General features: G+C 44.0%; 1 pseudogene; it reads right to left on the bottom strand.

The window, feature by feature from the left end:
- Positions 1–44,307: 44,307 nt before the first annotated feature.
- On the bottom strand, positions 44,308–70,521 carry LOC115316686 (annotated as a pseudogene).
- Between the last annotated feature and the right edge of the window lie 1,568 nt (positions 70,522–72,089).

Here is a 72,089-nt window from a genome sequence, read left to right as displayed (position 1 = left end):
TTTTAGGCACACTCATCCACCGAACTCCCTCTCTAGACTACAGCACTTGGTTCTCCGAAGTAATTTGAATAAGCGTAGTTGCAACATGTTTCTTAGAGTGTGCGTCAAAGACATATTCTTCACATTGAATGTGCTAACTTTCTTCACGACCATATCCATATTTGTATCCACATTCTACCTAAAAGTTAAGTTTTTATTTTGACACTTGAGTTTTCGACAACACTTTTCTGCACATCTAAGCTCGTCGAGTCGTACTCATGCCCATACGTCTTGTCTTTCAGTATTAAATCAATATATAAAAGTGTTGATGCCGAGTGAGAGCTCAAGGAACCGAATCTGTCATGCGAGTTAAGCAAGACCAGTACACATCTCTACAAAGAAAAATTTGTTAAAGGGAGCTGTATCTGCATAAGAAGGGCACTTGCCATGCTAAAAAAAATGCAAACTCTTGTTAGCTATGCAAGTATCACAGTGCTGCGCCATTTCGGATGTGTCATAAAAGAACTCAGTGGCATAGAGTGTTCCTTATGAATCTTTAAGCTGCCAAACTCACAGCCTAGAAGTTTTATTCAAGAACGTTCCCCACCAGAAATGTATTTAGAGATTTGAGCGACCAACTCATACAAGACTATGTGGAAAATATTTTCTTCATTTTCATGTGCATTATGGTTTACAAGGTCTAGTTTGCATTGATTTATTGCATTCATGCTGAATGTCGGAAGGGTTCTCTGGCTACGAATGAAGAGATAAACATTTCTTCAAACCAAAAATTGAGAATGAACGAAAGGAATGATATTAGAGCGGTAGTTTTGATTTTCTTTTCTTTGTCTTATCTCTAATTTTCACTATATTTCATGTAAGGCATTTAGTTTTTTTAGAGCGCATCTTTTAGGGACCCGTTTCGCGGCGTCAGCGTTGGCGTAAGTGCCCCGCTAAGCTCAGCGGGAAATTAAACTAATGTTCAGGTCACGTGACCTTTATTTTTTCACTAATTCTGGCTTAGAAAGTGAACTCGTTCATGGGTGACGTGACAACATGTCATGTGACGTCATTTTCCCCGCTACATTTAGCAGGGAATCTGAATTGGTGTTGTCATGCGATGTCAATTTCCCGCTAAATTTAGCGGGGTAAATTAACCCGTTCAATTTAGAGGACAATTTTCCCCGGTATATCTACCGGGAAATTTAGCGAACATTTTTCCACTAAATTTAGCGTGAAAAGTAGCGAAAGATTTCTAGCTAATTTTAACGGGTAAATATTCCCACTAAATTTAGCGTGTCAATTTTTATGCCAAACTAGGGAAATTTCCCGCAAAGTAAGAGGGAGCAGAAGAGAATGGGGGGCATACCCTCCCCTCCGTACCCTGCCATCCTCCTCCTCAACATCTACACTCTAATTTCGCAACATAGAGATTTGTAAACGCCAACCATTTTTCATCTTATGTTCATTCAAATTTCATTTCGGAGGTGTGCTCGCAGGACAAATCTAGCTTGTGCTGATCCTCTACGAGCAAATTAAGAACTCCTGAGCTCAAGAACTCAAGGGACACCCTTGTTCAGTATTGAATTTGTATTTGTATTTATCATCTTCGAGAAACGTTGAGCTTTGTTGTGTGCAATTCTTCTAGAAAGGATTGCACGCAGCAAAGGAAAAGATCCTGGAAAGCTTCGGGGACCTCGGATGAGAGCTTATTAGTATGCAAACATCATACTTGTTTGAAAGGACTCGTTGATGTAGAAACCCGCTGACATTGTCCGCGAGTCTCTCCCAAACGATGCAAGCGGCGAAGGAACCATACAATCATATAGTATTAAGGGTCATTCTGTGGTGCTTTTTTTTTGTGCTTTACATATTTCTTGAAAAAAAAAGAACGTAAAAGTTACGCTTGCGCGTTGTGCGCAGGTGAGTTATATGACCAGGGGGTCGTAGTATAAAGGGCCAACTGTAGTGCTGAGTCGGCTTATTCAAAGAAAGCGTAACACTTCTTAAAAAAAAAGAACTCAATAGAGGTGACTCTAGCCAAGCTTTATCTCGTGAATCTGAATATCACGTTCGTTTTCCCCAAAGATATAACAACTAAATGTGAGAAAGCAGAAAAAAACATCGGACCAGTAGGGACGTCATAAAAGGACCTTTTGGCCGCCAAAGGTGTGTGTTGCTTGAGGGCGGCGGGTCCAATCGCAAGCTTGCGAGGTATATTCTCCCGCACTGGCACCAGTCATGACGTCTTTTTGTGCCCTTTTTAAATATAGCGCGTCCGCGCATAGCTTTAATAGGTGCTGAAGACGCGTGAAAGCGGAGATTTCGAAAGCTCATTTGGTGACGTCACCCTCCGAGAAAGAGGGCCTTCAGCGGTACGTTGAAAAGGATTCTATGGAGCCTCGATTCACCAAATTAACAAATAATATTGATATTCGAGATCCTGGAGGTCAAAGAAAGATTGAAATGTGTTTCCTCAAATAAAAAACCACTTCAGCTTCCTATAAGTGTAATATGTTCCTTAATGTTTTAATTAGTGAAAATAGACTCATTGTTCAAATTTGAAACTTGCCAAGCATTATCGAACAACACTAAATCGACACTTGTTATGAAGATAAAACAAAGGAGCAGCATTTCGCGGCATTTTACACTCTAAAAAAAAAGGCGGTGTAGCCCTTACACCCCTTGTCACGTATACGACACCCTAAAATTCAGTTGGGTGTACAGCGCACTGACGTTGAACGGACGCTACCAACTTTTACGATCGGCTTGATAGCCGATTTGAACAAGTTATTACAAAAGCTTACGTAAGTGTAAACAGCTGTAAAAACGTTTTCGGGGCTTTCTTGGGCTTACTGCAAAACCTAGGTGTCTTCTGTTTGCACTCTTTGAGGCGTACTTTAACTGTTTAATATCTTGTATCGCACCGTCATCAAACCTCTCGTAAAAGTTGGGGCCATCAGCTCGATGTCAGTGCGCGGTAGGGCGAACTGAAGTTTTGGGGTGTCGTATACGTGACAAGGGGTGCAGGTGCTACACCCTTTTTTTCCAACAGTGATAAAAAATGCTCAAAATGGAGGCGTTTCTAGAGTTGGATTTCATATATCAGAGCGCATCCTTGCGTCCTCGATCCTGCTGCCCAGCGGCCGCAGTGCGAAGCCACCCCTCGCCTCCTTGGTAGGATGGAGGGAAGCAGGGCGCACGTGTGGTCGCGCGTCTAGGCCCCTGGGGCGGGTTGCTCATCTCGCGGCCGCGCCCGCGACCACGGCCAAGAGGGATTTTCATGTCACGTGACCAGCTGCATTGGGACAAGGAAGTACCTAGCGTCCCTGCCTAATGGCAGAGAAGTTTGTGTCGCTTCGAACACAAAAGTCTAATTCCGATCGCAGAAGCCCACTGCAGAGGCTTTCAACTGGAGTTCGATTAACCGCCCCTTTGAACTTTAGGAGTGGCAGGTAAAGTGGCAGCCAAGGGAAGGTAAATATTAGCCAATAGAAAGAAAACAATACGGGAGATAAAAGCGGTGCCAGTATATTTACATACCTGCGGCAGCGCTGGAGATTCAATTTTCCTGTAGTCGAGAGGTAAGAGCGCCAAGACTTTTTGTCGCGACATGAAAGTTCCGAGTTCAAACAGCGCTAGAAACTTTTTTTGTTCTTTTATTTATTTTTCGTTCTCTGTCTTTTTCCTTCGACCAAGTTTCCCAGCATTTACCAGTCTCGGGTATTCTACATCATGATCAACTTCCTCCAGCTGGCCTGCGCACTCACGGTTTAGATTTTTTATTATTAATATTATCGTCACGATTGCAGTGTGTATTGGTTCTAAATTGGCGTCTCCGGTTATTGAAAAGAGTCGTAGCAAGAGCGTTGTATATTTAAAAACGCACAAAAGTGTGATTGCTGGGGAAAGGATGCTTGTTTCGGCCTCGTTCGTGTGAAGTCATATCGATGGTGTAATCTCGGTTTGCTTTTAATGAACATTATAAAACGATTGTATTAGCCCGTTAACTTGGCTTGGTCATGGTTTACTTTTAATGTACAGTATGAAACGATTGTATTAGCGCGTTAACTTGACTTGATCTTTTTTTTTTTTTCTGGAGTGTCGATTCAACAGGTGGACCAGCAGTAAAACCAGTGACCTCAATGGCAATTACTAGATCGCACAACCACGCTCCGCGAGGGCGGCCACCCGACGGCCATCTTGGATGGTAAATTTTTACGTTTTGCTAGCGTTTTACTGCGGTTTTCCAGCGTGCTATAGAGACGTTTTCTACTCGTCTGTCGCCATTCGCCGAAGACGTTCTTTACGATCCTGTGTGAGGCGTGATATTTGCCAATGAGAACACGTGGAAATTTTTACAAAGGCGTAGTGCCGCAGCAAAAAGGCACAACTCGTCGAAAGCAAGTGTCGCCGGTCTCGCGGCGTAATGAAAGCTTCCTTGGCACGCCGAGTGCTGCATCTTTGTGCCTTCGCACGCTTATAAACTGATCAAGAATCGACGCCGTACCAAAGTTCTGAACGTGTGTCGCGCGTAGATTCCTTGAGATAATTTATGTACATATCGGCCACGTAGTTCTGGATCCTCCAGCTGTTCCGGTGAGTTGCTATCAATAAAGGGGGGGGGGGATCTGTACGTGTTCTTATGTACTATTGACCATGGCTACGTTCCAAATCTACTATAATGGATCACATGGGAGCACGAATAGAGCAAAGCTGTGGAGCAAGGAGGGTTTTCGAAAGCAAAAGTACAAGACGTCGAGAAATAAAATCCTTGAAGTGCGGCCCATATGGTCATCTGCAATTTGTTAACCAATCAAAATTAAGCGAGCCTCGCTGAACGTCAAGAGCAATTAAGTAGGTTGATAATGAGCCAGCAGTGATCACTGATGAGAAGCTGTTTTGCGCAGAATTTTGTAAATCGTCTGAGGACGAAAAAAAATGTACCTTCACACCTCCTCCGTCGCTACTGGACGCTGGATTAAGCTCGTTTCTGGACCGCGAATGCCGCAAGTGTACAGTCGTCACAGTAAACTAAGACGCTGATCCAGAGGCACATGCGGCTTAACGCACATTGCACTCGCAAAACATTTTCACTCGGCCCCGACACTTGAACGGTATAAAGCGTGCGAAAGCGCAGAGGCACAGCACTTCGGATTGCTGAGAAAGCTTTGAACACGCCGCCGCACCGGCGAAACTTGCTTTCGACGAGTTGTGCCTTTTTCCTGTGGCACCGCACTTTCGTAAAAATTTCTACGTGTTCTCATCAGCAAGTATCACGCCTCACCCAGGATCTTAAAGAACGCCTTCGGCGAATGGCGACGGACGAGTAGAAAACGTGTCATAGCATGCTGGAAAACCGCAGCAACTAGCAAAACGAAAAAAATTACTATGCAAGATGGCCGTCCGGTGGCCGCACTCGCGCTACAGCGAACGTGCGGGGATGCGCGATCCAGCAATTGTCATTGAGATCAGTGGTAAAAACCGTGTAAGTCGCAGTAGTGCAAGTGGAAGATTTGGACGAGTTATAAAAAGGATCAAAGTTAAAAAACTTAGACACACGTGCAAAATATATATAAATAAAAAATTCAGTTCCTGGCGCGATCTGAACTTCGAAGTTTCACGCCGCGACAAGTCCCGGCGTTCTTACCTTATGCGGAGGGAAATATCGTCTGCTTCTTTCGCAGGGGTTGCGGTGACGTCTGAACGCCGAGCTCTGATTGGCTGGAGTGGAAAGATAGCGGGTCGCCGCGACCCACTATCTGAGCGTCGTCTGCTTATTTGCAACGTCGCTTGCTGTTCAACAGCTGTCTTACTTTACGAGCGAGCTCGACTTCACCTTTCAGAGAGGACAGACGAAATAAGTGTAGCGGTTTAATGTGTTTTTATCAAACAACTAGGAGACACGTATCAAGGAGCGAAGCCAAAGGACTCACGAGCGAGGGAGCCAACGCGCCGAGGTTTGTTTGCTCACAACCGAGAACGAGGATTGTTACCGTCCGCAAGTTCCCTCCTTTCGTGTGCGGTGTCGAGCGTATTGCGGAAGTTATGTCGTAGGCTTGATGACACCAAGAAGTAATTTTTGTTTTAAATGCGGAGCATCTCTTGCTCGGGTCTATGTCCCGCGGCGTCGTAGTCCGCACTCACACTACGCATGCAAAACTCTCCTCCTTCCCTCTCTCCAATAGCTGCGCGTTACTCTCTCCGCTCTCTCTCTCTACCAGCTGCGTGCACTTCGCGTGCGTTCGCTTCTACTCACACCGCGCGCGCATGCGCGACTCTCCTCGTCTAGTCTTCTCTCCTTCAAGTGTGAATATGAGCAGCGGTAGCGCGCTGAGTGTGTTCAGTTCACCACTCTTGACTCCATTTCACTCCGTTCTTCCGTGAAGTGTGATGAAAGCCACAGTCCCGTCAGTTAGTGGGTTGGCGCAAAGCAAGCGTCAGCACCATTACACAAACTAACAGCAACGCTACGTCCACTGGAGACAAAGCTGCGCAGCGAAGGGCACGCTACGCTGAGCGCAAACGCTTGAACCGAGCGGCAAACCCTGAACTACGGCAAAGAGAAGCGGCGTCCATTCGTCAACGTCGAGCGGCGGATGCTGATCTACGACAACGTGAAGCAGCGGCGGTTCGAGAACATCGAGCAGCAGAACCTGAGGTTCGGGACCGTGAAGTTCAACGTAAACGTACAAAGCGAGCGGCTGAACCCGACCTTCGAGAACGGGAAGCCGCGTTGGTTTGTGAACGTCGAGCAGCAGAACCTGAGGTTCGGGACCGTGAAGTTTAACAACGTTACTAACTCCGTTAATAACGCCGTTAATAACGATCCGCGATGCTCCGCATCACCCCATGGTTCCCCTCGGGAAGATGGTGTATATTTTATTTTGGGCGAAATTTGATGAAATCTTATTTTTCTATGCCCTGTTTAAACAGAGGAACACTTGCTCAGCGATAATCCGATGGACTTATATTAGCCGTCTGTACTTGCTCAAGTCACATTTTTCTCAGCTTACTGTCTTAACATACAGGGATAAAAACACGCTTCTTCCTTCAGCGTAGTGCGCGTGCAGCCCCAGACATGTAAGGGCATCACAAACCTGTTCTTGCTCTTTTTCGGGCGGCTAGGAGCTGCTTGTCTCTAGAAGGATGCAAAGTGCAGAGAGCCACGCACCTATTTAATAGGAAAAAGACTCGTTTGTTATGAGAATTAAGCAGACAAATCGCTCCACCAACTAAAAATTGACATGCACAACCATCCACCGAATCAAGAAAGCTCTCAATCTGTCAATCGTGCCAGAAATTGAAACTGCGACACACCGTTGTGAATGCGCCCACCACATCCTAAGACTCAGCACGTTTTCATTTCCCCTATGAAGACTGCCCTTGGACAGCGCCTGGTCGTAGCCGACCTCTACATCACACAATACAGAAGTGTAACGTTCTTTTCTCTTTTTTTTAACCAGCAACCATGCGAAGGACTCACGACTACAGCCACAGCTGCTCCTGCACGTCCGCCATTACTGACGCCGAAATGTTTACATCCGCGACCTCCACCCTCCCCGCCCCCCCCCCCCCCCCCCCCCTAGGAGGCGGAGCTCAATATAACCTCCTTCCCCACCTTCACGCCTCCTTTCGCATGCGCAGAAGACCGATATGCGCCCACCTGCAAGGCGCATACACCGGAAGGCTAAGGCGTTCGACGCTGGCGTAGGTATATAAATACACTGCCACCGCTTTTACCTTGCGTGGCTCTTTCTTTGTTTTGGCTCATATTTACCTTCCCTTGCCGTAACGTTACCTGGCGCTCCTAAAATATAAAGGGGCGGTTAATTGGACTCAAGTTGAAAGCCTCTGCTGTCACTTTCTACTGGCGAATTTAAAATTTTGTACTCGAAGTGACACGTATTTCTCAGCAATTAGGCAGGGACGCTAGGCACTTCTTTTCCCCATAGAGCTGGTCACGTGACAAAGAATTCCCTCTTGGCCGGAACCGTGTTCGCGGCCGCGAGATGAGCAAGCCACCCCTGGGGAACAGGACCGTGGGCGCAAAGATGCGCTCCGATAAAAAACCGAAACCTAGAAACGCGTCCAATTGAAGCGTTTTTTACAGAACGCGTAAAATACTACCCCTGCGTTATATCCTTCTAAAAAGAGTTGATTTAATGTCTTTGGATGACTCTCAGCAATCTTATAATTAAAGCGATATGTTCATTTTCACTAATTAAAAAGTAAAGTCATAAGTTGTATGTAATTATCGGACTATCTTTACGATTAGGTCCCTGTAATACGTCCCCATTGCCTTATAACTCACCTGCAGAAACCAGAGAGTATAGCTTTCACGACCTTTTAGAACAATTATGTAAAGCTTTAAAAAATCACCCTGTATACCAGTGAAAAAGGGTTGAGGTACACCTAAGCACTTCTTATGAGTCGTGAATGCGAAAGCACGCACGCCACTCTTCGCTCCCTTTTTTAATCTGGGGCGTAAACGCGCTGACTTTGGGCATGGAACGGTGAAGCCGCTGCCTCGCGGACACGCACCACCATAGGGTGAGCGATCGTTCAAACTCTTGTGTGCCTTGCGGCGCGAGGATGGACAAGACAGTAACGTAGTTCCAGGCAGAACGAACCCCTTGGTTTATTCCATGCGCCGTATATAATGCCACCTGCTGTACAACCGATAAAAGGCGAGCGAAAGCAGTTATTATTCATAACACAACAGGGTGATGGCACAGTCAGGATGACACCACATAAATTGAGGCGCAGCGGCCAATGGAAGCCTCGCCAACGCGCGCCAGCCAATGAAACCACGCTTTTGCGCGTGGTTTCATTAAGGTGCCGTTTTGCATAGTTTCACAGCTGATGACGTCGGTCACTCCATGAAACAGTTTATGCTTTCGGATTAAAAAACGCGATACCAGCATGGTGCAGTCATAAGGGTGAATTCTCCCACATAGCTGCATAATGCTGGGATCGCCTTTTCGCTGGCATACGGTGTCCCATATTACGTTTTGTTTTATCATTAAAGTTATGAGTGAAAGGCAAAGATGTAAGCCTGGACTTTTGTCCTAGTTGGCTACTCTGCACAGGGAAAAGGATTAAGGGATAAAAAGGTGAAGTGAGGTGCTTAATGAATATGAGAAGAGAAAACTGAGAGGATGATGGGTTGAATAGTTGAAAATGTTAGTCTCTGCTACAGGGATTGCACTGACCGGGTGTCCTCAAGAAATAGTTTTTTGATTACGTTATGCTTGTATGGTTCCGTCCCCCTCCATGGTCCCGTGCGCTTCCATGGTTCTGTCCTAATCCACTAGGGTGGTGTAGGATGTCCCAAAACACGACACGCTTGTATGGTTCCGTCCGCGTGTATCGTTCCGCCTAAATCAACTACGTTGGAGCCGGCTTTTTCGCTGGTATAGCACGTCCCATAATACCACCTGCTTGTATGAGGCTTTTTCTATCATCTTTCCATTATCAAGATTTTCCATCAGGGTGTCTTATTGATACAGGTGTCAGGTGTCTTGCAGGTAATTTTAACGAAGTTTTAGCCCGATGTTGTTCTTGCGGGTCGCAGAAATAAATTTAACAGAACCAGCAACAATCACGCCGGGACCGATGAGGGCGACGCCCGAGACTGCGAAAAAATCCTGCTTATGGGTGGACCATGACATCAATTGAGGCCATACCTTGGCATTCTCACCCATGAGTGTGATCAGTCACGAACACTCACGGTCACCGTCAGATTTGAGGTGATCGTGAGTGAGGCCGCGAGTCTCAAAAAATTGCGAGTGTGAGTGTGATTGCGGATTACGTGAACTCATGAGGGTGAGTTTTAGTGTGTCCTGATAACTCATGACCGTGAGTCTGATCTTGAGTGTGAGCCCTTCGAACTCATGAGCGTGAGTTTGATTGTGAGTGTGATAGTGAGTCCTGAAAACTTGAGGGTGAGTTTTAGTCCTTAGAACTCATGAGTTTGAGCGTGAGTTCTGAAAACTGATGAGCGTGAGTGCGAGCATGAGTTCTGAGGATTCATGAGTGTGAGTGCGAGCTTGACTTGTAAGTGAAGTACTCATGAGTGTGAGTTTTAAAATCTCTTGAGTGTGATTGTGTGTTTCGAGGCTCACGAGCGTGAGCCCGAATCAAGACGTGAGTCGTAGGGAGGATATGAGTCCGGTGATTGCATTAGCCTGCGTCATGACCGGAGTATGAGGACCATGGCCACGATATGTCGCCGTGAGCACTGGTATTATCTTAGCTGGGTTGGTCACCTGAGCTCCCGGGCCATCTTAATGGGCGAGGAGACTCTCGCTTCGCAACAACTGCGTGGGGTTCAGAGTTATTTTGGGTGTCGCTCGCCGGCTCCTCCGCCCTGTAAGCCCGCTGGGTCCTGTGGAGGGCGGAGAAGGAGGGGGGGGGGAGGGGGGAGGGGGGTGCTTGTTCTTGCAGGCTCCTCCTTGCCAGCGGCCTCCGCAATGTCTCAACAAGCTGTGGAGGGTAGGGGGTATGTGGGAAAGGGGGGGATGTTCGCTTTCGTCTCACCTCGGGGTTCGCTCTTCGCTTCATGGCAGAAAGGCGAGACGCCAACGGATTGATGGCGCCTCGAGCCGGCGCGGTAACGTCGGAGTTAAGGAAGCGCTCCAAACGATAAGCGCTGTTCCCTCTGTGGCGTAGAAAGGCTCGTTTGGATTTCGGCATCTGTTGCCAAGTTGGTGCCGGTGAGCATATAGCATTTTATGACTGCGTCAATTATAACGTTCGCACGGCTGTGATAAAATTAAGGGACTCACATGATTCTCATCAGCACCCAGTCGCACAAATAATTTTATTTTTCCGTGCACCTCACCGTACCTTTCGCAAATGAGTCATCACGCAGGAAGAGCAACAAAGGCGGTGTCATGATCGATCGAAGCTTCGAGTGAGATCTTTCACATTGTGCGACATCATGCTTTTACGTGTCGTTCGGGGCAAGATTGCGCAAGGGCATGATAGCCAGCCGGCAATGGCCAGGCGGCGCCACGGGACTGCTGCTGTTAATGGGGCGGCCAGTCTGCCCGTCGGGCCGCGGTGAGCGGCGGAGACCCCAATTTCAGCTGTCCCTGTGTGCACGTGCGCGCAAGGTTACTTGTTTTTTTATGCGTTTTTTTAACACTGTCGGTGGTTTGATAGGTCTAAGTGTTTAGAGCATATTCTAGACTTGTCATTTGGACACCAGTTTGAGTTGTCTTCACAACTTCTGGGTCGCTTTATAATAATCGCCGCCCGATCGGTCTGTGCTTCGCTCGTCTCAAAGGAAGTGACACAACACAATGAGAAGGCAGCGAACGGGTTTACTGTACTCCTCGGTTCCCCGTCTTCGAAAGCCGGCAGTTCGGACCCCAAGACCCTAGTTGTCGCCCGTTGTTCATAGCTCGCAGACAGAGTCCGTGTACACGCCTGCGGAACGTCCTTTCCACGCCAGCGCTGAGTAGGCCAGCTCTTCCGGGCTATCACAGCCACAGCCTCGCTGCAGAACTCTCCTGGATCGTCAGGCCTTGGCCGGTATATCCAGGGCTCGCCGTTTCCGCCCGTCCTGGTCGGAACCTCGCTGGTGGAATGCTCCGGGGATCACCATGGGCCAGACCAGCCAGAACGGCTCTAGCGGTCCTGCCCGGCCCCACCCTCGTTCAGCACGCTCTTCCTCCTACCTCGCCGGCTGGCCCCCACTCGCGCCTCGCTCGACCGTCCTCTTCTTCTCCCGACGCCCCCAACACTAGAATAAAATGTGGGTAATTGGAACCAAACTCCGCATGGTGTACGCACGCCTGGTGTAAAGAGGCGACAGCCAACAAAGTGTACGAGAGAGGATATTTACGCTTCGTATAAATTTTTTTCTAAAAGAATAAAAAACTTTCGCATCCTGTTTTTTGCATTCCGTTACATTTTTTTTTACCAGACTCAGAATTAAATTCGGTAGCCGAAATAAGCAAAAATTCGTTCCACGAAAATTCAATAATAAAAAACTCGCAGGTTTGGAAGGTTTTGGTTGCGACCGCGCGTGCCGAACGCCGCGGGCGGTCGCAACAAAAATGCACGGCTATACAACTGCAAGTGCCGGAACGGGCCCGCGGGCATCTCGCTTGAAGACCTGATCGCCTGATTCTCAACGTCACAGCGAAGCAACAATCGGCCCGATTTTTCATATCTTATTTCTTCAGGTGCCTGTCTAAGAGACTCGCAATAGAACTTGAATAAATATGTTATTTTGCCGAGTAGCTTCCAAAACGAGTTTGTCAGACCACTTTCCAAACGTGCACATCTATTTTCGTTCACTTCAACAAATCATTGAAAATTCACTTACTTGATGCGTCGCACTGCAGTAATCAGGGCCGGCCTTAGAGCAGCAAGCGCCATGGGCAAACTGGGACTTTGGCGCCCCCTCCCCCCCCCCCCCTATTTTCGCACCGAACATCAGGTTGTTAGAAAACATGTCGGAGTAACCCAGCGCGAATTGTCGCGATTTTGTCGTTGTCAGTCGAGAACCACATCCTAAAAACGAACGACGTTCGCGAGCATTAAGAGATTTGTCGGCACCGTGTTTAAATGGCTCAATATACATTTATTTCCCAGATTAACCAACTTTTGGCTCTGGTTCCGTCATAGCAAGCTAACGTCGGATGAACAGACAAAACAAAAGCACAAGTTAACCGAGTCAGATACCCTAGAAGGCAACCATCCGAGCCTTCTACGTCGCAAACTGGGCTGCGGATGGCAACATATCCAAGATAGACGCTATCCTGTTTTCAATGGTCAAAACTGCCAATGACGATTGCCTGTCATGTGCCATGGCTGATCTTGGGTTTATCTTAAGAAGCTTTAATTTTGAGAAAACACTCTCGGTGGTGGCCACTGCCATTGGCAAATTGAGCAGGATCCTCAATGGCATCCACGCATAAGAGAAGTTGTCACGTAGATGGTTGTCCAGAACGAACTCGAGGACGTCCTGGAGAACTGTATCGAGTTGGCAGCAGGCGGCATAGGTAGATTAGCACCCTGCAGAGTTTTGTACCGTCAATGTCTGCACTTTCTAGATGTCCCGGTGCATGGTCAAGGCCTTGGCACAGTTTAAGAGGTTCTGCTTTGTTCGGAAGTCTGTTCAGGTCTTCAAGGATCCCCCAGAGGCTCGTCTACTGCTCTATCTGCGTGAAGCGTTCTTCAATTGACACCTTTACGAGGTCAACCATCTCGTAGGAGAACTGTTGGTTGAAGTTTGTCTCGACGTCATCACCCTCGTCTCGGCATTCATAACTGAATTGGCGCTTTTTCCGACGCAGCCGAGGGGCCGGTTTCATCACACTGTCAACACCCATGCTCTCGGCAAGACCGATCGCAGTTGCCAGTGCAGTTTCGTATCCGACATCGCGATAATTGTCGAGTACCTGGAGGACGTCCTGGAGAGCACTGCATCCAGCTGGCAGCAGGCTGCATAGGTAGATCAGCACCCTGCAGATATTTGTACCGTCAATGTCTGCACTTTCTATATGTCCCAGTGCATGGTCAAGACCTTGGCACAGTTTAGGAAGTTCTGCTTTGATCGGAAGTCGGTTCAGGTCATAAAGGTTCCCCCCAGAGGCTCACCTGCTGCTCTATCTGCGTGAAGCGTTCTTCAATCGACATATTTACAGAATAAACCATCTTGTAGGAGAACTGTGGCTTGAATTTTGTCCCGACATCATCACCCTCGTCTCGGCATTCATAACTGAATTGGCGCTTTTCCCGACGCAGCTGAGGGGCCGGTTTCGTCACACTGTCAACACCCATGCTCTCGGCAAGACCGATCGCAGTTGCCAGTGCGGTTTCGTATCCGACAGTGCGATAATTGTCGAGTAACTGGAGGACGTCCTGGGGAGCACTGCACCCAGTTGACAGCAGGCTGCATAGGTAGATCAGCTCCCTGCAGAGATTTGTACGGTCACTGTGTGCACTTTCTATGTGTCCCAGTGCATGGTAGAGGCCTTGGCACAGTTTAAGAAGTTCTGCTTTGTTCGGAAGTCGGTTCAGGTCGCAAAGGATCCCCCAGAGGCTCACCTGCTGCTCTATCTGCGTGAATCGTTCTTCAATCGAGATATTTACAGAATAAACCATCTCGTAGGAGAACTGTCGCTTGAATTATGTCTTAACATCATCACCCTTGTCTCGGCGTTCATAACTGATTTGGTGCTTTTTCCGACGCAGCCGAGGGGTCGGTTTCATCACAATGTCAGCACCCATGCTCTCGGCATTACCGTTCGTAGTTTCCAGTGCAATTTCGTACCCGATATCGCAATAATAGTAGACGCAATAGCTGCACGCCTTCAGCAGCTGGGTGGTTGCTACGATGTCCTTCGTTACGCATTGCATGTTCTTGCTTACAACATTAAATTGAAAAGAATGTCGTACCACACTACAATGGAAACGAGAACCTTAAGGTCCGTACGAGCTGCCCTGCTTGAGTTCGAGCTTCATATCGGACGCCAGGGTCTACCTGCTGTGATTCGGCCAAACCAACAAGGTCATCATGAAGTTGAGCTGTCTGGTGGCGGACGGGTTTGACGCTGTTAACTCTGCATTCCCAGCGTGTGTCACATGGCGGCTTTAAAGTAAGCCCCTTGACGTAATCTGTCAGGATCTTCCAGCAATTAACAGAGGCAGAGAATAAAACATAACTTCTCCGGAGTACGCCGAAGAGCGTGACAGATTCTGTAGAAGATGCTGCTGCATCCCCTACTACGAGATAGCGAGTGGCATACACATGAACATGCTCGGGGATTTTTCTAAAAAATTTTTTTCTGCGCACCTTTTCTTTTACATTTCATGTTGGCGGCGCCGTCATAGAATTGGCCGCGATAGTCCTCAATCATAATGTCGCACTCCTCCCGTGTCGACATAAGAGCCTTGGTGAGGCCCTCTCCTGTGGATTCACAAACTGTCTCGAAACCAATGAAATGCTCTTGAATTATGAATTTGTCAACGATCGTGTCCAAGATGCGAGGATAAAATGGCATCTTCTCAATATGGCAGGTGTCAGGTGTACAATCCGATATGAGAGAGTAGTATTTCGCAGCATTCAACCTTTCGTGCAATGTTTCTCCCTCTGATGGTTCACCTGAACTTAAGGGGCCTTCGTTTACTTTCACATACTTTGTCATGGCATCTGCACTCTTCCTGGATTCGCGATCTTTTTCAAATATTCGTTTTTTGTAGTGCGCTCCTGATGGATTCTTTGAAAAAAAATGGCATATCGCTGAAATTTCAACCATCAGACTAAATATAAATTTTACACCAGCCGTCCTGACACGTTGCATAATGTAACAATAATTAAAAAAAAGACAAGCTAGCTTGTGGTGATTCATGGTAATAAAAACACGAGACTCAGGAACACAAAAATTATCGTCTACCAGAACCCGAAGACGGTCCTTATGTGACCCCCTTAGATTCTACAATAGTTTTGTGGAGATCATGGCACCTGCTATACAGTACCGTAGGCAAAGCACCAGATTACGTGATACAGAGCCCGAAGGTCAAAGTCAACGCAAAGAACAGTGACCCAACCGATGAAAATTCTTCCAGTTTACATTTAGCAACACGTGCACTCTGAGCATTAACAATCAGACTCTAGAAACTAGCAGTCGTTAGGTAATAATATGTTTGTGTCACGACGAAGAGTTTAAGTTACTCAGGTGTGCACGCACAGTGATAGGGGTTACGCAGTGATGAGCCCACTGGAAACGGAACAAAAGCACTTCAGGATCTTCGTGCCAATAAGCTGAATACAATTATGCACTGCCTTACCTTGACAAATAAGATAGTAAATCTTTCACCAACAAAAAACAGCAGTGAAAGGGATCGGCACCAGTGTTGCCAATTTATCAGTATTCCCGCAGTTTTCTTGCTGACATCTTTTTTTTTTAATGCCACCTGTCGCCACCAGTTTTAGTCAAACAAGTAAAGGCCCGTTCACACTCTTGCGACCGAGTTAGACAGAGAGAGACCAGACCGGTTTTTAAGCCTCTAGCGACTTCTTAGGACCAGTTCCGCTGCATCGCATTCGGTCGTAAAAAGTCGCAAAGGCTTTTTAGGACCGAATGTTTGTAGCGGTTTGTAGCGGTTTTCGGGATTCTTGCGGCAGGTTTCTAAATTTTGACTTGGCAACGCTGATCGGCATTGCGAGTCCGGAGTCGTAGCTGGTCGCCCACACACACACACACAAAAGAAATAGCTACGGATCCAAAGTATTTTACACATATGATTTTCAGTCGGCTGCCATTTCGGCGCCCCGCCCTCCCCCCCCCCCCCCCGCCGACCTCCCCCTCTATGAATGGCGCCCTGTGCGGCTCCATAGGTCGCCCACCCCAAAGGCCAACCCTGGCAGTAATCCACCTTTTCGTCGCGTCGCTTTGCAAGATCTCAAAGGGAAGCGGTAACGTTTGACGCTTGAGTCACCTTCGCGACTGCGGCGGTCTTTCACGCAGCAGTACAGATGTTCATATTTGGGGGAAACTCTAGGAGGTAGCGAGATGCCACAGGAACCCGGTGAGGTCATAGAGACGTGAAGTTGAAACCCGCTTTTACGAAAAACGGTTCCAACAAGGCTCACGCCGATCCGAAATGCCACGTTCACACGTGGTTTCTAAATGCGCCCGCCCGCAGTCCCCACCAATGTGGTCCCCGCCAGTTCCCGCGACCCGGGCCGGCCTTGCCTACCCAATTACCCTATTGAAAAATCCACCAGCCCGGGTCTGGTGTGTTCCTGACGTTTACATCAGAGCGGAAATTCAGACACGGGTCTTGGCGTGTTCTGGTGTCCTGGTGTGTTCTGTTGTCCTGACGTGTTCTAGTATCCTGACGTGTTCTGGTATCCTGACGTGTTCTAGTGTCTTGGCATGTTCTGATGTGATCCGAACGACCTAGTGTCTTCTGGTGTGACGTGGTCATGCATGCACAATATAATTTAGATGCAGAAAGGGCTGCTGATGACAACAGCTAGCAAATTGTGCAAAAAGATTGCTAATTTTTTGCAGGTTTAGGTGTTTATTGTGCCATAAAACAAAACTACAAACACTAAGAGAATGGAACTTACTATTTTATTTTTTTCCCAACATGCACCACTCGCAAACATTCTCATGCAGACTGGGCTGTCCATGGCTCTTTTCTTTCATGCCACTTTTGCCAGCACATCTGGATGTCTAAGATGATGGCTTCGGCAAGTCGGTATTGCGTGATAAAACCTGCAGTGCATAAAAAGAAATACACGAGCAGTTATTCATAAAAAAACCCTTAAAATAATAAAATCACAACTACAACAGTAAACAAGAGGTTATGTCGTGTCGAGCCTGATAATCAGTCAATTTATCACTCGGCCCGCCCTCCCACGTTCTATCTGATTTCGCCTACCTGTGGGCAACATAATACAGTCAAACCTGACTATATCGAACTCTCAAAAAACCGTCTACCACTTTGATATGGCGGGCAATTCTCTATAGAAGTTTTAATGAATTTCACAACGAACCAGCACGCCACATTTAGAAAAGTTGTTCACGCTCGAAGGGGCATCTGTGCATCATGAGGGACGCCGACTGCAGTTATTAGTGGCCGCTTCTTTGTTTACCGGCTCACCCTCTCCCCCCACAAGACTTCTTTTTAACTCCTCGGCGGCCGACGCGGCTGCTCAAAAGAAAAAAAGCCAGCTTTCTCTGCAAGCTGGCTCTCCCCCAAGGATGATTCTAATGCTGGGGGAAAGCCAGCTTGCAGAGCTAAACAGCGCTCTCGGCAGATCGGTCCACAAGGAGACGCTGCAATTTTCGTTCGATGTAATTGCATTTTTCGCTATGCAATTTCATTGCAGTTACCTGTCCATTTACAAATAGGTTAAGGGCACAAGGTAAGTCCTATACTCCCCATGCATTTGAGGCCATGTTGAGGAACAGTTTTCTCGGTGACAATTAGGAGTATTTCTGTTATGCATATATCATTTTGTTCGAAATATTGTGTTTTATTCACTGAACTAGAATTACTTGAACCAATTTAAAATAAGTTTTTTTATATTTTTTTTATTCTAGTATTGAAATTTAGTTTTTTTTTATCTATTAAAAACTTTGTAACTCAAAAACGGCTAGGTGCATATTTTTAATTTTAGTTCAGTATTTTTGAACACCCATGTATGCGGTAGGAATAAAAAATCAACCCTCTGTAATGTCAGGCTAAGGAAAAAATGGTACCTTTGTATTAAAAAACACTGTTTTGAGATAATTAAGTTTAATGTAAAAAAACTGGTGAATAACAAATTTCTATTGGCACCAACAGCCTTACAGTCATTTTTTCAATAGCCGCCAGCTTGAAAGGCATTGCTAAAGTCATATCTTCGCCTTTAGGCTTATCACCTTGCTTGCCGGGACTCTTTTGTGACCTGCCATGTCGCTTGGTCCGTGAAGTATATTAGAGTGATGTCAACTTCTCTCAGCCACTTGATGGCTTTCCAAACAGGGTTCCATCCACAAAACTTCAAAACATTGGCTTGTGCAATGCTGCCACCATTGAATAAAGGAACAGCATTCAATGGCGCCATTTTGTCGTTATGAAAACACAAACACTTGAATGTACACACGTTACACACCTGGGTAAAACGTGCGCAGCGTCTCGTGATTGTCTTGGTTGAAAAAAAAGCTATGCAATAGTTGCGGAATAATTTTTTTAGATTATCTGTTACTGGACAAGCTTTTAGGTCTTGTGTTGATTTGGTTTTGTTGGAGAATTCATCAATAAACAGGGAGTGTATCCCAAAAGGAGGCGTAGTCACCTGCTACTTGCTTTCGGAAGAAGTGATTTTCAGCCCGAAATATAGCTTTCCAAAAACACTGGGACAATGGAAAATGTGCAGAAAGAACTAAACTTTTCAATATGCGAAAAAAACTAAAATCGATTTTTTTTTTAATTTTACTTTACCATGTGCCCTTAAATTAACCGGGTTCGATAATATCAGGTTTGACTGCAGATCGAACATCATGGCCTCGCTCTTAGTGAGCAAAGAACGCGCTGCACCCAAGTGGCATTTCTCCTGCTCTGTCCACATCCACCTTGTCTCTTAGTGCCTCTCACTGTACATGCGTGCTGCACAAGGCAAAATAAATAGGTTCATAAAAATCTCAAATCATAGTAAATCATAACTCACACTAAACAAACATTATGTCTGCCATTAAAGTTGCGACGAGTCACACGCTGCTCATCTACAGCGTGTGACTCATCTACAGCGTGTGCTCATCTACAGCGTGCTGTGCCCTTTCAGGTTGATCAGAAATACCCCCCTGGTGTGGTAGGGGCTGTTTTCCCACCACACCCTCCTAGAGGAGACGCCTGCAGGCTTGCCCTGACACACCCTTGTCGAAGAGCTCCGCAGGCTCCCACAGTGATCGGCTGACCATTCTGAGAGAGCGGCCAGGAGTGGCAGCCTTTTCCACGGCGTGTGTAAATGCTGCCTCTCGCATTTTGATGCCAGGTCCAAGATGAATCTGCAGTGAGTAACACTGTCAAGAAAATGCACAAAACGTGGAGAAATGCAGGCAACACAAATGGACTCTCCACTTTCATCTGCAACCATGTTCCTGCTTTGTTTCACTGAAATGCTGAACTGTAGATATATATAAAAAAATGAAATAAATTAAAGGGGCACTCTCTAGTCTTCCAGGATGGCCTATTTATGTTCCTAACTCAACCTATGTGCTCTAACATCCCACAAGTCCAAACTTACAATCATGTGTGGCCTACTTCACTATTAAAAAATATGATCAAAGATAGCGAATGCGGTTGAACCAAATCAAGGCGAATAGGGTGGAACGGCGAAAGACGTTTGTCAGTCAATTGCAAGCGAGGGCCTCTTGTGCAGACGAGCAGGGCTGGTTGGCTGCTTGTCCGGACGTGAAGCTATAGCTTGTGATTGTCTGATGAGCCCCGTTCGTTCCTCACCTACATTCGGCCGGGTTCAGTGCCGCCATTTGTATGTCTGAGATTCAGTATCTTTTATCACATTTTTATTAGTGAACTAAGCTGCACATGATTTAAACTTAAATATTTGGGATGCTTAGAGCACATAGAATGTGTTACGGCCATAAATAGGCCGTGATAGAAAGCTTCCGAGCGCCCCTTTAAGAGAAGTAATTTCAGCTTTGGAATATGCATTAAGAAAGGAGTTCCATTATTGCTGTACACATCAAATACTAATAATGATATAAAAAAATTGTTTCATGAAAGCTTGACTTTAATGGACCATTTGACAATTTTTAAATTCGACATCGCCAAGTATGGAGGAAGTATACTGCTGTGCACTCCCATGTTTTGTACAAATATTTGCAACCTCAAGCAGCCGAGCAATGTGAAAAAAAAACAACTTTGGCTCCACTTTATGACAAGACATGAAAAAGAAAACACGAATGAGTGTGCTATTACCAAAGCTCACTACCTTCCCTTTCGGTGTTCCGAAATAGGCATCAATATGTCTCACCAGTCAGCTGCTTATCAGCTGACAAAGAGGACGTGTTTTCCAGAGCTCCTGCGAAGCTAAGCAATATTAGGTGTATTTAGTTTAGTTGCGAGTGTGTTTATGGGTACAAGAAAGCACTTTTTAAAGTAGCAATAGGATAGGCTTGCTTGTTGGATCTGCTTCATTGGTGGTGTTGTGCGGGCACACCCCATTGGGGTTGATCCTCCAGGTTTACCACCCTGCTGTAAAGCATTTTTGCTCTAACTCTGGTGGTTTTATGAGGTAGCAGAAAGCACTTTTTAAAGTATCGATAGGATAGTTGGGTTACAGCAGGCTTTTTAGGTAGGGTCACAAGACCAAACCACCTGCACGTTTGAAACTTTTGGCGGGCTAGTTGGTTTTGTGGACAGAGACGTTACCCAGGCTTTTTTTGGTTTTGGTGCGATATTTTTCGTGGGGTCGCGCTCTGTGTCCGTAGGCAATGGTGAATATGCGAAGGAAACAAAATGCGCAGGCTAATGTAAAAGGGGGACCCGATGTAGAATCTGAGGAGTGTGGCCGTTGGTGCTGCATAATGGAGTTGGAGCTCAAAACTGTAACAGAAGCCGAAGAGAGCAACTTTACCTGTCGGAGTTGCGAGAAGGTAGAGCTTGGTTTTGGGAGAATAGGAAGGGAATGGGCGGATACGGTTCAGGAGTCGAAGTGGGAGATACGGGCAGAGCGGAAGAAGCGGGTTCAGCTCGAGGCCCAGGTCGGAGATATGAATGAGAGGGCCGAAGCGGATGTGGTGGAGATGACCAGGGAATGGGAAAGTAAGGTAGGGAGCGTGGCGGGAGAGCTGAGACGATAACAGGAACAGAGAGCCGAGGTTGAGCGACAGGTAGGGAAGCTTAGGGGAAGAGTGGAAGGCGGAGTTGGAAGAGCATAAGAAGTATGAGGAGATGGTGCAGCAACTGACAGGAGTAGTTAATAAGAAAACGGGTGAGGTGGCAGAGAAGACGGCGAGGAGGGGGGGGGGCAGACAAGGGGGCCAGTTAAATAGTGACGAGGTGATTGACTGTGTAGGAAAAGAGCCTGCACAGCTCTATAGTACTGCAGTACAGCAGGGCTTGAGAAAGGCAGCAGAACTTGAGGCAGAGAGAGCACAGAGAGCTGGAGGGGGTGAAGACAGGCAGTGGGGGCTTAAGAGGGTGCTGGTGGTAGGACTCATACATAACAAGGGTTAAGGAGGGGCTGCTGGACAGGGTGAAAGTGGATGGGAGGGTAATTGTATGGCTCAGTCAAGAAAGTGCACGGTAGATGCTATGGCCAAAGCGAAGGTGGATGTGTGGAAAAACAGGGAAGGAGAGAGCCTAGTGTTTGTACACGCAGCACTAAATGATGTGTTAAAGGGACGGAGCCAGAACCTCGCCAGGCAGATAGAGTTGGGGTTACGTAAGCTGAGGGACGTCTCTGAGACTGTGCATGTGGAAATATGCACCGTCCCAGAGGTCTGGGGACAGTCTTTGCAGATAGAGAAGCGGGTGGTGGAAGCTAACCGGGTGATAAGGGGGCTGAGCCGACGATTTGAGTATGGAGTAATGAAAGTAAACAGGGCGGTGCACGAAGCTCGCTCCGACCCTTTTACAATGGGCATCCACTACAGTGGAACCACTGGGAGCACGGTAGGCGATAGGATTGGATGTCACATCATACATTTTTTGCGGAGCCCCGGAGCCCTGAGGGCGCCGGTGTAAATGAGGGCTAAAATGTAGATACAGGGGGGAGGGTTTGGGAGGGTGAGAGAAAGCCTTGCAGGACTAGGAAAAAGAAACAGCGTTCACAAACATGCAGGAGGGCAGGAACAGAATAAAGTGGGAAAAGATTGAGGAGCGATTAGAAAGCGACAACTTTGCAGTGTATGGATTAGCAGAAACACATCTGAGGGATATAGAAAAACCACCATAGATATTAGGATATCATTGGATGGGATGCAACCGGGCCAATGGGGAACGCTAGGGAGGTGAATTAGGGGTGTTAGTGAAGGGTCAGGAATGGGAAAGGGAACGAGATGAATGCACGCAATACATCTTAGTTAAAGGCAATATTAGGGGTTTAGACACAATATTCGGTTTTGTGTATCTAAAAACAAGGAGTGATGCAGGAGAGGAAAATGCAGAACACTTGACATGTATATCAGGAGAGGTTATGGAAATTGGCACTAACAAGGAAATAATTATCTTGGGAGACATGCATGCACATTTGGAAGACTTTGATGGACATACCGATACAACAGTGAGGATGTTAGAGGCGTTCTGCGAAGCTCTTGATCTGGTATTGGTTAACGTTCAGGTAAAATGTGATGGAAAAATAACATGAGAAAGAAAGAACTCGCACTCGACTATTGACTACTGTTTAATATCGCGTAAGATATACAACAGATTAGGCGGTATGGAAATAGATAAGGAAGGCACAAAAAGTCTGGGGAGCGACCATAAGAGAATCAAGATCAGATTTGGCACAATATAACCAGAAATGCAAAATCAAAAACAAGAGGGTAGGAATAACTTAAATGATAAACAGTTACAGGAGGTATCTAAGCGAATCAATAACATAGTATCCAAGCCAACGGAAAGAGAATGGAGATATGAAGCCTTAGTGTTTTCAAAAGAGAGTTAGAGACATAATGAGTCAAACAAGGAGGAAGAAAACTAAAACGCAAGATAAAAAGCTGGTGGGATAAAGAGGTTAAGGCAGCAATATCGAGACGCCAAGCGGCATCTAAAGAACAAAAAGGTGGCCACACTAACGGAAGTAGCGTCAAAATGGGAGGAATTTCAGGAAAGAAAGCGGGTAGCATCAGCATTAATAGAGGCCAACATTGGAAGAGCAGGGGTCCAGTGGATGATAAAGATAAACCAGAAAGATAGGAATGCTGCAAAAAGGTTCTGGGAACACATCAGTGCACAGGGAAAAAAAACCGAGGGGTACCAGCAGACACTAACCACACAGGAAGGGACAAAAATAGAGGGGGAAGAGGCAAGAGAATACATTAGACATACAATCGAAGCAGCATTTTCGGAGTTAGAATCAGATCAGGCCGTAGGGAATAGTAGCGTCTACACAACACACGCGGAGGATCATAGTGAGGAAGAGGAAAGGACCACAGAGGAATGGGAAAAAAAGTAGAAAGAAAGGTTCTGGCTGGCACTGGAAACAGGTCTAGATGGCATACCAATGAGATTGATCAAAGTTCTAGGCAAAACAAGCAAATTGGAACTAAGGCAGGTGATTGACCAGATACTTATGGGAGGGAGGTACCCAGTGGACTGGAAATTGAGCAGGATGAGATTATTACATAAGGGCAACAGAGAAAAAGACAGTGTCAAACCATACCGACCAACCACAGTAACTTCAGAAATATACAGACTAGCTATGGAAATTGTAAAAAGAAGAATGGAAGAATGGGCAAAGAGAGAACAGATTCTGGGGGAGCTTCAAAATGGTTTCTGGAAAGGTAGACGACTGGATGAAAATTTATCCATAATCACTCAGTGCATAGAGATAGCAATGACAAGTCAAAGGCCATTATGGGTAGCATTTTTAAACATCAAAGGGGCATATGACAATGTGAATCAGGAAAAACTCTGGAACCAATTGAAGGGATATGGGCTAGAGGGAACCATGGTTAAGTTTCTGGAATGGGTTTATACAGAAAATAGGGGTGATTAAACATGGGAAGCCGAAACTACAAGACCAGCAGCAATAAAAATATATCTCAGACAGGTTTGGCCATTGTTTCCCCTGCTCTTTATGATATACCTCAGTGAGATGGGAAAAAGTTAGAACAGTGCAACCTAGGTTTTGATTTGACTAACATTAAGGAAGGACATAAAGTAAATCAAATATTGCCACGGTTAATGTATCAGACGACATTGAACTAGTATCAGAAAGTCGTGACAGAATACGGGAACTCATCAGGATTTGCAGCAGAGAAGGGGACAATTTAAGACTAAAATTTAGTTGGGACAAGTCGGGTATAATCTCAGTCGGTTATAAAGACGAGAAGGGGGAACCCCTTGAGATAGAGGACACATTGATAGAACAGATAGAAACGTACAAATATCTGGGAATATGGTTAAGTGAAGGAAGACAGTGTCTAAAAGACCATGAAGATATTGTAATAAAGAAGGGGAAACGAGATTCAGCTGTCATAAAACACAGGGCACTATGGAACTATAATAGATGTGAAGTTGTGGGGGGTGTAAGGAAGGGGTCATGGTGCCAGGACTGTGATTTGGGAATACGGTATTGTGTATGAGGTCAGAAATCCAGGCAGGTTTAGAGATACAGCAAAGGAGTGTGGGTGGGTTGGCATTGGGGGCACATTGGAATACTACAAATGAGAGAGTAGAGGGGGACATGGGTTGGGCATCTTTCGAGAAGAGAGGCGATAAGTAAAGTTAAATTTGAAATAAGACTAGGTGAAATTGAGGAGACACGGTGGGCAGCGAAAGTGTACAAGTAGCTATATATAAAAAGTCTAAACACTAAGTGGACAAACCGAACCCGCAAGCTGATATTTAAGTACATTCAACGAGATGGAGCCGATCAGAGCATATCAGAAGAAAAGGGAGTAAAGGAAACAGAAAGGAAATTGTGGGAAGAAGGAATGCAGGGGAAATCAGCTTTAACAATATACAGGGCATAAAAACAAAAAAATAAAGAAATAACAGCTGTATGATAATTCAGTGAGCAGCTCTTTGTTGTTTGAAGTTAGAACGGGGGTGCTACGAACGAGAACGTAAAGGGCTAAATTCCAGGAAGTGGACGCTCTGTGCGACGTATGTAACCGCGAAAGGAAAACTATAGAACATGTAATTTTAAGGCGCACGGGGCTTCGTACCACCCTCTTGAGCGGATAACTACGGATTTGGAGGGAGCACTGGGTTTTCCGGACATGGATGGACAAATGGATAGAGAAAGAATTGCGGTAACTAAGAGGAGATTGGAAGATTGGTGGAAAAGATCTAGGGAAGGATAAACAAAATGATATAGATAAGCAATATAATCACTTTAAAAAGGGGGGTGGGGTTGTGTTAGAGCAAAATTTATACAATTTATAAAAAAAGAAGGGATGACGAAATGTAAGGCTAGATGGCACAAGCTGCCGCCCGTTACAAAGGGTATAGCCCTTACCATCCATCCATACTCTGTCTTCTTTGCTAGTCTATACTAGTGAAGCGGGCTACCTTACTAACCCCTGGATAGGTATTATTGGCACTGCTAAACTGTAATTTGTGGGACACGGCTATCAGATAGCACTGATGTCACTCTCATCCGCATGTACACTTTTTCAAAGATAGTTCACCTGTTCGTCCTATGGCAAGCCTTAAGTATTTTCTTTTATTTCTATATTTATAAGGAAAATAGGAATGAAACGAGCATAATTTTTTTGGATATTTAGGATGCTTAGAGCGTGTCGAATGAGGTATAACCAAGAACAGACAATCTGAGAAAAATCTTTAGTGCACCTTTATGTCAGTACCTGAGTTTGCCTTTTTGTGTGCCTGCCTGTTTGTGTCCTTGTTTTTTCTGCCATTAGTCTGTTCTCCTAAACAAGTCAATGAAATGAAAACAATAGACAAAATGTTTTGTAGGCCCAGATACGTGCCTCACCATCTTGGACAGCAAAGAGCGGTGGCCAAGAGGAGGCCACGGCCTCACCAGGTGGAGCAGCCACTGCAGCACCCAGGATAGCAAATTAAAGGTTAGAGCAACGAGTAACATCAAGGTCTTGATCTGTTTATACGCTAGGACATACTGTAGCTGTAATAAAGAAAAAGATAGCCGCACAACATATACAAAATGACGTGCAATGCAGTATAAATAAAGCACAAAATTCCTTCACAACGTCAATCTAGCCCTATGCTCAGGAGCTATCTTAGTCAAAACATTGAACCCCATTTCTTTGTTGTAGTAATAGCAGGAAGCATGCATATGCCCAAACAAAATATATGCTACAGTTGCTAATAGGGTGAGATTTCAGCAATGCATGCCCTCAAAATGTTTCGTAATTTCACTCCACCAGTAAATCACTTTCACTTGTCTTAAGATTTTCAGACCAATAGCATATCGCTTTAACTTGATTTATGACGATGCAAACCTGTAGAGGTAATGTCAGCTCTTTCTTGCGATACTTTTAGTAAGGTGACACAAGGGCTACGGTCACTACCATTAAGGTGGTATTGTTGCTTATGTTGTTGCCACAGCCAGGCTGCTTTATACACTAAATAAATTAACACTACCTTTTGAAATCACGCCTTTAAGATAGTATTTATTCATGTGGGATACTGGCAACCTTACCAACTCTCGTTATTACAACTACTCGCATGTCAGGTAAGCAATGACTGTATCGTGCTACGCTGCATAAAGAAGTCATGAAATGATGTCTTCCTGTTCTGTCATCAACCATTTGTTGAGGTAAAAGTCTGGCTATAGTAGTATGATAGTGTTGTCCTGCCTCTAAAAAAGCGACTTTTGAACCCTCGGCTCCTGTATGCAAAGAGGGTGAAACACTATTTTCTTAACGGTAGAAGGGCCTGTAGCATGTGAATAACAGTACTGGGCAGAGCCTCTCCTGAACAATCAATTGACTTGCTCCCCTAAATTGAGATTGTCACTACCTGCAACTACATTATCAGCAGTTCAGATTGCAAATACATAATTAGATTTGGGCCCGCCAGCACTGTCATCCTGTCAGTAAATTAATATCTGCTTTTATACAGATGAAAAACAAATTAAGATTTGCTACGTACAGTCGGAGGCGTCTTGGGCAACGACTCAGCAGAATCTCGATAAAACAAATCTCTCCCCCCCATTCCACTCCACCCACTCCCCTCACTTTAAGTGACCCAAATATTAACCGGCAATGCAATTTATCACTGCGTATTGCGCCATCTAGCGGCTGCAAAATAAAAGACTGGGTATGCCAGGACAGCCCGGATCGCAAGGACTGCGCAGGCGGGTGCATTTAGAAACCAAGTGTGAATGTGGCATTTTGGATCGGCGTCAGCCTTTTTGGGAACCGTTCTTCTTAAAAGTAAGTCCCGGCTTCACGTCTCCATGAACCCAGCGGGTTTCTGTAGCATCTTGCCTACTCCTATAGGAGTAGGTGAGATGCCACAGGAACCCGCTGGGGTTCGATAGGGTTTCCCCAAAAAATAAATGTCGCTACTGCTGCGTGAAAAACTGTCACAGTCACGAAGGCGACTCAAGCGTCAAATTATACCGCTTCCCCTCAAGATCTTCGGAAGTGACACGGCAACAGAAGTGGATCACTGCAGTGCGATCCATCGGGTAAGTAAATTCTACAGTAATTGTTGCTGTTGAAGTGAACGAAAATAGATGTGCAGGCTTGGAAAGTGGTCTGACCAACTTGTTTTGCAGACTACTCAGCAAAATAAAATTTTTATACAAGTTGTTCTACGAGGCACTATAGCCCGTTGCAACCTAAGAACGAAGGGCGAGGGTAAGACGGGTTGGGGACGAGGAAGCAGACGGAACGCTGGAGAAGAGAGTGGAAAACCTTTTTCTCTCTTTAGCGTTCCGCCTGCTTCCTCCTCCCCGGCCCGTCTTACCCACGCCTTTCGTTCTTAGGTTGCAACAGACTATAGACACCACATAGGGAAATACAATGGGAACAATTGGGCCGATTGTTGCTTCGCTGTGACGTCCAGAATCAGGCGATCAGGCCTTCAAGAAGCGAAAGGCCCGTCCCGGCAGTCGTAGTTGTATGTGCACATAGCCGTTCGGCACACGCGTGGTCGTAACCAAAACCTTCCAAACCTGCGAGTTCTCTAATAGTAAATTTTCGCAGCACATAAAGCTTTGTTTGTTTCGGCAACAAAATTTAACGCTGAATCTGGTAACAAATGTGACGGCATGCAGAAAACAGGATGCGTAAGTTTTTCTTTAGAAAAAGCTCAAGTGAAGCGTAAATATCCTTCTCACATGTGCACTTTGTTGCCTGTCACCTTTTCACACCAGGCTTGCATATCACGGTACAGCCATTGTAACGTGCATACTGTTCTCTAGCATGCAGAGTATGTTTCTAAGTACTCACATTTTCTAGCCGGGGGCGAGCGCGAGGAAACAGGAAGAGCGTGCCGCACCAGGCTGGGGCCGCGCAGGAACGATGGACCCGTTCTGGCTGGTCTGGCTTATGGCAACTCCTGGAGCGTTCCGCCAGCGAGGTTCAGATCAGGACCGGCGGAAACGGCGAGCCCTGGCCACACCGACCTAGGCCATGACGATCCCGGAGTGGTTCCGCAGCGAGACTCGGGCTGTGATAGCCCGGAACAGCTTGCCTGTGCAGCGCTGGCGTGGGGAGGACGATCCGCAGGCCTGGACACGGACAGCGACTGCGAGCTCTGAATGACGGGTGACAACCCGGCTCGGCGGGCCGCAGTGCCGGCTCTCGAAGACGGACAACTGGGAAGTATAGTAAACCGATTCGCAATCTTCTCGTTGTATTGTGTCACTCCCTGGGAGGCGAGCGAAGCACATGCCGATCGCGCGGCGATTATTACAGAGAGACCCCACAAGTGGTGAAGACAACTCAAACTGGTGTCCAAATGACAACTCTAGAATATGCTTGCCGGCTAGCAATGCTGCGTAACAAAGACTTTCGAACTGATAGCCGCCCGGAAATTTTTCTTCTGTTAAGCTATACATTCAGGCTCGAATCGTTCACTGAAAATAAAGCTACAAGTGTCTCAGCAGACCTAATAATGCGAAATCCCCACATGGTAATGCAGCAAGCACAAAAAGAAACAAAGAAATATCCTTAATCCTTACCTTTTCTCCCACGACCGTTTTTTCCTTCGCGCTCAACAGCTCGCTTGCGGGGCAAATTGCCCAGTGTGCACAGACGCCGCCGACGATTCCTAGAACTTCTAGCAACACTAAAGTTTTCCCTATTGAAAATTCCATCAAGGTACTAATTTGGGACACTGACTGCCAGTCAGCAGCCTTGGTGGAACGTGATGGACCATCAGACGTCATCTGATGGTCCATCAGATGACGTCTGACTGCCACTGCCAAGGGAATTTCATCAACAAGGGCAGCATTTATATAAGAGTAAAGCTATACGCACTCATAAATATCCCCAAATGCCTCGATAAAACAAAATGTTGGAGAAAAAAAAAAGAAAAAAAAAGGCAGAACAACCGCGGATTCGAACCCGCGACCACTTGCATACAAATCGCACACCGTAACCGCTATGCTATGGAACCGTTTTTGAAACTCGATTTCACTAATAGTTTTATACGAGATGCTTCGGCTGCAAATGCAGTTAAGCCGTCAGCATGTTATGCAAAGCACTCGTACATCACTCGCCGTACTTCAGTTCTACTCACCTGCCATGTAGAGTACTTTCGCGTCGTATAACGATCCTTTTGTTCGCGCGTCACCGGCCCAGTAGACCTGGTACACCTTGTCGTCTTCAACTACACCGCTAAAGTCCCTTACATCGTCGGAACTCACAACAGGCTGGGTCTTGTCGGGTAGAAATTCTACTAAAACATAAGACATTGTAGAATCCTGGCAGGATCGACAGGTTGGAGCAAGCGGGCAAACAAAACGAGTCGAGAGCGATCTTTCATGAAAGCTCGGCGAAGCGGCGAAGCCTCTATGGGCGAAGCGAAGTGGCGAAGTGTCATTTTCGGCGCTTCGGCGGGCTTCTGATCAAGGTTGTCGGTCGGTTGCGTGTCAAATATCTAACGTCAGCGGTTTTATGGGCTCCCGTCCAGAAATCGTTTTCTCGCGCATAGATTACTTTTCGTATTCATAGATTTGACGAAATAGTGGTGTCCGAACGAACTTTACGTCCTTTGACCGTACGTCTGTCTGCACGTCAAAGCTTTCTGACGTACAGTCAGAGACAATCGATGTACAGTCAGAATTGCCACCAAGACATCCTGATGGAATTTCGCGGCGGCCGACTGCCATCAGGAAACCATCAGAAAGCCGACAAGCAGAGTCTGACTGGAGTTTGACTGTCGGTCAGAGTAGCTTGTTGGCCAATCAGACATGCTTGACGTACAGTCAGGCACAGTCAGCGGTCCACTAGAAAACATTGACTGCCAAACAGGGTTACATTGATGGATTTTTCCTTCGGGTTCCTTTCGTTTTTATTTTTATTTACCCTTTTAAGTACTTTAAAAACTGTTTGTGTATTTTTAGGACACATTCAATATTAAAATAGTGTTTTTGGGACCCAAAGCAATACTCATACAAAATGTTTAACGTATCTTAGAAAATGCATTTTCTGGTTTCGGTTTCGCGGTCTCGACTTTTCGCCGCGAGGGGTTTCCAGATACTCCGTCGCTCTAGAGTTCCTGTATAGGCTCCCTACGGGAGCCAGAGTTGCGCATTTGTTTTCCCCGCGCCGCTACGCCGCTATTCGCCGAGACCCGCCACGTGAGGAGCAAAGCATCCGGTGGCGTGCAAGAAAGCCACCTTTACGGTCGCTCCGCCGACGTTTTTCGCGCCCCGGCGTATGTTTCCCTGCTTTCGCCCACCTTCTCCTCCTCTCCTGTTTTCCATGCGCGGCGGCGCGCGCGGCGCCACTATTCGCCAAATTTAGTCACGTGAGGAGCAAAGCAACCAGGGCATGCGGGAAAGCCGGCGCAATGGCCACTCGCCGAGGCTGAATGCGCAACTCTGCTACCGTAGGTAGCAATACAGAAACTCTACGTCGCTCGGTCGGCTGTGATGTGCACGGCGGCGCCCAAGATGCGTATCGTCCAAGCCGTGCAACGCACTTCGACCTGATGTTACAAAGGTAAGCAGTACTTTGCTATGAAATATGCTAATTTTAAATGTTTACAAGTTCTGGATTCCATAGCGCTGACGTATTTTACCCTGAAACGTATGAAGGTCGGGGAAAAAAAGTACATAGTAGATATGCGAAGGCTCTTTCGCATGCTCTGATTCTCGCCCGAAACCAGTGTGATTTCTAGTATATGTGCGATTAAAATCGCAGTCGCACTGTCGCAGCGGCTCTGCAACTGGTTTCCACCAAGTTGGTATTTTGCCGCGAAGCCGGTGCGATCGCTTTCTCGTCAATCAGCCGTTCATTAGCCAGCTTTCATCCGCGAAAATAAATGTAGGCACATAAAAGCTTCTGGTTTAATGCTTCATTATTATAAATTTCTGGTTACTTATTGCATTCCTATAACATGTACGCTTATTAAGACGTTTTTGTTGTATTTTAGACAAAGTCAAACGCGTCGCCTCCGTGTCCGAAGCGCCAGCCGCTCCGACAGAAATCGCGCGGTTGTTGGAGCATGCGAAACCAAATATTGCGATCGCACTCGCTGCGTCCGCTGTCGCACCGATTTTTTTTTCGCACAGTTGCTGCATGTGAAACTGTCTTAAAAGAGGAGTCGCATAGTAGCTCTGTGATTTCTGTGGTGTTCCGTTCCGTGCTTAGATTTGGCAGTGTTTCAGTAGTTTACTTTAGGGGCGGGCGTTCACTCTGAGTTTTACATACTTGTGCACGAGGAATCGGCTGTAATTGTCGGGAGAAAGCTTCCTGTTTGGCGTGGTTTAGTACATCCCTGTTTTCTGGTAGAATTTGACGTGGTGCTCTTTTCTTTTAGGCTTCGTATTCTACTGCTGCCCGAAGGAAATTCCATCGAAATCTTTCTACCAGACACGGTGTCGCGATCGTCCATGTGTGGTTTTGATTCCAGAAAGTGGAACAGTGTCTGATGCGGGACCTAGTGATAGTGAAGTGAGTGACAGTGACGAGGAGAACTTGCCAACGAAGGGCCTAACAACAGAACTTCCAAGTGATAACGAAACTGAAGGCAGAACGCCCGCCTGTCCACTTCTGTCAACGTCAAGAAAGAAGCAAAAGTCACCGCCGCAAGTTTTTGACTGGGAAAAAGAGGACCGCTGTTTTCTGGAGCCTGCGGAACCCATGTTTACGGCCTCTGATGATGTCTAATGCCCACTGAAATATTTTCAAGTTTTCATTGATGACAAGCTGCTGACGATTGTTGACGAGACAAACCTGTATTCTTTCCATCAGGCTATTGCATATAGGTAAACGTTTGTTACAATATGCCAACATGCTTACGCAAAATACATATTATTTGAAGTGAATCGTTGCATCGTCCCTTCAATTAAGCACCTTATAAAATCCAATATGGTGTTTTAGCTCTGTACATCTTATTTAATTTTACAAGAACACATGTTTTCATTCAACACCATACATATATCCGTAATGTGTGCTCACCAGAGGCACCCTGGTGTGCATGTCAGGCCAGTTTAGTGTGCCTTGGTGTGGACATTAGACCAGTCTGGTGTGGCGTAGTGTGCACATCAAGCCATTCTGGTGTGCTGTGTTGTGCACATCAGACCAGCCTGGTGTGTTTTGATGTGCACAACAGACCACACTAGGATGATGTGATGGGCACACCAAACCAGCCTGACGTGTTCTGGTGGGGACAACAGAACGCGTTAGGCTGGTCTGATGTGCGCACCAGAACACACCAGGCCGGTCTGACGTTTACATCAGAAAACACTAGGACACACCAAACCGGTGTGGTGGATTTTTCAATGGGGTAGTTTTATTTTGCAGCCGCTAGATGGCTCAGCGTGTAGTGCCAAACTTCATTGCTGATTGGCTGTATGCGCACCAATAAGCCCGTTTCAGTGTGACTTAGCAAATTGTAGAAGCTACGACTCAGTGGGCCAATTGAGCATCGCATATATACAAGTGGCATCTTGAATGGACTCCTGTGAGACGCTATCACGTGTCTCACTCCACTGATTTTACTGGTTCATCGGGATTCGTAGAATCCGCCGTGTGGCGTGTGACTGCTTACACTGAGAAGTGGAGGACGCCCTAGTGAAAAATACACAAACTCGAGGGCTGGTGTGACTTGATGTTACACCAGACTTTTTCACAGATGTGATTCGGGACATTTTCTGGTGTGACACCAGAAATTTGGTGTTCTGGTGTGACGCCAGAAATCTGATGTGTGGGCACGACAACAAAAATCTGGTGTTTTGATGTTACACCAGAAATCTGGTGTTCTGGCGGGACATCAGGTTTTGTTGTAATGTGATACCAGACCACCTGTTGACTGGGTGTTGCTTTACTCTCAAAAAAGGGTACAATGAAAAGTTTGACGACAATGCTGCTGCCATAATTACTTTATTCAAAAAAGCAAAAAAGCAAAACAGTAAGGCTTCGGAAGCTTTACTGTTGTAGGGAGTTGGCCGTGATCAACTGGAGTTTGTTCGGAGCCACTACCCTGCGTAGAAGAACCGGACGCCCTGTCGTTCCACAATTCTCGGCCTTTCAGCTTGCGGTTGATTCGTGTCTTAGTTACGCCGATCCGTTCCGCGTACCCCTCCGCACTAGAACTTTCCTCTTCTAAGGCATCATATTCGACAAATGGCTCCATTTCCTTGTCCAGCTCTTTCAGGGAAGCCTCCTTAAGTAGGAGAATATCAAATATTTCTTCGAGCTCACCAATGTCGGCTGGATCCGTGGCCAGCAGACGCCAAGCTCGTTGATGAACTTTGTTGTGGCGGCTCGCAGGGTGATCCTCTTTCGCTTCAGGCGGTCGACGCCCTCCTCGCCCCTAGTAGGCATTTCGGCCCCAAAAACTGAAATAATTACTAGCTTCCTTTGTTACTTTGCTACCAAACCAAGCTCGTTTGGGCTAAGGAAAGCGCACCAGCACATCATTTCGGCTTCGACTCACAAAGAATACTTCTCTACTTTCTCAAACTTAAACAGGAATACCACCGGAAAGGGAAAGAGAAACCCTCGAAGAGGCGAGCCGCCGAGCGCCCCAAGCTGCTCAAGGCCGCCGGGAAAGTGCTCGGGACGAGGGGGACACTTCTTGAGCACAAAGGAGCCCGCCGCGAGACCTCCGGCGACCACCAAGACGGTAGGAAACAAGGCACCCCGTCGGGGGACGGAGCGGCACACAAGCTAATAGAAAACACGCTCGCGGACGGGGAGAAATGTCAACAAAAACACAACCCTGGTGTCACATCAAACAGCGTGGTGTGCACACCAGGCTGCCTGGTCGGCGCATGAGCCCTTGTGGCGTGACACCAGACTCTCTTGGTGTACCCATCAGGCTGATCTGCGGGTACACCAGCATTTCTGGTGGGCACACTAGGCTGTTGTGCTCGGCACATCAGCATCGCTGGTGGGCACACCAGATATTCTGGTGTCACACCAAGATTCTCTAATGTCACACCAGGATTGCCTGGTGTATTTTTCATTAGGGCGGCGGAGCGCGGCGCCACTACGTCGCGGCGTTTGCCCAACGGCCACAGCCGCGGCCGGAATGCTGGCGCGCCGGCTGGCCGCGACACCGAGGCGCCCATTGTCCGGGCTTCTCGGGCTTTGTGCATGACGCTCTGTACTCCCCTTGCCCGATGTTTACTCATGTTTGGTGTTTACGTTATTATAGTTGAAGGCACAGGTACTCAGAGTGAGGTAATGATTGCTTGTAATACAAGAAAGAATAAATATATTTAATAACCAACCTTTTACAATTCAGTTCTGAAACACTTCTTATCGCTTAAAGGCCTATGATACATATCGCGATGATTCAAGCCCGTAATAAAATTTTACAATGGTGTAGCAGAGGGTAAGATTGATCAGGGGGCCTGTGAAGTGCGCTACGGCGTTGAATGAATAGTTGTTAACCGAGCGACAGAGAATCTGTCTAGAACTGATGGTTACAGAAACGCCGAGGGTTTGATGATTATGTAAAATAAATTATAATATTTCTTGTGAATGTGCGACTAAATAAGTAGACAAACCGTTTGTCATATTTAAAATACCCCGCAACTTCAGCTTCCCGAAAGTGCTGCTAATTTCCGGGAACTAAATGCGCTAAATAATGCTGAATATTGTATTTACAAACACCGCCCAGTTCGATTTTGATATGAGCGGACTTCGTGCCCGCGTAAGGTGTTGCGGTCGCAAAGCTGTGACACTTCATGTCGTGCAAGCACGCACACTTAAAGAGGCCTTGGAAGCGCCTTCGAGATTTTATTTTACGATTAATATAGGCTTCAGACAGTGTTGACAAAGTCATAACCTGTACTGACGCTTGTGTGCCGAACAAATCATCTGAATAGACTCCGCTAGTATTCCTACCCTTGGCAACACATCAAAAAGGTGGGAAGACCGATTTTCTATGACGTTCAAGCGTAACATGAGCGTATATGCTCGCTCGTAAAGGCCTCCTCACACATCTGCGTTCCGAGCTACAGGAAAGACAGAAACGACAGGAACGACAAGACACCGCGACAACCGAGACACATGATTGCTTGATAAAGCTGCTCATTACATTATCTGGCACGCTTTGTAATGCGAACAAAATCGCCCCGATGCCATGCCATTTGTGTTGCTTCTGTCGATTCTGTTGCTCAGAACGCAGAAGTGAGAACCGGGCTTCAGGTAATGGACCGCCAGTTTCGCTACTCTCCTGTGGCGCAATGCATTGCGGGAACTGTAGTCTTTCCGCACGAGGGTCAACGCCGCTGTAGGCTTGCGCGTTTCGATCACGAGCCGTCTCGTGCACTACCGCAGCCTCCTGTGAAGTACACGCTCCAGACAGTTGGTTATATAGGTCTGTCGGTCAAAGCAAACAACGAGCTCTCGTTTTCTTTCTTTGTAGGGAGGAGTTTACAGATATTCTTTTTTCCTGGTTGATAGCAATAAACTATCGATATGTCGGGCCTGAAATGTTCACTACAGTAAACACGAATAAGCACTGTTGAATACTATACAAATAGGATTACGCTTCCAGCGAGAGCTCAAGCCCGTAGAATCGGTCTGCTGCCCAAATGGCAAAGAATACGACGTAGACGATAGATCTCGGCCAGCTCCAACTCTAGAAGCTACAACAATGTCAATACCTCGTTCATCGGCTCTTAAAGACTACATAAACCGACGGGTTAATCTCTACGCCACTACCCTTTTCGGAACTTTTGCTAGACGAGAATGCAAAACATCAGTTTTGGTTTGTCGCGTGCATTACTAAGAACAAAATAAGCCTCTCGTGGTTTTATGGAAAAAGGAGCGGTATTCGAGGCCACCACTGCGTCGAGAAACACTCTATTTAGAAAAAGATTGGAACGATTGATCATCTCGCGAGCTTCGAGTATGCACGCAGCCAAGAGCACCACAGAAAGCAACAATTACGTCCGGCCGCCTCGCTGCCGAGCGCCCAGCCTCAGCTTCATAGGGGACTCTCCCGTTACGTAAACAAATATCCGCAAGACAGGCCGAGCACGTGCCCAAACTGCCAAACGTATACAAAAGGCCGCCACGCCGTACGTAACACTCCAGCAACGTAGGCGAAAGGGAGAGAAAAAGAAATGTCGTCTAGACGTCCGAGTAAAAAAATAGTGTCGACGAAATGTAGCACGCTCTGTCGAGCATCAAATGTCGAAGAAACGATCTGCATGCCGATGAAACATCGTAATGTCGATGAAACGATATGTTTATAAAAACTTGCTCGATGAACTGATTGCCCATTATAAAACTGCGCACCAACAATGACGCGGCTTGCCACATGAAAAGTTGCGCGCCCTACGTGATCAAGAGCGTGACAGAGAGAAACACGGGGACGACCCCAAACCCCCAAACCACTCCAAACCAAACCAAAGAAAGCCATGCTAAACCTATCCAAACAAAACCATTTCAAGGATGGCTGCAGGTATCAAGAAAATAAACGCTGACTGTATTTTATAAAGGCCGAGAGGACTAAAAAACAATGCCGGCCGATGATTCCTTAAATCGCCGCCTACTCCGACAAGCACGGTCGATCAACAAAAGCAGACGCAACTCGAGTGAACAAGAAAACTTGACCTCCGCGGCCTCTGCTCATAGAATAGCATACGATTGACGGACACCACTGCCAACAAGGATCATGTTGAGATTTCAAGCCGAAGGTACGTCCAGTGAAACCAGATTACCTAATATAAACGCCCCCCAAAAACAGATAAAAAAAATGGTCGATGCATATGTTTATATATATGCTCCATAAACTTCCGTACAAATACGTGTGGGTGGCACAAAAAAAGAAAAAAATGGAGGAGATAAATGTAATAATCGTTCATTTGTGTACAATTAAGCGAGGTATGCACAGCGAGGCGATGCTCTAATCACTGCGACGTTGTCTACGTAACCTGTCGGGAGGCGCATTTGTGTTTTACCGCCGTTTTCGTCAGCTTGCATTTAGTTTCTTTCGTAATTCATCCAGGTTAACAACATTTGGTAGAGATGTGCGAAGCATAAACATAAACATAGTACATTTCGTTCAAATTGAATAGGCGGTTCAGAAGTTTACTTTTTTGGGGTAGTTTCTCCACCATACTACTCACGGAGAAAACAAAACAACGGCCTGCGAGAAAAAAACACAGGAAGAAAGTAACTTGTAAGCGTGATGACCTGTGAGTATGATGAGCGTGAGGATCTGTGTGAGTGTGAGGACCAGGGTGTGAGATAGACAGGTGGGGAAACGAGAGTCAAATGAGTGACGGCATTGCGTCCCTCTCGGTTTAATCTTTTTTGTGGCGCCATCTATGTGGTGCACCGCGAACTCTCATTCCTGGGCCCGTTTTCTCGAACGCGAACCGTGGTTTAAAGTTAACTATTGTCCATAGAAGGGGGAACTCAAGGTCACGTGACTGGGAGAGCAGGGGCGCCGAGGGAGGAGCAGTACCTAGAAGCAAAATGCCCGCGGCGTAGCTTAATGAGTGCTAATAGTTCTGCTCGGTTCTGCTGAACATTAACTTCGAACTGGCTGTTATATTAATGATGCACCATCAACCTATTAGCACGTCAAGCAAAGCGATAGTTCAGAGGGACTACTAAACTAACCGACGGCAGCATTCCGCGAACGCATCATTCTTCAGCAGTCCGAGATCCAAGACAAATGACGGTACATAAGCCTTGCAAGTGTTTTTATGGTGAGTAAAAAAAATGTTTTGTGAACGAGTGTAGGTACATATTTATACTAAGACGTTTAATATGTTACACTATGCACGCCAACTCGTGAGCAGCGATTACTTTGCGGGGAAAGGTGGTTATCCTCAATAAAGTCTTCGTTCCGGGTGAACAGCTGAGACATTGTACTGTTTTTTTTGTTCACAGTGCGCCGACAGTATGCCGACAGCATTGAGGTTTCTACGTATCCCCGGTGGCCGGCAATGCAACGGTGACGAGAAGCTCAGCTTCTCGTCACCGGTAAATCGGTTGGGCAAACGGAAGAGAGGGCAAACAGTTGAGATCAGCAGGAATCGCAGAAACGTGCGTCGCAAGGAACGAAAACGAGATTACAGCACCGGCGTTGCCAGACTGGAAGAAACACGGGAAAGTTATGCGTCGTTTATGGCGAAACATATTGAAGGAAATGTTTCTTACATTTTCGAATATTCGTCGACAAACTCTAGCATAGTAGCTAAAATTTCTTCGTACCATCGGAAGCAAATAACTTGGTCTTCAAGTACAACATTACTATATTTTGACTTAAAATACCATACTAGATCGATGACAACCAGCGGAAAAAGAGGATAAACAAAATGACTACTTGTTTCACCGATAGATGGCGCATCTTATTGCCCAATCAAAAATAATTATTGTTCTATATCCAGCCGTTTATTACAGTACCTAGGTACTTTTCCCTTCCTAGGCACCGTGGTTTACCAAAATGGGTTTACCATCGCTTCGAGAAAACCGGCCCAGGTGGGCAACCGGTGGCGACCGGCTAAACTGACGGAGATGGGTTCTCGTGGATTTTCGATGAAGGACTGTCGTGCTCTCGGTTGATTTTGCGCACTCTCCAATAAAGTTCCACGCAAATTCGAGTCCGATTTTTTCCTTCTCGCCGCAGCGCCATCTGTCGCAAGTCGGGGGTACCGCAAGCAGACGAGTACACAATACGGTCACGGCGCTGCGGTAGGCTTCTATGGACCGTTTCCTCACCTGTCTATCTTACACCCTGGTGAGGACCGTGAGGAGCTGTGAGTGTGAGGACCTGTGAGTGTCAGGACTGTGATGTGTGAGGACCGTAAGGACATGTGAGCATGATGAGCATGATGACATGTGAGTGTGAGGGCCGAAGGACCGTGATGACCTGCGAGTGTGAGGACCGTGAGGACCTGTGAGTGTGATGACCGTGAGAATCTGTGAGCGTGACATCCGTGATGATGACGGCGAGCGAGTTTTGGTTTTGTGTTGAACCGTGAAGGTGAGTCCCGGTGGTGACCCTATTTTGAATAAATCGGGATTGTGAGTGGGCGTGAGTTCTGATTGCGGAAAAAATGGTGATCGTGAGTTTGAGGGAGGACAGCTTAAAAAGACGACCTATGATTGAGGCTCGTCCTGTGATTGGCCGAAATGAGCGTAGTCCGCTCCTCCTCTCTTTCGACTCTAAGTTTTTTTTTTTTTTTAAACAGATTCATGTCTCTTTTTTTTTTAATAGCAACGAAAATTTTGTTTTTGGACAGAACGAATTACTACTATAGAAATAAAATATTATTTCAGTCCACGGGCGCGCAGAGGGAAAAGACTGAAGAGCCGAGAGGCGTGTAACTTGAAAAGCGTTTCGTGTTGTATCAACGTAACACCGTGTTGTTGTTGTTTTTGTTTTCTGTTGAGAAAAACAGAACTGGGAAATCATTGTGTTTTGTCCGGGCTGTGCCGCAATTCTTGGTTCTAGGCGTAAAGGGAGCTGCAGAAACTGTTCTCGGCTGACGCCAGCAGTTTCCTGTACTCTTGCGCGTTCATGTCAAAAGGCTTCTGTCAGACCTCGTCTAGCACGCCGCGATCTTTCCTGCACATTCATCCAGCTTTTCATCCAAGACCCTTTTGCGCCTGTGATGTACTGAAACATCGGTATACGTCCCTGCGCGAGCCCAAGACTGCGTTTCTTTCACGCTGAGCCTCCTCGAGCAGGACCACACTTGTGTCAGATCTAGGGTTAGCAAAGCTGATTGAACTCTGCGTTCAGTCTCTCACATTGTTTTGTCTCACTTGGTGCGGTACAGCGACACGCAACGATTATTGATCTTCGTAATGGGATAGCGCCACTCACAACGCGATTGGCAATGAACAGTGTCGACAAGAAATAAGGTTCCTAGAGACAGTTGCGTTTGAATGCGTTTGAATTCGGTTTATTCACGAAGTTCTCAATTTCTGAGATACGTAGATTTATTGTGCAAAAAGTAAAACCGGTTTTATTATCTAGAACTAACTATGTGCTTTAAGTTTACCCATGACTCCGTTTTATTGCAGCGGCGACGAAATATACTGACACGTGCGAAAAGATACGCGATAACCAGAAAGGTATCCTGCGGAACCGAAACAAAGGCTTTTTTGTGCATGCTGTCGTTTAGTGTGTGGCAATTGATAAATAAAATTGATTTGCCTCGATTGATCAGATACAAGTTTCTGGAGTGCTCTCGGCCTTCATTGATTTGTAGCACGGCATATATCAGGACCTGGACTAATGACTGCCCAGAAGTATATCTTAAACTGTAGTAAACTTAAAGCAAAATGACCCGTTAGGTCAAGTTCGTGTATTTCGTTTTTCATGTTATTTTTGCAGCTAAAGCTAAATGAAGTTCATAAAACGTTCTAATAGGCATTTTATTGTAAAAAGATATTGTAAATACAAATATTTATTGTGATTAATTTCTTATATAACACTCAATGCGAAAAGCAAAAAGAAACGCTTTTATTTATACTTCAGAGGCATGGATATTCGAAACCGTAATTTTCCACCTTTTAACTGCTTAAGAGACCTCACGGTCAATATTTGTGCAGTTTCCGAACCAGCACCGCTGAAAAAGAGAGAAAACTTTTCATTTCAGATTTCTCAAATTTGTCGTTTCGAGACACCGAGGAATGTTAGCCAGCCGTCAATTTATGCTTGGTACGCGATTCTAAGCACCACGCAGAAGATTTAACATGGGACCTCTTTATTACGCGTACTGGTCTGGTTTCAGTTTTTGGAGCATGATATAAGCTAAAAAAAAGCATTCAACAAAAATCGGACAAAGTTAGCAAGAAGATATGTCTGAATACATATATGTGTAGTACAGGTGTATATCCATGTGCAAACAACTTAAGACAAAAAAACATACACCCGGTACACGTATGTGCAGTATATACTAATATAGAAAAAACGCTTACTGCGTCAATATCGCTTTTACGTATGACTGAGCTGTTTGCAATTTGTGACAAACTCTCCTTATGTGACAAACTCTCCTTACCAACATATGGCATGCCGAAAGGGGTTTCGTTGCTTTGAACGAGTCATCCGGTAGCACAGTTCCAATTTATTTGAGCTTCACTTAAAAGAGTTCTTGGTAATTAACAACAGACTAAGAATGCTTGAAATGGGTAAGCGGCGCTTGGTAAATCTGCTGCCTTTTTTATCTTCTACGCAGTTCGAAAGACTTCTCTTCCTGGCGATCCTCTCCGTTAAATGTCAAATCGGAGATAAACAGAACTGGGCAGTGTCGCGGTACACATGTATCCCGATAGTACCTTAGGCAAACTTTTGAGTATCTGTATCTTTCTTTCAAGCTACATGTGAAATATATATTTTTATCTCAGTTCTAAAAAAAAAAAATCGATGTGCCGCTTGTATTGCAAATCTGCTTGAGCTTTAGTTACCTCTTTACATTCGATGCCGTATTTTAACTGTCCGATTTTCTTCATAAATTGAAAAAAAAACATCTTTTTGGTGAACCCAACCCATAACCCTTTACAAAAAAAGGCCAATTATATTTTTAAAATGGTTCGGAGAAAGGTAGATCCTAAACATTGCACAATAAGCTCCTCTGACGAACTCCTTCCCTCTTTCCACAATGCCAGAGGGAACTCCAGAGAGGAGGAGAGTGGGGAAAAGGAAACCTCTAATTATCGAGAGTAAAGGAGCTTATCTTCCTCTGATGGTGCAACAAAGAGAAGTTCAGCTTTTTTTGTCCAATCTATTCACCCTGGGTGACTCAGGTGCACCTGGCAGGACAATTTGAGAAGCACCGTCACAGCATTTATTTAAGAAAAATGTATTTTTTAAAGCATGGTAGTTGACTTCGAGTCCCAATGGGGGTCGCTAGGGGCGACATATTTTCGCACCATTAAAGTTGGCAGACTGTATTAGTGTAGCAATCACGGCCTTTTTGAACACAAATTTAGAAAGCCTAAAAGAACAGGCTGCGTATCACTGAAGATTCGCTGGAGCCGGATATTACACATAGAGTCGCTGTCAGTTGAAAGATTGCAGGGTGTGGACCATTAGGGTCTTGATTCTGAGATCGTGATCGGCTCTTCGACTTTCTTATCCACTGATACCGAAATTTTATTGACTACCGAGCAATGGTAAGACGTTCAGTACCGGGCACTTAATGCGTTTCTTAAATTGCTGGTCCTCTAGCTCCCCTAAATGACAGGTTCTTTTCTCTGCACTCATCAGAAACACCTATACCCCTAAGCTGCATGAAAACTTAAAGAAAGTGTATTTTGTGATATCCTACCTCTCCATTTTTTCCGCATGGGTAGCCAAATGGAGCGAAGTAGGTGTCCACAGTTGCATACATACCGGATACCGAATCACGGCACGTTATGACGCAGTTCTTCATACTCTGAAAATATTTGTAGTAAGAAAGGTAGTTAACTTTAAATATTGGCTGTGGGAAAAATGTTTGATTACGTTTTTAATATTATTTAGATATCAAATTGTGTAGAACATATTTGCACATAACCAAAGACACTGCCAATGTCTAAGGGTCTCGGAAAGCGATGGCATTTACAATTGAGATAGATGGTCACCGAATAAAAGGTGTTGACACATTTTATTCCTATGGGCCTGTAAGATCCCTAACTGGATGAAAACATTGAACTTTGGTCGTACTTGTGTTATTTTTTTATGGAAGATAATGTGTTGTGCAGTAGGTTCTTTTTCCGGTAACCGTTTAGCGATTTCACGACGGTTTATGTTTAGGTTTCATATCCAACGGTCTCGTCCTTATATATGCAATGCCGAAGAGGCGTTTGAGGTAATATGAATCAACAAATTTAAACAAGTCTATTTTCTTTTTTACAAAGCCAAAAAGTCTAGATTGTACTTCTCCAACCATAAAGAACGTAGCTCTATGCGAGCCTGAGCCGTGACATATGTTCATGACATAGCACAGACAAAATCGGCATTACTTGAAAGGTGGCTTTTCTTAGTAAAAACGTGTTGATTAGCGCACGACTCAGGGGTTGCCTAAACATAAAAAAAAAAATGCCGTGCACGGCAAAAAAAAAAGTGTGCACGCTTCTTAAAAGCGGGAAGTTTGCTGCGAGCACCTACGTTTTCAGTGAGGGCATCAACCATAGAAACAGCACGCCTTTCCTCCTCGCGTCCCCTCTCTCGTCCCCTCCTCTCTCTTTTTTTCAGAAGATTGGCCATTGCCAAAAATGGTGGGGTCTTGGCGACAGCCAGCAAAGCGTGTGACTCTGGATCCAGGTGATGAGCACCCTTAAAACCTCTCTCCAAGAACCCAAGTCGTGAATAGCATTCCCCCAACGCAAAAAAAAACAGAAAAGAAAAGTTTGCAAGCGGACCCGAACCGAAAGAAACCATTCATTTGTAGCGATAGCAAAAGCTGTGGCTGCACAAAACGTGTCCTGTTTTGACAGACCTTCAGCATGCGGCGCGCATATTCGAGAGGTAGGGGAGCGGATTTCAAGGACAGGAAAGGTATTCAAAGGGGAAAAGGGGTGTGATGCTTACGGCCCAAGTGTATAGCTCCGGGTTAATGTTTTGACAAAACCTCTCCTCGGTGAAGAAACGGCCCGCAACCTCCTTGGTGACGTTAAAAAAGTCATAGTCGGATTGTGTTTTCAGCATTGCTCTCCACGTAGCCTGCAAATAAAAAATAATCGATCATTATATGTCTGAAAATAAAAGTATATCGAAATCTGGGTGTGTGCGATGGGAGAAATATGGAGGCTTTTATGATAATGCCATTAATCCAAATGTGCAAGCGAGCTGCACTATAATGAATAAAATATTCCCTGGAGAAGAGGAACAACGGGGACAAAAGAGTAACACCAATCTCCAAACACAGCTAGGTGACTGGTGTACGACAGAAACGGTTCGCCTGGTCCAGGTATCGAATCAGGAACCTCTCTATTTCCAGTAGAGCTCTCTACCAACTGAACTAATCAGGAGTTAGGCGTCAGTAGAGCCAACGAATTTTATCAGCTGCCGCCGGTCGAACATCAACAGCCCCAGTGAAAATCCACTTCTATGAGAACTTACTTGTGTCCAATAAACACATACCAATCATGCAAGGTTTATAACAACATATGAGAACCATATAAGAACCATATAAGAACCGTTAAAATAAGTATATAAGGTATATAAGAGCATCTGAGAAAGTTTTCACAAGTTTTCTTTTTATATTTCTTATATAGTTTTTTATGTTCTTATATATCTTATATATGTGTTTATTGGACGGGGAAATTTCTCATACAAATAAGATTTTTTAATACACAAGGGTAAACGGCCTGCATAATAAGGTTATTATGATAATGGAAAATAATGCAAAGGTGCAAGCGAGCTGGAAAAGCATGTTGAAAATAATCGCTGCAGAAGAAGAACAAGGGGACGAAAGATAAACACAAATCTTCACACAGCTAAGAGAAATAATTGTGTGTGGCGATATGTGTTTTCCTTTGTCCGCCTTGTTGTTTTTTTCCAGGGAATATTTTAATAACGGATGTTTTCCTGATTCGTGAGATTAGATTAATAATACAACATTTAAATGTTAATGAACACACACTAAGAAAAAGAGAAAAGTATTCTTCCACTAGCATAAGGCAGCGGATATACTAATTTCTCTCTAATTGGAGTGATTATCCAAAATGCGTGCCTACGAAAATTTTAAGGGCCCTGTCACGCTGAAGCAACACGACAGCAACAGCAACACAACATATTGTCCAACAACCGTGCAACTTGTTGCTCCCTTCCCAAGTTGTCCGACAACTCTGTCACATCGCGGCAACAGTAGCACAGCATGGATGACAACGAAAAAGTTACTTCGGTATGACAGCTTTCGGCAACAAAAACAGAAGCAACTTGTTCTGGACAACGTGTGCTGCTCTGATGACTGGCTGGGCGAATTTCAGGCCGACAACAAGACAACACGGAGGGCTTTAGGGCAGAGCTAGTTTTTTGTCAACGTCATTTTCTTATAAGCTTACTGATATAAACGCTTGGAAAACGTTATCCAACAATAATTAAGAAAGCAGTGCCTCTAAAATAATCATATGAATGTATTCACTGCATAATTATGGCAAGTGCTTGTCGAAAAGGTCACAGTGGCGGTCGCGAACAAACAGACTGTTGTTGAAATTAGAACTACCGAGAGACCCAGCTCACATTACTGCTAGTGAAATAAATTGGCGTGTCCATACTCGCCTGCTGATAAACTATTATTAAAATAACGCAAGAAAGCAACGGTTAGCAAACAAAAGCATTAAAACGATGGCTATGATCATGGTTCTTGATTTCATTTTATTTCAGTTATTATACCCTTAAGGCGCCCATCGGGCTTTACATGAAGGGGGCAAGAACAGCGTTATTCAAAACACAAACAGAAAATAAATAAAACAAGAAAACAGGTGTTACGGTTGCCATGGGTTTAAGTAAATGGTAAGAGAAGCTCTGGAACCCGAGGATTCTTGCATGATTACAATATTATCAGGAAGGGAGTTGCATTCGTATGTAGCCAACCTTAATGGGGATAATTTAAAACGGTTTGTTCGTGGGGAGACGAAACGAAGTTTTTGCGAATTGTCACTACGCGTCGAAATATGTGGTGCAGCCCGGCAATACAGTTCTCTCTTCGATGGGCAGTGGTAGTACAATGTATCTAATGGTGCAAGTCTTTAGATTTTCCTTCTGTGTGCAAGAGTTGCTACTCTGAGTTTTTCCTTAGTGATTTGATGTTTGTGCGCGTGTAGTTTTTGTGAATGAAGTGTGTGGCTCTATTTTGCACAGATTCTAGTCTTTGTGTCAAATAAAACTGATGTGGTTTTCATATTAAAGAAGCGCAATCAAGTTCAGATCGAATGAGGGCGGTATATGCTACCAGCTTTTATTCCCAGGTGGCCATGTGAAGATTTTGACTTAGAAAACCGAGGTTTTGATTTGCCTTTACACTTATGTGATTGATGTGGGCTTTCCAAGGCAAGTTTGATGCGAAATGAACCCCAAGATATATGTATGCATGCACATGTTCAAGAACCCCATCAAAGAGAGTGTGTGTTAAACTCTGCTGGACTTAGCCTAGTACTAAAATTTTGACATTTTGTTTTTGGAAATATTTATCTTCATTTGTTACATTAGAGACCATGTTTAATTTTATTAGGTCGTTCTAAAGTTGAATATAATTATGAATGCCTAAATGGTTTTCTATAAATCATACAATCATCGGCCTAAAAACGGATGGTGGACTGGATAGTAGCGGACAAGTCGTTTACGTACAAAAGGAAACTAGTGGGCCCAGGACGGTCCCCTGTGGTACTGCTGGTTTTACTTCCCGATGACATGAGGTTTCGCGTTCATAGCAGACACTTTCCGAGCGGTCGACGAGGAAGTTCAATTACACTGTATGACAGATGGTTCTATTTGCAAAGCGCGTAATTTAAGAAGAAGCCGTTGATGTGGTACCTGGTCAAATGCTTTTTTCAAGTCCATAAAATTGCATGAGTAAACTTTAGAGTGAAGGTTCTGATGAAGGTCTAGAACAAATTCAAAAAGCTGGGTTTCACAAGAATGATACCGCCGGAAACTGTGCTGGTTTACAAAGAGCAAGTTGTTGTCCGACAAATTATCCATAATATTCCAGAAAATTGCATGCTCCCTCAGCTTACTAGGTACGTTTGTCAGAGAGATTGGTCTATAATTCGTAAACTCATTGTTTTGACCGGTCTTAAAAAGTGGGGTGACTTTTGTTTCTTTCAAAATCGCAGGCATTTTACAAGTACATAAGGATTGTTGGAAAAGTAAACACAGAAAAGGAGGAAGCTTCTTATTTGCAGAGCCTAACCACTTTTGTTGAAATAATATAAGGTACTGAAGCTGAACTTGGTCGAAACTTTTCTATTAGTTTCTGAGTATCAGTCGCACACATTGCAATTGGAGCCGTAAGAGTTAGTATACTATCTTCAAGTAAAATAACTAGCCAGGTAAAGGTCTCATCAGAAAACATTTCACTAATCAGAAAATAATTCGCTAAACAAATTGCCAAATCGTTCACATACATCAACAGCATCCAGCTCGTTTCTCTAAGAATCAGTAAAGTGAAAGGAAGTGGAAGTGTGCTTGCGGTTAACTGCATTCCAAATTATTTCAAGTTCGTTTTTATAAGGTCGCGTACGTCTTCTATAAAGAACTAATTTTTCGTTTTCTTTGTTTCATTTACACACATTTGGGGGATTTTGTCCTACTTTGCAAATGCAATCAAAGAACGCAATATTTTAGCCTGCTTGCTTGGCACTAGGAAACAGCCGTTACCAGACACCTGAATTGATTGTAAAATCCGCAGGACGTCTTGGAGAATGAAGCTATCACATAGTAGGCGGAAGCAAATATACAGAGTGGAAAAATAATCATTTTACCTATTGTTATGAAGGCCGATAGTGTCGGTGTCGCAGTTTTTAAGCACTGTCAGTTCAGCTCAACACCTCGCTACAAAATACGCTTTGGGGAACTGCAGGTGCTAACTGAATTTTACAGTAGAAATTGGAATTGCATGAGAGAAAAAAACTGAACAGCAATTCCTCATACGATGTCGTAAATTCCTAACATATATCGGCAATTTCATTTTCCTCGTATAGTGCTATATTGTCGTCAGCGAATGAAGAATATCTTCATAAAATAAAGGTTGAAAGTACTCCCCGTGTCGAGCTTTCAAACCACAGTCACTAGTTGATGTCGTGCCGTAGCAATTTCCGGCCCTTCGAACGCTCTACCTCATTCACCCACACACTCACTTAGAGTGAACCACATTTACTTTAAAGAAAATTCTCTGCGTCTACTTTCACGCAGAATACTCGGAGAGACAATTAACGAAACTTACGGAGGCACCTCAGAAAATGACGATGCCGAAACATATATTTAGACCAAAAACCGCAGTCTGAGTTGCAGACTTGTACCGTACGCATTACTAGTAATCAAATTAGTTGTAATCGATTTCTTTTTGGACAAATTTTGTAATCAGTTGATTACCTTTATTACGCAGTAATCACAAGAGGAATCTGATTACTTTTTGAAGTAATAAAATTACTTGTAACCGTTACAATTTGTCCACGGGACCCCCCCCCCCCTCCCCCCCCCCCCCCCCCCCGGGCACACGCCTTGTTTTTATGACTTGACAAAAATAAAATTTGCTTTTTTTTTCCAACAGAAAAAAGAAAGATTTTTGCAGAGCTGTAGAAAACGAGGTCAATCTCTTTCTATGTACAGTTTCTGTGGATTGTCCGTTTTTTTTTGTTATTTTTTTTTTTCGAGCTGGGGACTGGGAGTGGGAAGCCCTGGGGAAGCCGCAGTGCGTGACAAAGGCCATTCTGGGCGAAGTTTTATTAAGCAGAATGTAGCTTTCTGAGTCCTTCGTTCAAACTAGCCCCCGTCACGCACACACACACAGAAATAAAAAAAAAATCCTGCTTAGGGTACCCACTCGCAGCTTGCAGGAGAACCAGAACCGAAGAATGCCTAAAGTGGATGCAAAATATAACAAAGGCAGTTGAAATATTTCCCCATTTCCCCTATGTTGACTCTGTGACAAGCAATGTTTCGAGTTGAGAAGATGTCGGGGCGATCTCTTCCGCTAATGGATACTACACATGATCCGTTTCAAATCCTGAAGCTCTTGCTCTTTTGCATAACATGCGAGCTCATCCACATGCGAATAATAAAATGAGCGACGGAAACTGTGAGGGACAACCCTTGCTCAAGCTTAACAAGATCTAGAACCCCCTCCGCGCCCCCCCCCCCCCCCACACACACACGCACACACACTGGTGAACGCCGAAATCATTACACGTCTTCAAACGAATTCTATGCTTGTGTCCGCATTGTGAAGGTGCAACGACCACGAAGACGGAGCCAATTTTTCTTTTTCAATATGTGTGCAAATGTGGAATATAGGATGGAAGTAGTTCATTGTAATGAGCACTAAAGCTGTGTCTTCACACAATAAAGTAATCGGAAAAGTAACGATTACTTCTTTAAGTAATGTCCCATTACTTTTTCCGTCGAGTAATCAAGTAATATAATCGAATACTTTTTAGCCAAGGGTGATAGTAAATGTAATCGATTACTTTTTTTTAGTAACGTGTATAAGACTGCTGAGTAGTGACATTAAGCAATGCAAAACGGCATGCTTGCTTTGCTTAATGTCACACCTCAGACTGCGTTTTTTGGTTCTGAACAAATATTTCGCCATAGATATTTCTGAGCTGCCTCCGCAAGTTGCACTGATTGGTTCTCCGAATGTTGTGCGTGAAAGTGGAGGCACAGATTTTTTTAGAGTGTTGAAGAGTCGCCATTTCCAGCGACGCTTCGCCACACACGAACGAAGGTAAACAATCAAGATGGCGGAGTGTTCCAAGGGTTGGGCACGGCGTCAGCGCGGTGTGATAGCGTGGTCGGACAAAAAATCGGCCAACACGGAATTCTTGCGACAGCAACATGTTGCCCTGCTGTTCTTGTTGCCGCGATGTGAGAGGGTCACCGAAAACGCGTCTTTCTCGTTTTGCCAAATAGAGTTGTCCGACTGGTTGCATCAGGGGTTCGAAACAATCAACCTTGCGTTTCTTTCGGTTCAGTTCGTTTACACCAAACAACCGACAAATGTACCAGGACAGGGAAAGAAAAATTATTTGTCATGTTTAATGGATTCAGCTAGCTTTTGATAAACGGTTTGATGTTTCTTAAAGTCGATATAATGACCATAATTTGTTTATATCGAGAATAACAGGACAACCACAATACTATGCATTTTCGTTGTGAACTTGCAGCCTCGTTGCCTCTCTGATGACAGGTGAGCTGCAAGTTCCTTTCAACTATCACTGATAGCTTAAGGAACATGGTGCCCGTATTATGGTAGCGCTTTTAGCGTCGTCATTCCTTTGGTGGATTCAGCCACCTTTTCAGTGAACTACAATTCAAGTAACTACGATTGGAAGTAACATCCCCGTCAACTGGCAAACGATACATTCAAAATTAGGATGAAATAATAGCATAGGAAATGCCACGGGGCAAAACAAAAATAAAGGTTCGTTGATGCCAGCGCCTAAGGAAGTTCAAGCAAATACTTAATTCAAAACAAATTGCATCTGCAGCTCACTACAGTGCGAAAACGCGAAAGGCGGTCCAAGAGGCCCTTGAGGTTACATAATGTATTTCTCTTTGTACTTGCAGTCAACAGCACCAGGATGATTTCGCAGATTTTTCAAGGGACCATTTCCATCGTGCGTGCTCCCCAGCCTGCGAAAATATTGCTGATGCTAAGAAAACCATCTAATGCTCAACGCTACAATTAGGGACAGATTAAGAAACGCAAAACAAAGCTCAGTATGGCCATGCTTCTTATCGGCCCTTATCGCATTGTCCGTAGCGATAGTAAAAAGGCATAGGATTTACGAACGGTTACGAAAAAACCTTTTCACGTGTGATACGCTGTGCACATGTGTTTATAAAGGCAGCGACAAGATACTTACATATGCCCGATTTCGTGGGCTATTTTGGTGAATCCATAGTACAGAGGAGGTTCATCCTCGCAAATTCCCAAATTCCAGCCTTTCACGCAGACCATTCCAGAATAGGCGATACCTGTAAATAATCCATTTGTTGCTCTCCAAATACATTCAATAATGTTTCTTTGAAGCTGTAAGAATACCCTTTGATGTGAAAATTCCTCTCTTCGGAAAAGCTGCTATTTAGAGTTACGAAGCGTTCAGCCACTTAAAATTAAAAAAAAAAAAAAATTGGCCGTGGCGTGACCGCTTGTGCGAAATTCTCAAATGCCAAGGGAACAAGCCGTATCTAGAAGTTTGGTGGTGTGCTTGAACAAACATAACGAACACGCAAACAAACATCTACATTTGCATGCTTCAGCGCAAAGCTAAATTACGAATAACTAAACGCTGAGTCTTTGGCCAAATGTAGCGCTCGGTGCTCGAACCTGATGCTAAAGTTTTAGAACTTGCTGACTCAAATGTTGTGAACAGTTTTACGAACTTTCGCTATAAGACGAGGGCAGTCGACGAAGTCCAGCAACGGATGAAAAGGAGCGACGTCGGCTACCGAAAACGGGACTCATTTTGCCAGTGTAAAATTAAAATAAATTGCTTCTAACTTTCGAATCTGCAAACAGTGAGTTTTAAAACTTTGGCATCAGGTTGTATCGTTAGAGCTCCGTTTGGAGTGTACTAAGCGTTGGGCAACGCGTAGGATATCTTGTCATGAAAAACACCATTTTTCGACGACACACGTGCATTTGCGGCCTTAGAGTTTTACGTAGAGTAAAAATATACAGTCATAATTTGTTTTTGATTTTCAGGTTTGGTGTTGCAGAGATCTCACCACGAATATAAGTGAAATTTCCCAGAGATATTCGTTGAATGTGATTTTTATGATCATCATCTGACGACAACCGTTCTCGTCATATTTTATTTGTGAACTAATTGGCCATAACGTCCTTTTAAAAACATTTTGAATTTGACTTTCTCCAACTGCTTCAAAGCAAACAATGTTAATTCTATTCAGTAAAGACCATCTTCTGTGAAAACGGCTACCAACTTACAAATCGCACTCAGTAATTCGCGTTACCAACTGGCCGAAACGGCGAATATCAATCGCGATTCGTTATACATCCCTCGGAAATACCTGGTTAAACTCAGATTTTCTCAAGATTCAGCATAAATCTGTGGTCCGTAGCATCTTCTGACCCGCTCGCTTACCTTGAAGATCAGGAATTAATTTGTTAGTCTCCCTGCTACGTCTCCCTAAGCGGCGCCTGAAATGCAAATATAAAAATACTAATTATGCGCATTCCTGCGCTAGGAACATTAATAAAGTTGAACACCGTATGTACATATAATTTGTGCTTTTTAGGCTTTACGTGTCCTTTTTATAGAAACGCCGTGAAAGCCACACTTTTGCAGTCACGGCAGATGAGTTACACGGCGATGGGGACGTAACAGAGGAGCTGTCACGATAAGTAAGATTATTAACTAAAACTTGTAAATGAACGTTCCAGTTTGTAAGAAAAAACATCATTCTAATTATAACCTAGTTCAGCATCATCAAAAAACACTAAATTAGTCGATTTTAGAAACTTTTGGAAGATTCAGGAAGGGCTATGGGCATGCTGACATTACCACCCGTGAAATCGGTGCAAGGTTGGCGATGCAAAAACTCAGATGAGAATATAATCGTCTGCGTTTACCCGTCACCAGCCCTGCGAACCTAAAAAAAACTCGATTTTCAATGTAATATTAACCCGCGGCCTTCACCACGCCTTCCTCTGGGCCATCGCTTTGAACCAAACGTAGAGATAGAGAAAAATATTGTGCGTCAAGAAAAGCATAAGCTTTTTGTTTATTTAGAACATTAAGATACCGCAAGAAATATGAAATATCCGCTAAACTCCTCTACATGAACAATCGAAAAATCGAAGACTTCACTTAATATTTGCAAGAGAAATATTGTTTCCAGGAAATTGTTTCTTACTGTCTGCTGACAGGAAATTTTAAAACCGAAACTGCGATGCCTGGGACAGCTTAGTACTGACCATTTGAGATCACTAGTATTCGCATAATTAAAGGGTTTTGATATCCTCGGAAATAATACATGAATAGCTTGTAGCATGCAGCGCGTATTAGCCAAAATCATGCACCTCTACCCCTCGTTTTGAGGGGCAACAAAACTCTTTATACACGTCTCTTGTCGCCTTGCCGGAAAGTCAGTTTGACGGGCACATAAAAAGGAGGGCATGTTACAATTTTGGATTGAAATGCTTTTTACTTAAACTTGCTGGCACGAGTCGGACCGAAGCACGAGGGTAGCAAAAGTGGCGATGCAGGCGAGTACGCTTATCACTAGGTAAGGTAAGTACAGCGCAGAGAAAGACGAAGGCAAAAAAAAAAAAAGAGATATTAGCGCATATATGTTCTCTCTTGAGCACATATTCGGTTAGACACATATAAGCACATATGTGTGTAACTAGATACCGCCTCCGAATAACTGAGCTATGCCGAAATAAGAATAAAGATGTCTTTCGTAAAAAAAAAGGAAAATGTACTATTGCTTTGAACCCGTAATCTAGATGGTGTTTGCATAACGTGGGTGGAACAATTATCTGCCAGTAGTACGAATGATACGGATGACATAAGAAAAACAAATCAAAGCTTTGTAGGGCACGGTTTGGAGGTTAAATAAACTCCTCCTCAGGTGTTTTTCACCTAGCAAAATACTGCCGGCTTAAAAAATTCACTACGCTAAAGTTTAGAATATGGGAATGTTGTATATGATCGGGTCGGCTTTTTTTTTTTTTTGTCGTTTTTTTGCACAAACGAGCACGTACCACGTGACACTAAGCGTCGTACCGCGTTCCACGCGGCGGCGTGTGTTTCCAGAACACCTCCGATTGGACACATTTCGTTTCTTTTGCATTAATAAGACAGGTAGGAAATGCCAGAAAGCCAAGGTGGAGTGGTGTAGTGGTTAGCACACCCGACCGGACATTGGGAGGCCCAGAGTTCAAATCCTGGCTCCGCCGTTTTTTGGGTTTCGGCGGGTTCCTGAAAACTTTGATGCTTTGATTCGTTGGATTAAGTACGGTTCATTCATCTGTACATATTCGTTTATATCCTCCTCGGAGACCACGTACGATGACGTGAAGTCCCGTGTTGTATATTCAATAACGTGGCTCTTGATTCTCGCAGATGATGATGATACCGTGTCTCTAAAAGCTCATAAAACGAAGAATACTACATGTACACGGGGCGAGACAAACAGTGGGAGGATTTCTGGAGCACAAACGAGCACGTACCACGTGACACTAAGCGTCGTACCGCGTTCCACGCGGCGGCGTGTGTTTCCAGAACACCTCCGATTGGACACATTTCGTTTCTTGTGCATTAATAAGACAGGTAGGAATGCCAGAAAGCCAAGGTGGAGTGGTGTAGTGGTTAGCACACCCGACCGGACATTGGGAGGCCCAGAGTTCAAATCCTGGCTCCGCCGTTTTTTGGGTTTCGGCGGGTTCCTGAAAACTTTGATGCTTTGATTCGTTGGATTAAGTACGGTTCATTCATCTGTACATATTCGTTTATATCCTCCTCGGAGACCACGTACGATGACGTGAAGTGCCCGTGTTGTATATTCAATAACGTGGCTCTTGATTCTCGCAGATGATGATGATACCGTGTCTCTAAAAGCTCATAAAACGAAGAATACTACATGTACACGGGGCGAGACAAACAGTGGGAGGATTTCTGGAGCACAAACGAGCACGTACCACGTGACACTAAGCGTCGTACCGCGTTCCACGCGGCGGCGTGTGTTTCCAGAACACCTCCGATTGGACACATTTCGTTTCTTGTGCATTAATAAGACAGGTAGGAATGCCAGAAAGCCAAGGTGGAGTGGTGTAGTGTTTAGCACACCCGACCGGACATTGGGAGGCCCAGAGTTCAAATCCTGGCTCCGCCGTTTTTTGGGTTTCGGCGGGTTCCTGAAAAATTTGATTCTTTGATTCATTGGATTAAGTACGGTTCATTCATCTGCACATATTCGTTTATATCCTCCTCGGAGTCCGCGTACGATGACGTGAAGTGCCCGTGTTGTATATATATATATACATATATATATATATCGTTTTCAACTGTGAGTTTTGGGTGTTTCGAAGCTCCAGCATTGTGGCACACATCCAGCGAAGAATCAGATTCGCTATACAGTGAAACGGTCAGCACATCGCACAGTCTACACGAAATGTTTTGCATGTCGCCGAATAAAATGCGTAGAATAGAGGAAGCCGTGGGCATCTCTCGTCACCCAGTAGATAATATTTTACGTAATGAATCGAATTAAAAAACAGAGAGCTTTCCGCAATATGAGTGTCGCCTTTTCTTAATGCGTAGCAATTCATCTGCCTTCGGTATTTGCTCCGATTAGAAAAAAAAAACAAAAAATCATAACACGATAGAACTTTGAATTACCTCAAACTTTATATTTTTTCCGAAACTCAATAAGTCTTGGCTAGAAAGAAATTTCGATCATTTGAAAAGGTAACAGAGGAATTCAATTGCGCATTTGAGGGTCTCGAAGAAATTCCGTTCCAAAGGTGAATAGAAAAGCTGGAAAACCTTGCATTAAGTGCGTTCATCTTCGAGGGGATTATCTTTTTAAATACAAAATCTAAATGGTTTTGTTTTCATTTGATATTCATTTTGGAAACGTTTCGATATATCCCACTGTACTCCCAGGAAACACTATTAGCTCAGGAGGTTCCCTGTATTGGTAAAATATTATTCTGCTTCGTAAAAATTAACGACGTAGTTACGGGGTTCACATCACATGGGGTAAAGTGTCGAGAACGGCTTAAGTATTCCACATTAGCACTGCTTAATTACTCGAGTTACGCTCGTGAGAATGAACAGCTACACGAACATTTCAGTAGTAGTTTGTATCTAATCACTGCGGTGCACTGAATCGCCCAGCTGTACAGGATGATTCAAGGAGAGGCCAGGCTCTTCATATAGACTGCAAAATTCGGTTCCTTAACCTATCGCGCTATGACTTTTCGCAGTGTTACCCAGAAATGGTGCATTTTGTTTTTGTAAAATTTGCAAAGAGCGAATTTACATGAGGAAAAAGTAAAGAAACAAAAAAGCTTAGCTCCTATGGAAACTTAGCGACGCCACCGGTCTTCAAACAACGCGGCGCCGTTTCGCATGGGAGACAATAGATGGCGCAACGAACGCCGCCAACAAACGAGCACACGGCGCCGAGAGCCGGCGTCTTTAGCAGACGACCTTTTCGACTCAAAACCGGCGCGCGTTCCGCAGGCGGCGACAGTCGCAGAAACAAAAACAGGCGCGGTAAGAACAAGGAACTACAGTTCCTTTTCTGCTAAAGGTGTCGTATGCTCGTCCGTTGGCGACAGTTGGCGTCGTGACCGCTTGCGGCATCACTTGTCTCCGGTGCGAAACGGCGCCGTGTTCTTTGAAGAGCGCTGGCTTCGCTGCGTTTCCATAGGAGCTAATCCATTTTTTTCTTTACATTTTTCTCAGGAAATTTTGCTCGTTATAAATTTACAAAAAAAAAAAAATGCCCCATCTCTGGGCAACGCTTTACAATATCGTGGCGCGATAGGTTAAGAAACCGAACTTTGCGGTCGATTCAAAAAGCCTGGCCTCTCCTGGAATCACCCTGTAGTAATACCCCTCTGGCCCCGGCCAAGAATTTGCCACTTGCCTCCCTAGAATCCGTAAAAGGAGATCATGTGGCCACTTGTTTAGGCAAAAAAATTGAAAGCTAACTGTGCTCGTTTCTGTAAAAAAAATTCTACGACTGCTTTTGAGTTGAAATAAAAGCTAATCTGTGTTTTGGGGGGTTATGGAAGTCAAAGACTTTATCTAAGCAGTGTATTATTTATTGTGAGCAATGAGTCCCCATAAGGAACTAGGATATGTTATCTCTGCCTCAATCGCACAACTGGAACTCAGGAATTACGTGATCTTGCTTACCCAAAAAGCATCAGGTAGAAATCGGCAAGCCTTGCGAACGTGGTGTTTGCGGTGAATTGTCAAAAGGCTTTTACTGAGTCAAACGCTGAGACAATATTATCTTCCTCCACAACAAAATACTCATCTTCTTTCGTCTGTAAACATAAAGAATTAAACGAAAATATTTACATTTTATTACTTTTCCAATCACAAATTAGACCGCTGTTAAAGATGGTGCTTGGTTATCATCGATAATTAGTACTTTCTAGATGCAATAATTTTCTAGGACTAATTCTTTATAAAATTGTAAGATACTTGGCATTGAGTCTACTAAGGGAAATAAGCTAAGTGAAGCATACGGACCTCTACGAAAACGAATTAGAAAGGAGCTAGTTTTGTTTTGACAGCGTCATCTGTCACGACAAAATTAATATTTTACAAAATTGAAATAGAAAACCAAAGCTGCTAACTTCGAAATAAAACCGACCACTTTGACTGCGCAAACGGACGCGATTTTATACCTTTGATTTAGACAGATAAATACCCAATTGCCCTTGAGACATATGTCTTCGTTTTTCTTATTCATTTGCATGGTGTTATGTAATTGCGACATTAAAATAGTGCAAGGTCATGGCTGAAATAAGTGGTCTCTTTGTTACCCTCACCAAACCGTAGGAACCCTTCTTCGCAACACAGACTGACGCTCCTTTCTTACCTTGTTCGGGGCCCCAACATACCATCAGATATAAGATATGTGCACAGGCACGCACTAGCACCCCCCTTCCCCTCCCCTCCTTCTTCAGGCTTGTTCGAAACCATTTTTCTGCATTCGATTAGAAAGATTTCATGTGCTTGCAGCAAACGTATCTTGGTTATATTTCTTACACATAACACACTGGTACAACGAATCGACTGCAACTTTTTTCACACACTTACTTCTCCGGCTAAAGCTCTCAGCAATGCCTATACTTCAAAAGAAGCTTGAGCATTGTTCAGAAATGAAAAAAAAAAGAAATGACGACACTGTGACAACGTACTTCAATCTCCGCCAGTTTTCTTACTTTTTTAGCCCACTTCCGGCCTCGCGCACGTACAGCTCCCCCGTTCCCAACATGAAGCAAGATGACTCTTGTTTGGGCCTCGTCTCTCTCGATTAAATCAATGAACGCGAAGGGGTTCGGGTGCGATCTTCGCGACATGGCTTTAATTTTTCGGTGCCATGCATCTAATTGGTTGTTGGTTCTGGATCTCCTGTTTCCGTGACGGTTTCACCACTCTAGTTGGAAAATGCCCTCATCCAAGTCGCGTCAAAGTAATCAAGTAATCCAATAAGCTCCGGAATATCGATCAATATACGCCCCGAAGCAGAAACACAGAAGGACGAGGGATGTCAGAAGGCGAAACAAAGGAAAGCACCACGAGCTTAAGAATGACAAACTAGCTGGCCGTTTCTTGAATATGCGCTTTGGAGCCAAGCCCCTTGAACGGAAGTCCAAACTTTTTGCGCAGGAATGAAAGTGGCACCCGCGATGAGCAGCTTTGGTGAAACACGACGCGCAGACCACCGAAAAGCGCTTGCTCAAAATGAGCCATGAAACTTTCAGGGGTTAAGAAAGGAATCCCAGCAGATGTGAATGTAATTATAGCCCTTCAAACGCACGGGCGTAAATTTGTAGTGAACCGACCCGACAACAAAAGCAAACGGCTGCGCTGGGCACTCCATCAGGTAAAACATGCACAGCTACGAGTTGGTCACACATGTAAGATACAAAAAAAAAGAGTCCCGTCCCAAAAAATAATTTTAACGGACGACAGCCCTTGCATGCCATCTCATGTTGCGAAGGCAACTATTCAAGAAGAGGGTCACTGCGGTCATCGATGATGAAGGGCTCTGCTATTTTTGTCTTTTTGTGAGCGTCGTTGTCTTGCGGAGTGTCGTCGATGAAGGAACTGGTAGGTGCGCTGAGCTCCTTTCTCCATACATTGAATCCTTCAGGCTGGCAATCTGGGCACATCTGCTGCTTCTTCATCTGGCACCTAAAATAAATTTAGTGTTTTCGTTTAGCAAACTTTGCATGACACTTTGTAGGCGTGGTAGATAGAATAATTTGGAAGGAAACTGCAGGGCAGGTTTGGAGAAGCTCCTCCTTAAACAAAGTTGGCATCGGCGTATTCTGGTTGGGTGCTGCTGACGTTTTCAGCGCCAAGCGCAGCTGGTCCCTCAAAGCCTCGGCTCGTCTGTTGCATGGTTATGGACTCCTATAAGTAAAATGAGACTAAATGTGCAATGGCATGTTAACGGCCCTTAAGCATGTTCCTGGTAGCGCTAGTAACAGTAAATAAGAAACGAAACAAATATCAGTGGTTTCTATCGTGCATAAAGAGACCGTCAACCACAAATCGACTATAGCAACTTACGGGATCTGCTTTTCACGTTGTCCTCTTCAGTCAAAATTGAAGCCGCTCATCCTGATGAAGTGTAACGGCAACGAGACGAAACCATTCCGTTTGCTTTCTGCCGCTGTTTGTGACATATCTAACCTTCAAGGTAAAGGCGCTTTTCTTCTCTTCGTTTCCTTTATACAAACCCGGAGATCGCCGTGACTAATGGCTCACTGTTGATTGGGTTGATTGGGTATTTCGGAGTGCAACGTTTTCTTTTAGAGTTCCAGGGGGACATAGAGTTCCCTGCTTTGACAAAAAGACGGTTCAGCGTTTTATGACCCAGCGCCAGTGTTGTGGTAACGCGTTCCAAGTAACGACGTTACCGGTAACGCGTTACTTTTTATCGGTAACGCGTAACGTACTCGTTACTGTTCTTCAAAAGAGTAACGGGTAATGTACTTACGTTATGCACTTCAAGTAACGGGTGACGGATTTACGTTACTGGTTACTAATACTTACTAAAACTTAAAAGAAAATTACGCAATTTTTTTCCGTGCTTCAAGGCGCGAAGCTAAGTGGTTTTTTTGCGTTTTTTTTGCTTCTTTTGTGAGTATTTGGGTGAATCCATAAAAGATATATGTAATTATGTTCAGTGTCTGCATAGATATAATGTTTCTAGAAATATGGCGATTAAGTATACCTGTAACGTGAAAACATCAAAACATCCATTCATAACTAAAAAAGTAATGCCAACATAACCTGCGTTACTTTATATCGGTAACTGCAACGCGTTCCTTTTATTTGCAAGTAATTGAATTGAGTTGGATTTATGTAGACACTAGGCCTATGGTAACAAAACAAAAGGCCGATTAGCTATGCCTGACGTGAGCCTATCACCCGTTTACAATGTTCAGCAGGCGAAAACAAAAAGAATAATCATTAAGGATTACAAGAAGATACAAATGCACATCAGCAAAAATCAACACAATATGTTTTGTGCGGAGCTTGTACAATCGTTAGTGAACTTAATAATTTGGAAATAAATAAGACAGGTAATACAACTCATACACAACGAAAGTATAATCTAGAAGTATTAGCTCAACATGACATGAGAAAAGGTCCCGCTGTAGACTTATTTTAAAGCTGTGTTTTGTTCCACAATCTGAGTTTTTGTTTCCTAACGCCTGGATGTTTATTTAAGAAATCAGGTATCAAGTATGTTAATTGGTGAATGTCTATAGTTCGTCCAAGACCAAGTTACTCTGTAGGAGCGGTGTCGAAGATTGTATTGTGTATTCCTAGGAGGAAGTGCGTCAAGAAAGAAACGGGAGGGGTACTAATTATTTTGAGTGGTAAGTAAACTGTGTTTAAAATATGAAAGCCGCTTACACTCTAAGAAAAGCCCGTACGTCTACTTTCCCGCACAACACTCGGAGAGCCAATTACCGCAACTTGCGGAGGCAGCTCAGCGAATGACGATGCCGAAACATAATTTTAGACGAAAAAACGCAGTGTGAGTTGTGACATTAATCAATTCAAAACGTCAGGCTTGCATTGATTAATGTCAACTGAGACTGCGTTTTTTGGTCTAAACATATGTTTCGGTATCATCATTCGCTGAGGTGCCTCCGTAAGTTGCGCTGATTGGATCTCCGAGTGGTTGTAGCGGGAAAGTAGACTCACGGAATTGTTTAGAGTGTACAGCTCCCTGTAAAACAGAATTAGAGCGCAGCTCTCGAGGAGGAGGGAGGGAGGGTACTGAGGGGAGCGTAAACTCCTCCCTCCTCCTCACCTCCTCATCCTGCCTGCTATTTCTCACAGCTACGCCGATGGCGACGGCGACGCTGACGCCATCGGCGTAACCGTGAGGTCACGTGACGCTCGTGACGTCAAGGGGGTCATGTTACCTCACAAGGGTGACGTGAAGTCGCCGGGGCCACGTGAACTTACTCGAGTCACGTGACCTCACGGGGATCACGTGACTACATGGGGTCACCTGGACTCACGAGGGTCACGTTAACTCAGGGAGGTCACGTTACCTCACGGGGGTCACGTGACGTCACCGGTGTCACGTTACCTCACGAAGGTCACGTGACGTCCCCGGTGTCACGTGACCTCACGGAGGTCACGTGATGTCAACGGGGTCACGTGAAATCACGGAGGTCACGGGACATAACCGTCAGGTCATGTGTCCTGACGGTTACGCCGACGGCGACGCCGACGCCGCTCAAGCCACAAACGGGCGCCTAGGATATGCGCTCTAAAAGAATGGTGCCGTGTGGTCAGTATGCTCAAGGTTTCCTGTACAAAGTATAGCTTTTGTTTTTGCGAAAGAAACCTCTCAATATTTTTTTGTAGTTGTTGAACCCCAAACGAATAAACAGTAATGGGGATGAAAGTAACTAAAGTATAGTACAACTGACGTTTTAACCAGCATGGAACCAGAAACCTAATTTTGTATAAAATACCAATATATATCAAGATGCTTGCATCCATTTTATTTATATGAGGTGTTCAGGCTTAAATTTCTCCTAATAATTTATAAACGTTTACACGCTCTATCACAGAGTCATGGGATTTTAAGAAAATTTCACAATCGTCAGGTTTACCTCGTGGCTTACACATTTTTTATTTTGTTTTTGTAACATTTAACTGAAGTTGATTAAAGTCAAGCCAGTCCGATAACAGGTTGAGCCACGTGTTAGCAGTAAAATCTAGATGACGTAAAAATGGTCCAGCAAAAAATAAGCTTGTATCGTCGGCATACAAAAATATTTCAGGACTGTTTGGGATAGGTACCAATATCATTAATATAAATAATTTAAAAAATCAGAGGACCTCAACTAAACCCATATGGAACCTTATGCAAACTTTGTTCTGGCTTGAACCGGTATCCATTCAAACACGAATATTGTAACCGTCAAGGTAAGTAACTACGTACCAAATCTAAAGCAACACCTCGAATTCTAAAAAACGGCAGTTTATAGAACAATATATCACATCTAATAAGATCAAACGCTTTTCTATAGTCTCAAAATATTCCAGTAGTAAATAGTTGATTTTCAAAATGTTGATTAATTTTTCTTTGATACTAAATAGCGCCATTTCTTTTGACTTTTTTTTGTCAAAAACCGTATTGCTGCATTACAAAGACATCTCTATTATTCAAAAATTTCCTTAGGGTTTTTTTATCGGATATTCTAATACTTTTAAAAATAAGGGAAGTGCAGATATGGGCCTATATCTATTAATGTTGTCAAAGGAACCTGGGCTTTGTGCAAGACAGCAACTCTTGGAATTTCCATGCCATGGGGAAAAGTATTAGTTGCTAATGCAGTGTTACGTATACGCTGTAGAGGAGAACACAAAAGATGGGCGACAGCTATGAATGGTGCGGCCTTGATATAATCTGCTGTAATGAGTAACGTATTTCGTTATTTTTTTTCGGTAACGTCTACAATGCTGTTGCAGCGCCCACGATGCATCTCAGAAAACAGAAGAACCGAATTCTGAGTCTCGACTTGTGCTCGACCTCTGCTATTTCCCCTCTGAATTTACGGGGAAATTACGTCACATGACTTGATGTCACCTGACCTATAAGGAAATATTGTTTCTCCGCTAAATATGGTAGAAAAAGTGATGTTTTGTGACTTGGTCACGTGACCTAAACGAAGCCTGCTGGATTTAGCAGAAAAACTGGCGGCACGTGACCTCAACACCAATTCAGTTTCTCCGCTAAATTTAGCAGAAGAAATGACGTCCCGTGACTTCGTGACACGTGACCAACACACGAATTCAGAAAAAAAGTTGTGTAACTGGGAAGGGTTAATCACTTGCGGATATTTTTATCTATTTTACTGCCTTTGTCATTTGATACAAATTCCTAAACGTGTGGTAGTTTCTATATTTACTAATATTATTTACATTATTTACCTAACAATACTGAACATATTTTTCCATCCGGTACAATTTGCAAACCTTCTCTGCAGCACTATCATGTGAAAAACACAACATTGTATCAAGCTGACCAATACAATATTCTTGCAACCCAGAAAGCATGAGCGTTAACAGCATGGTGGAGAATAAAAGTCGGGACGGTCTAAATCGTGATTTCGATCATGATTTTGCTTCAAATCACACCTGTTTCACTACAACAATTTGAATAAAAACATTTCCACAAAAATAATCCCAAACTAGTTGTATAATTTACCAACTCTCTATCATGCGGTGCTTGTATATTCATTTTTTTCTTTTTACGTCAAGGAATCGATAAACAAAATAAAAAATCTCATAACGCACTGAAATCAAGCATAAAGCAGTCGTCTAAGCAAATCAAAGCCACACAATATTAAGCTCTTTGTTCTACAACGTCAATTTTTACTAAAAAAAGTCACTTAACCCTTCTTTAAATATACAGTAATTATTTCTTCCGGATTATTCTCAGTGGTTGGATGGATTTATTAGTCAATCTCTCATGATCAAAAACACATCTAGTGATCAAATGCACTAGTCTACAGCTATACTAAAGTAAAATAAATTAATCTGGTATAACGCAAATGAATCTGATTTAAATCATAGGCATCCAATAATTTAAGGTTAAACAAATATTTATTGTATTCCGCTCACTCGAGTCCCCTTGGCAAAGCGCAATCTGATCCAAACGGTTTCAAATAACAAAGGGGACTTTATTTGAAGAAAAAGTGTTTTCTTCAAAAACTTTTGAATTTACAATTGTGTTGCACACTTGACGGCAATAACAAGACTTTCAAATTTATGGATACCAAAGTGTGGGGTTTAGACAATGAATACGCACCTGAAAGCGGAATCTTCCAAGAAGCTGGAGGTTTATTCGGGGCTTGCGAACCGTCTTGAAGATTGCATTCACCTTCGTGGAAGAAATAAGGGATTCGAACGGGTGTCCGCAATCGGAGCATGAAAGCCTCCATAAGCACTTTTTTGTGAATGAAAACTGACATTACTATATTATTTCTGAACAAGAACAAATGTAAACCATACGCACGATGTTCATAAGCCTGATGATGTATCGAGCCTGCATTAATTTGCTTTCCTTGAGGGCCTTGTGTATTACACTGTCAATCATGATGTACATTTCAGGTCGCCACACGGTGGGTGGCTCTGCAGTGTCATCTAGAAGGTTTCAAATCTTGGCACGCCCTCAGTGCTTCGCAAGTTTAGAATGAACTGTGTAATCACTTGTTTTTTAAATATGCGCGCTGCCAGATAAGTTGATCTTGTTTTCTGTGCAAGATAGAGAAACAGTCTCTCCAAATAAAAGTTTTCAAATTCATTATATCATCAAAGTGCGGTCTCGAATTGTAGTTACTCGCGCAGCACGTGCTGACGTCTACCGAATTATTTAAAAGCAAAATCCTCATGCAGAAAAATTAGGGTTTCTACTGTGTACAGAAAATTGCATCATGGTGATAAAATGGCCAGTATGTATGCCGCGCATGTAACTAGAATTGCCGCCAGCTTCTTGGTTATTGTAGAATTGGTTGAGAGGACTGCTGAAAAAAGTTAAATTTTTTAAAAACAAAATAAGCTTACTTTTTGGCAGTAGACTTTCATCGGAACGTTCTTCAACGGGAACTGTAAACATCATAGTGATACTGAATGTGAAATGTAATCAAATTCAAAGGTTATATCTTTTTGAAGGCATTCTTATTCAGCAAAATTATCGAGGAACACTTCGTGTTTTGCTGTCAATTAGTTTTTGTTTGTATTTTTTTTTTGCTGTCCCGTTTTTGCGGTTTTTAGTCGTTACGATATCTTCAAGATAATTTTCTCAAATTGTTAAAATATGCAATATAAGTGCATATGTGTTTATCAAAATACCATCACCTCAAGACTGAACCATGCCGAAATAAAATAGATAACTCTTTGTTTTAAAAAGAAGGAGGACGAAGTGATATTTTTGCATTTGTTACCTAAAAAGAAAGTATAATTAAGCAAAATGACATAAGGGACGTTCTAATTGTCCCTATATTTCGCGTCCTGAATATCGTTTGTAGAAACATATTTTCTCGGAACTCTTAAGTCTACCAATTACATTATTTAGGAAAAACAGAACAGGCAACATCGTACGCACTTAGGGTGTGTTATTTTCAGTATGTGTATGTAAGAAATATTTTTACGATTGCCAAACCACAGACCTCTTCCGTTCACTCAGAAACTGCTAATTATTGGTACGATTTGAGATCATACATACTCTGATACTCTGAATACTCTGAAAATCGGATTACATACTCAGATCACTTATACAGGGGCCATTGAAGTGATGCAAGTAAAAAAAAGATACAGACGGGCCGTCGCCTTTGCAAGCACTTCTCCTTTTCATTTTTCAATGATAATCAATGAATGCGGTCATTTCGCCACTCTTTAAACAGAATGTGTTGAGAGGTGAATTAATTCATCGAGAGAATAAATGGCAAATAACTGAGAGCATAGCAGTATTGACACTGCACGTGAAGCGAACGCTGAAGGAAGGAATTCGGTCGTACGTTCAAAATTTCTAATCATTTTTGCTTGAGGAAGTCTAGCCTTTAAAGGTCGAATTTTCAATAAATATCTAGTGTATAGTGTTTGATTCTGTCACCTACTTTCCAAGTGGATTGCCTCCTCAGGCGTCGGGAGCGGAAATATTCTGTGAGGGATTTGGCCGGATTTGTCATGTATTCGCAATGGCTCAATTCCATGTGTAAAGTTTAGGTACCCTTCCTGTTAGAAAATGTAAAAAATTTCTGAATATTGCAAGAATTGCCTGTTGCAGACCCGTTTGTGAATAGGTAACCAAACATTTTATCCTCATTAAAAATTAAATTGGTTAGGAAGCAATTTATGAAGAACTTATTCTTAATATTTATTTTAAAGTTCTCATAAATATTCTTCTTTGTACACTGTGGCGATGTGAACTTCCAATATGCTTAATACACATTCATTTTTACGAAGCTTCAAAAAGCACTACAGGTTTATAAAATGTCCGCGAAAATCTAAGTAGTCAACATATACAAGATTCATAAATAACGATTGCACAACCTCCTGTACATTTGTATAATCATATTTACGGTTCCTATCCTGATATATGGTTTAAAAAGTATTTGTAGATACCATTTCAATTCCCGCATCTGTTTCAGTAATTGTAAAGGAACCTTTGTGTTCCGAATTTTCATAAACACTATTACGTATGTCTGTAGTATTCATCTGAAAAGAACATATTTTGATTAATATAACGGCGAAGTGATACTCATAATATTGGCAGCTCAAATGCTAAACGGTTATTTTTATAGCGAAGCTATTTCTGGCTAGAATTTTGTGTATTTTTTGTGTCCGTCAACAAAAACTCAGTTCCCAAATATGGTGCAGAATCGCTTCATTTTATGCTAAAGATTATGTCTCATCACTTGGATATGCATATTCAGCAGATTAGTTATCAATAGGCTCCGTTTTGAAGATCAGTTGACTCTCACGTAGATAATAAAGGTTTCTCATAGATTTGGCGTTGTGCGACCCCCGTCGGTTATTTCTACTCTCGCACCGCCCTCTCCTTGTAGTCGCCCCAAGCGCTTGCGAACTTTGTTTCCTTTCCTTCCGCTCTCCCGGATTGGCGCTCCCGCCGCGGGTGTCTTTTTTCCTCCGGCTCGTCACGATGACCACCAATCAAGACAATAAATCTGGTCGTACCTTTGTTCAAAATTCTTTGACACGTCTGTGTCATGTGCTAAACAGTTTCGCTGGTCATCCACCTTCTCAAAGTGGAATTGCTCATGATTTTTTTGCAAACCACGGCATTTTATAAAAACTCAGTAAATGATTACATTCAATGAATTTCATCAAGAGGCAGAACAAATATCAGGGTGAATGGTTGCATAAATTATCGAGGAAGTGAAACTTTCTCAAAGAATGCAAAAAAGAAATCGTGGGAGTCGGCACGTTATTTAAACAAATGTGCGTTATTCGTGTTATTAAGAGCGGAGACAATTCTGCTTGAACGGCATGTTGAATAGTACGAAAACCTCCAAAGGCACTAGCGGACACATCAAATAACTTGTGACCGGTTAAACAGGTGGAATGTTTATTTTCGAATGAAATTAAGTGAATTTCAAACAATGAGGCGGAAGCATGCTTTCTTGTGAAAGATAATCTTTCCTTACCAATTCGTGATTCACCTCTCCATACCTAGCCTCGGTAAAGTACAGACTGTCCCCTAAAACACTGGATTCTTCCAAGTCTATGACGTAGTCTTTAGAAAGTTGAACGGCGCCTCTTGAGTTGCCGCTTCTGCTTTCAAGCAAAACCGGATACACGACACCTGGAACGTAACCGCTCCTGTTATCCGACCGTTCCATACTCACAACAAACTTCTCGGTACAGAGCAAGAAACTAAAGGGTGGTCACAAGTCACGGTAATTTGCTTATAAAAAAATATCGTACCTAGATATCCCAGTAAAGATCCCTTTCACAAACGAAGTACAATTAACTGAACAAAATTAAGAAAGCCCTTCTGCAATGACAAGACGTTGGAAACGTAATACAATAAAAGCAAACAACGGGAAGCAAGCCTATACTCATGTGAATAGTTCGAAGGGAACAAACTGGGAAAATCGTGGGAGGGGGAGGGGGGCGGAGGGGGGGGGGGGGGCATCTTCCAATCGTGTTTTGTTAATACTATTTATTCATTCATATCGATTTCTTAATCTGCGGCTCATGGGAAGATATCCTACTTCGCTAGACTTCAAAATACTATTTGAGTGCCATAGCTGATAAAACAAAGGAACTGAAGAATCTAGATTACCTTGGTGCCAAGTTTTTATTAATAATGGTCATAATCTTAGTCTTTTGTAGCAAGCCTTCGTACTTGTTCTTGCGAAAACCTTTTGGATATCTATCAAACTTTTCGCTCTTCAGCGCTCTAATTGTACGGCACCATGATGAATCGAACATCGTTTTGGGACGGTCACATACTTTTGGTAAGTCCGATTGTACACGTAATATGAACAAACAGAGGCTAAGAAAAGCGCGAAGAGTAATCTTCTCGGGAGAACACAATATTTCGTGATTGTGCATTCCGTGCACGCACAATGCTATTGGCATTCCGGATTAATAAGCCACATTTTCAACCTCTCGTTTTTTGTAGGTGTAATAGGAGGAACCAAACGCACAGTCTTTACGTAGACCTGACGTACGTCAGACGTTGAATACGCGAACAACTGCTTCCGCTATGATGACCTCGGTGTCTCTTTCTACCTGTTCGTGACGCCCTTTCGCTGGCTGAACTGTGGAGTGATGCCTTTAAAACTCATCTGTGACTGTTGCTTTCTGGATCCTATCGCACCCATACCTTTATAGTAATCCCGAAGTGTCCACAAACGACCTCACAGGAGCCAAAGTGTCATACTTTCGGTCGTCGCAATCATTGCGCTTGGTGTTAGAATTTCCTGCCAAAATTACGATGGAAAGCTCGTACCTTTGGCTCGTAGCACCACCGCTGCGACACCGCCAGGATATTGGCCGATGGCATGGAACTTATATGACGTCAAAGTGCGGAAATAGACGGACTACTTTTTTAGAACGAGGAATGCGGTTTACGTACTGCTGGCTTCAATTCATTCTTTGGAGCCAGCGGTACTTAAGAACGCTGCTTAAGCTAAGTTGCTTTGACAAATCTATATAAAAAAATAATTACTTTATTTGGTTAAGAGTAGGAGAATTTCGTTCGCAACTTCTATGTCACATATATAAAAACATAAAATCACTAGGTTTGCGTTAACCTAGTCGCAATTTTATTTTGCTTGTGTTTTTGAAAACATTAGGATGTAGTACCGCGTGTATCAGGTAGTCGCCAAACGCTTTAAATCGACCGCAAAATTCGGTTTCTTAACCTATCGCGCTACGATGTTCTGCAGGTTTGCTCACAGGTGGTGCATTTGTTCTATAAAATTTGCAAAGAGCGAACTTACCTGGGGAAAATGTAAAACAAGGCTTAACTCCTATGGAAACGTAGCGAAGTCACCAGTCATAATAGGGTGCCATATTGATTGAAGACCGGTGGCTTGGCTAGGTTTCCACAGGAATTACGACTATTGCTTTCTTTACTTTTTCCTTAGGTAACGTCACTCTTTGCAAATTTTATAGAAACATATGCGCCGCCTGTGGGAAATCCAGCACAAAATCGTAGCGCGATGGGTTCAGAAACCGAATTTTACGGTCGATTTTTATAGCCTGGCCGCTATTTGAAACACCCAATAGAATGCAAACGTATTGAAGTATCCGAATCAAACCGTACTTTTATCGGGCAGATATAGCGGCATATATTTATATGAGGCCACTCCTACAATCATTGACAACCTAAGTGAAGCACATGCTGACTGACGAGCATCTCATTATTTCTTCTCATACTGTAGGAGTGCAGTATTAGAGGATAAAAACACGAAAAAAGCAATCACGATGTAAGAATCAAGATTATAATATTAACCCACACGCTGTGCGTCATATTTGTCAGCGACTATGAAGGAATCTATGAATACAATCAATGGAGTATGTCTACCCAAGCCTATTTAAACCCTACACCTTTCGGGGGCATGGTGGATGCCGTAATAGAAATTATTTCTCGTCTGCAATAATGTGTGCGGAATTTCCATGATAATGGTTTATCCTGCCCAAAAGCTCGGAAGTTTATGCCTAGGAGAAACGTAAAATTCGATTTTACGTCACTAAGAAAAACCCCATGCGGAAGCTTCTGCATAAATAGAATCAATACATCACCAGCGTGAGCAGTAGCTACGCTGAAAATGATGAGTGTAGCCGAATATATTTTCCGTCATAAAGACGTCCGCAATGCAGAAATTTATAATTGGAAATGAAAGAATGCCTTTGTCAGGAACCTTTTTAAAGGGTGAAAAGGTTAAGCGCCCTTTAATATAATACACAAAATGCGAGATACTGAACACAATACGTGAAATGACGCACACAGGAAGTTGAATTTATTATGTTGTTAAAGACAGCTTTTGCACACCGGCAATTGACCTTTTTCCAACATCAGAGCCATTTCGTGGCAGTCTCAATAGCTCCAATTTCTCCGCACTAATGACGGTGATAGAATATCAAGATCGTCTACATTCAAACACTCCTGATGTTGTGAATCAAAGGCGACTTTCAAGGGCCAACTTGTTAGAATAGATTCTCCTCTTCTCTGTGGTATGCTTTCAAAGGCGTTCGCTTCTCCAAGAGTGCAGAAGCTTCGTAGCGCCGCAATTAGAGCGTCGACAAAGATGAAAGAGCGTGTTGGTGAAAATACGGGAGTCAGAGAAAGAATAAAAACACTTAAGGACAAGGACAGACAGCACAGTTCTTTCAACTAGCAACACACATTTACTGTTGTCTCCTTCAATAGTGCTATCTTCTTCCTAACGTTTGAGACTAAAGAGGAAGATGCGGAAATTAATATATTTATATACACCTGGAAAAAAAAGCACAAATTTACACCCAATACACTGGAAGATAAAGAATTCAGAAAGAAAAAAAAAAGAAAAAGAAAAACACTATTGACAAATTGAGATAGAGCGCCCTTTGGCTAATCCAGCTCTGGTTTCAGGTAGTTGATCTCATTTCTGGACAAGGCGAGAGAAGGGGCAGCGATATTGTGATCGTCATGGGCTATCTTGTACGCCTCAATGATCTCTCTCCCGAGCTTGTTCTTATGTCTTCCAATCGTGCAGGTGTCCTGGAATTCCCTATGTGCACAACTAGACTGAAGGCAATTGCAGCGCGCTTCAACGTTTCGCTTGTCTTCTCGTGCAAGTTGCGCCTGAAACAACTGTGCAGGCGCGTGAACAATAACGAATCCTTCAAAAGATGTTCCATCAAACACGCTCATCAGAACGTTCCCTGTGAAGAGGGGGTGGTATACTCCATCCCTCTCTCCTGTGGCGACCGATACATTGGACAGACAGGTCGTTGCCTTAACACGCACCTAAGAGAGCACGTCCTCGAGGTCTCTCGTGCTTCGGACGACACTTTTCACCCAATAGTGGTTCATCAACGCCTCTGTACGAACTGTGAAGCCCGGTTCCAGGACACCTGCACGATTGGGAGACATAAGAACAAGCTCGGGAGAGAGATCATTGAGGCGTACAAGATAGCCCATGACGATCACAACATCGCTGCCCCTTCTCTCGCCTTGTCCAGAAATGAGATCAACTACCTGAAACCAGAGCTGGATTAGCCAAAGGGCGCTCTATCTCAATTTGTCAATAGTGTTTTTCTGTTTCTTTTTTTTTTTCTTTCTGAATTCTTTATCTTCCAGTGTATTGGGTGTAAATTTGTGCTTTTTTTTCCAGGTGTATATAAATATATTAATTTCCGCATCTTCCTCTTTAG

This window comes from Ixodes scapularis, unplaced genomic scaffold (genome assembly GCF_016920785.2).
Source record: "Ixodes scapularis isolate PalLabHiFi unplaced genomic scaffold, ASM1692078v2 PGA_scaffold6__148_contigs__length_123643588, whole genome shotgun sequence".
Classification (NCBI taxonomy): domain Eukaryota; kingdom Metazoa; phylum Arthropoda; class Arachnida; order Ixodida; family Ixodidae; genus Ixodes; species Ixodes scapularis.
Note: the sequence above shows the minus strand (reverse complement) of the source record. Positions and strands in the feature narration are given on the sequence as shown.